Source organism: Choristoneura fumiferana, chromosome 12 (genome assembly GCF_025370935.1).
Source record: "Choristoneura fumiferana chromosome 12, NRCan_CFum_1, whole genome shotgun sequence".
Taxonomy (NCBI): domain Eukaryota; kingdom Metazoa; phylum Arthropoda; class Insecta; order Lepidoptera; family Tortricidae; genus Choristoneura; species Choristoneura fumiferana.
The window spans coordinates 642,758-714,846 of record NC_133483.1 but is presented as its reverse complement, the minus strand read 5'-3'; the positions used below and the strand labels follow the sequence as shown (position 1 = coordinate 714,846).

At 38.1% G+C, this 72,089-nt stretch overlaps 1 long non-coding RNA gene and 1 other non-coding gene across 2 annotated transcripts; one reads left to right on the top strand and one right to left on the bottom strand.

Moving 5' to 3' along the window:
• Positions 1 to 35,739: 35,739 nt before the first annotated feature.
• Positions 35,740 to 66,904, bottom strand: LOC141433744 (uncharacterized). Its single transcript, XR_012451942.1, has 3 exons — positions 66,569 to 66,904; positions 51,953 to 52,127; positions 35,740 to 36,569 (listed from the first exon to the last, which is right to left on the bottom strand). It is a non-coding gene; the product is annotated as an uncharacterized lncRNA (long non-coding RNA).
• TRNAM-CAU (transfer RNA methionine (anticodon CAU)) lies at positions 62,797 to 62,868 on the top strand. Its single transcript has one exon. It is a non-coding gene; the product is annotated as a tRNA-Met (tRNA).
• Positions 66,905 to 72,089: the final 5,185 nt, after the last annotated feature.

The following is a 72,089-nucleotide window of genomic DNA, read 5'->3' as shown; positions in this document are numbered from 1 at the left end:
TGTATTGTCACCAAGCTTACATAAGTATGCCAAATTGTATATCAATCTGGTTAGGTACGAGTATGTACATACCTAAATTACATAGTTATGTTCATTGCAAGTTAACTAAACAGTAAAAATAAATAAAAGTTAGGTTTTTTCTGAAGAGTTGATAGTTTCATTATTATAATAGCATCTAGTTTAGGTATGAACACGGCTTTGTCCCTGGAAAATTCCCTATCTCGTGGCAAAATGCTCATTCCTTTCTACATCATAAAGGGAATGAAATTTCAGCTTTCCAGGCGTCAAATTTGGACCTGGGCGTTGATAACTGATGAGTCAGGGCAGGTTTTTTTATTTTATTAAGTATCTCTTTATTTTAACATAATAATCAGATTTTGATTACGACGAGAATATATTGGTAAAATTAATTCAACGTTTCGACCAAAGTCTAGTTGCCAGGGTTCGTTCGTTCGCACATTCAAGTTTCAGTGCAGTATGTTTCAAAGAGTACTTCCTAGATACAAACATATATAAAGTTTATATATCTCTGGACTGCTCCTTGAAGGACTGGCCCTTGTATGCAGTGGACAGCGAGCAGTGGAAGTATGGGGGAGGCCTTTGTTCAGCAGTATGACAGAATAAATAAGCTAATTATAATCCATACTAATATTATAAATGCGAAAGTGTGTTTGTATGTTTGTGTGTTTGTCCGTTTTTCACGCCGTAACGGAGCGACGGATCGACGTGATTTTTGGCATAGAGATAGTTTATGGGCCCGAGAGTGACATAGGCTACTTTTTATCCCGGAAAAATGCACAGTTCCCTAGTGAACAGCGCGCGATAACCGAATACCACGCGGGCGGAGCTTCGGGCAAAAGCTAGTTATATCTATATATTTTAAAGAGTCACTTGACTGACTGATTATCTTACTGACATACAATTAACCCACTGCCTAAATCACAGAAGTTCCACTAAAAAAGGATTTTACTAGATCCTTTTGGCCTCTTAGCCTCTTAAACTAACCTATTTTCATTATTCTATACGAGGGCAAAGTCTTGAAGAAGAAGTATTCAAGATTATGTGAAACGTTCCTTTGATTACGTAACAGTCACACCTCCAACGCACCGTCGCGACGCGTACAAAAACTATAATAAATCGATTTTCCAAAATACCTTAAAAAAATCGATTCAGGATCCATATGCCTGGCACGAAGGTCATGGCCCCATCGATCCGCTAGAAAGTGAGAACCGCTGCCACTACTAACACCGTCCTGGCTATGCAGGCTGAATTAATCGCGCATATATTTGAATACATTTCGACGCAGTTCGGTCGGTGTCGTCGCCCCCTTAAGTTTTAGCGATTTCGTTTGGCTGTGACGCGGTGTTTTGGGAAGTAGCTGCTTCTCGTAGATGAAGCGACGGACAAACGCTTACGCTACGCGTGCTTCGAACGCGTAAGGTCTGCCCGTCATGGGATAGCATTTCGCGTTCACGCAAAGCGTCTTGCTCAAACTAAATTAAATTAAAATGAGTCACAAATTAAACCAAAATAAAATACAAATATAATTGCAATACATTACAAATTACATTAAATTATTTATTTAATTAAATTACAACTTAAATCATTATTCAATTCAATAATATAATTTTTATTATATTTTGAAATGACTCATTCATTTCCAATGACTTACCTAAATAATTATACAGTATCGATTCGTCTACTAACATAGTTCGAAAGCATAACCATTGTCACTAATAAATAATTTATGAATTCTATTATCTGAAAAGAAATGATGTTTATTCATTATTTATTTATAAGCTACTACCTAGCCTTTACCCGGGCTAACTCGCGTACACCGTAACAACGCGTAACGCCAGTCAAATTGATATTTTGAGATTTTACTAAATATCCAGGAAAATTAAAAGGGAGTTATTAGTTGTTAGTTAAGACCGGCAATTTTTTGATAAACAAACAAACTAGTAGGTACGCCTCTTTAGTAGTGGCCTTAGTACATCTCCTTGTCTTGTAAACAGTTATTAGTTGTTAGTTAAGACCGGCAATTTTTTGATAAACAAACAAACAAACAAACTAGTAGGTACGCCTCTTTAGTAGTGGCCTTAGTACATCTCCTTGTTATGTAAACAGTTATTAGTTTTTAGTTAAGACCGGCATTTTTTGCTGATTTGTTACCATTTCGTGACACAACTTTAAAAAAAAATAGTATGTTTTTGTTATGCTACGCTACTTTTTCACGAATAAATGATTCCTATTTATATTTTCTATTTATTTATTTTCATGACTGTTTTATTTACAATAAAGAGTTATACAATACAATACTAGTATTCCTACTAATATTATAAATTAATACGGTATGCGTGTCTGTATGTACCTACTTCATCATCATCATCATCCCAGCCTATATACGTCCCACTGCTGGGCACAGGCCTCCTCTCAGAACGAGAGGCTTGGGCCATAGTTCCCACGCGGGCCCAGTGCGGATTGGGAACTTCACACGCACCATTGAATTGCTTCGCAAGTACCTACTTCTTCACGCTAAAACGGCTGCATGGATTTGGATGGAATTAGACATAAAATAAACCGGTAATCTACTTTTTATCCCGATATTGCCACGGGATCAAAATAAAATACCAAAATTTGCAACCGCTGAGATTAGAGACCAGAAATTTGGTACGGATATAAATTGGTGCCGGTGAAATAACTGGCACTTGAGGTATTCCTTCTTTGGCCTCTAGGTTGGCAACGCATCTGCAATACCCAGGTGTTGCAGTTGTCTATGGGCGGTGGTGATCTCTTACCATCAGGAGACCCACTTGCTCGTTTGCCATCCAGTCGAATAAAAAAAAAAATTATGGGAATTCAGTTAAGTTCGGGAATTTTAATTCAAATGCCAAATCTAATGGACTACGAGTGTGGAGCCGCGAAGATAGTCTCATCATTATTATATCAGTCACAGGATGTCCCCCATAAGCCTCCATCGATAGGGGTCCTTATTATCGGCTCGTATACGTATTAAAAGTTCGAATGTAATAAAAAAATAAATAAATAAATAAAATTTCTTTCTGTCACACGGTATCAGACGAGGGTAGAACGAGATGATGAATGCGCGGATGAATTAGACAATACGGCATCTGGTCATTTGTCCATTTCCTTGGTTGGGGTAAAGTCTTCTTCTTCTTTGTCACATACTCTTGACAGAGCAGTCGTGGTCACATAGCACGTCGAACAATTTTACTCCAGTTTTCCCTGGCTGTTGCTTCTCTGGCGCAAGCGTTGAGAGGAGTATTTGTTAGGGCTTTTATCTGGTCAGTCCAGCGCATGAGGTAAAGTCTAGCTGTTAATAAATGCTTTTAAAACGTTTCAACTAACATTGTATTAGCATCCTCCATTCTCGTCTACGCAATCGAACTGTTCGTCACGGGTTAGAGCCCCTATTCTGGCCTCATGTCGCATACGCAACGTTGGAAAGTCGAGCGATTGTCACAAGAGGCCTATTACTATTCTACGCCCGTCACGCGCCCAGATGTCTCGCACGCCGTACAAACATTAGTGGGTGTACAGTGTATGGGCACCGGTGTTGGTAAAAAAAATATGCGGATAGATACGAGTCATCTCTCGAGTTCATCTGAGTTTATCCAATTAAAAAATTTGGTAATGTCTAAAAATAAAAAGAAGACCACATTTCAAAACAGTTTTAATTTATCACGGTGTTTTATATTAGATTATTTATATTTGTTACGGGATGTAGACCGCTGTTTGATACAGTTAATATCCACCTCCAATTCTTCAGACTACCCTGATCATGATGCATTACCATTTACCACTTAAGATTAATAGTAACTAACCTATCCCGTACCACAATGACAGGCATGCAACAATATTTACCATGAGAAATGAACGGACAGTAAACAACATCACATTAACAATACACAACTAAAAACAAAATTTATAAACAGATACAACTATTATTTAATTTAACTAACTGCTGTTTTGATTGGTAGAAGCATTTTACGCCTCATTTTAAGTCAAAGTTCATCTTATTACTGTAAGGTGGCACTTCTTCTTCTTATTTGAGAGTTACACTCTTGTTGGTGTAGCCGATGAATGGCTCTCTACTTCTTTCTACTCAAAGCTACCTCCTTAAATGACATGACGGCTACCTTCTCCTTTATTTGCTTTGTACTCGTATAGTCAATCCTCGGCCTCCCTCTGATAGTGGTACTGATGGAACCAAAATAAGGTCTTTTTTTCTTTCCAAAGTTTTGCGTGAAAAGCCAATAAGAAACAAAATCATTCTTGGTCCCCACGTATGAACAGTACCGAAGCTTCGGCGGCCATTTCCTCGGCCTACTTACGTGCCGCGATCCGTCGATATTGCCTTTTTAGCCCGCCCGTTAGCCGTCCGCCGTTCCGCCGGATTAAAGGAACCCGCAGGCACGGAACAGGCAACCCGGATGGAACAGACAATCATGCAAGATGTTATAAAATTAATCCTACTAATAATAAGATGCGAAAGTTTGTGGATGTGTGTGTGTTTGTCACTCCTTCGTGCTAGATAGAACCTAAACCACTTAGTCAAAGTTCAACATCTCAAAAACATCTAAACTAATGTTACAAGCTTTTGTTTAGTTTCACCTGTCCCGTTGTCTGTCTTTAGTCAATGTAAATTCGACCAACTTCCAGTAGTCGAATTGATTTGTTTGGCATACTTATATAAATTGCGTGACAAAACAATAATCTGGTAATGACATCCTGGTAGTCCGGCCAGGATCGTCTCCGCAGAATAGAACTCTTCAACGGTTAATAGCATCGACATAAAATTTGGTATGCAAATGTAGTTTGGGTGACAATGCAAGTAAAGTCAACAAAAAGTACAGTCAGAAAAAATACTTTAAATGAGCTAAGGACTCGCTTTCATGTTAAAAAGCCAATGAAAAAAATCTGAAATGTTGTATTAGGTACGTACATTATATCAGACCTCATAACTAAGTTATCTAAGGATCTCTCGCCTTATAACTGTACAGTCATTCATTACCAAAAAATAGTAGACACTGGCGATGTTTCAATTATTATGTAACGTGGCTATGTACGGGCAGGCTCGCCCCCACACGACTGTCACTGTCATGTCTTTCATGTCAACTGTCAAAATATTGCCTAATATCACACGACACTGCCACCGTTACAACTCATGGGATGTTCTTTTGTAGACATGCATAAAATAATGATCCTTGTCGCACATTGTCTTGTGCAAATTTTATCTGTGTTTCTCTATTGCTTTGTGAGTTGTTCGGGCTATTATGATTGGCGTGTTTGATTATACAGATATACAAGGCGGATATTTACCGTGATACAGGGTTGTTAATTTCGTGATCCCATCGTCCACATATTCCTAGAAATTATAAAAAAACGTCATATTTCAGGCAATTGAGCCCATCCTTATTATCTTTACTAATATTATAAATATGAAAGTATCTTAGTCTCTCTCTCTCTCTGTTATCTCTTCAAGCTTAAACCGCTGAACCGTTTTTTTATATGTAAGTTGGTATAAAGATATTTTGAACCCTGGAAAGGATATAGGATAGCTTTTATCCCGGAAAATTGCATAATCCCCGCGGGATAATGATAAACGAATAAGCTAATATTATATTATATGTTCACTTAAAATGGTGACATATATACAGGGAAACCTTATGTGTTTCTCAGGAAGGTCGTCAGGATAGCTGGATTATTGGAGGAAGTGAGATCCAAATATCACTTCTCAGATAGTCGTTTTCTTCTTATCTTGGTGCATGACTAGTGATGGTTGGCCAATTCCCATGCTTAATATTCCGAAATGAAATGTAATGAAATGAAATGATTTATTCATGTATGCGGAGATTGGGTTACAGTTGTAATTACACTTGCAACTTTAGAAGTCTCACCAAACCCTACCTTTACAGGTGTACATACATATATATAAAAACAAGGTAACAAACTACTTATTTAAAAATATTAATTATTGAGGATACAGGCATGTCAGATTTAATATAAATAATAAATTAATTTGCAATATAAAATTAGAATAAAAAGTTACATCTCATTCAGAAATTCATTCAAATTATAATAACATTCTCGAGTGGCGACCACGAACCGGAAGACGAAGCGTTGGCAGGCCTCCCACCAGGTGGACTGACGACATCGTGAGAGTAGCGGGAAACCGGTGGATGCAAGTGGCGAGTTGTCGTTCATTGTGGCGTTCTGAAAGCCTTTGTCCAGCAGTGGACGTCTTCGGGCTGATGATGATGATGATGATAATAATATTTATCAGTAAGCCATTTTTTCACAGATTGCTTAAATACTTTTAAATTCTGTCCCTTAAACGACGCTGGCAACCTATTATAATTTTTTATGCACATGCAATATGCAATAGCAATATCCGAAATAGTTTGGAGACATCTCAATACTTTACTTCACTTTCCTTTACAATTAGAATTACTACAATTACTTTACTTTACTTCATATTCTCAATACTTGCATCACCGTATTTCAGAAGGATATTTTTTGGTGACATCTTTCTTCAATAACTGCATCATTGTATTTCAGAAGGATATTGTTTTTACAAAAAGTGGTAGCTTAGTGGTTTGACCTATGGTCTTTCAAACAGCGGGTTGCGGGTTCGAGTCTAGGCTGGTACCTCTGATTTTTTCGGAATTTATGTGCGAAATTGCATTTGAAATTTGTCATAAGCTTTAAGGTGAAGGAAAACATAACGAGGAAACCTGTACACACCTAAGAGGAAATTCAATGGTGTGTGTGAAGTTCCCAATCCGCACTGGGCCCGCGTGGGAACTACGGCCCAAGCCTTCTTATTCTGAGAGGAGGCCTGTGCCCTGGTGGGACGTATATAGGCTGGGATGATGATGACGATGATTATTTTTACAATATTACATTTTTCCTACCACGTTTCGATACTCAGAGAGGTTATCTACCTTCACCAATTGCAAGCTATGTTGCATTCCCGCATCCGTATTCCAGGAGCTTCGTCGCCCCAGGGTGACCTTGTCATTGCGATGCCCGACACGCCACGGAATAAGGTCATCCATTGTGACTTATGGGCAGGACGCTCAGGAAATTGTAACTGGCTGAATGCAGTTTTGGTGACGGATTATAAAAGGCAGTCTCCTTCCCACCAGTACCCAATAGCATAGGCGTGAGCGAGAGTTGCAATAGAATAGGCGTGGGAAAACAAAATAAATAAATATCACGGGACAATTCACACCAATTGACCTAGTCCCAAAGTAAGCTTAGCAAAGCTTGTGTTATGGGTACTAAGCAACGGATAAATATAATTATATAGATAGATACATACTTAAATACATATTAAACACCCAAGACCCGAGAACAAACATTCGTATTTTTCATACAAATATCTGCCCCGACACGGGAATCGAACCCGGGACCTCAAGCTTCGTAGTCAGGTTCTCTAACCACTAGGCCATCTGGTCGTCTAAAGGTGGCGAAGTAAGGTAAACGTCCGAGTTCTGGTCGCTGATCAGTAGTTTTTTTACTGTATGTCATTAGCAATGGATGCGATAGCAAGGTGTCATCTAGGTACTTGGCAGTAGAATGTCGAGCATTGGGATGTTTACATTAGACATGCCATAATTGTGTCCTCGCAATGAGGTGCGGCTCTCGAAAAATTTTGCTGATACTTACATTAGTACGAGTAACCACATGGTTATCTAGGCTAAAATGTAGTAGCATATATCAAGATTGTGATTGCGCTACTTAGTTTTTCATGCATATATGCACATAAGTTGACAGCCGGGAAAACGAAAACAAGAAAGATATTTCTTTTTAGCTTTTAGGATTTAAAGCTTGTTTTTATGCAAAGACAACGCCCAGGTGACGAGCGTTAACGCATTTGAAACGAGAGGGTCAATAACTTTTGTTCTAGCTTTTAGGAAATCTACGGCAATCGGGCAAACCGCATGTTGTCTGCGTGAAATACGTCTCAAGGCTAGAACATTGTAGGTTGAAAACGTAAAAATTGTGGCTAATTTAAAAATGCTGTAAAGTATAACTTCCTCCGTAACCAGTTGATATAGTATCCTTGTGAATTAGAACATTTCCTCCTCTATCTATGTAGAATCTACAAGTTGTGTCTCAAACTTCTCGAGCCACAAGTGGCAAGTAGCGGATTTGTACTGACTGAGATGTCGAAGTTAGAAATTTGCATCCCTTCTGGTGGGCTCCCAGTTGCCGCTGATTTGAGGACAGGACAGAGAAAATTAATGATTTTATTTAAAAGAAAACGATTCCGGACGTGATTGGTACGATTTTTGCACAACACAATAAGTAATTATACTAACCTGCATCTCATGTGATGAAAAACTAGAAACAAAGGAACAAGTATCTCACTAAATACGACTGCAAAATGCTGGCCTATAAGTATCTGGTAGGTTGTTCACCAGAATTAGCTAGTATTTTGCCTATGTTATTTTGTCGTACTCTGATAATTCATTAGCTACTTTAGTTAGGCTGTTACGTGGATGTTATGAGTGAGTTTTCAACTCAGATTTCGAGGCGGATATGGCAACTTCTGAAACCTCAACTTTCCGCGTTTTCGCAAGCCCTTCCCACATCGGCATTATTCTTCAGTTTCACGGCCACGCAAAAAGTAGCTTTCACCAAACATCTGTGCGTTCGAGACAAACGCGAGACGCCGGTTTGTATGAAGCGTATCTTATGCATTTTACATGAGCTCCGGGCCCGCACACACGCGCCTTGCACACGATAAACAAAAACACCCACACAACGGCGAGCATAATTAGTTGTTTGCAAACATGTGTGCGGGTAGGGCTGGTGTGCCTGTGTGCAGTAACGGACATTGTTTGGGATATAATGAAGTCTTGGAGGTGTCAAGGGCTGGCGCACGGGTCTTCATTACCATTTTGCCACGGTGGGTTTTGAAGTTTTTAATGGCCATGCCGTTCAAAGTTGCGTATTTAAATTCGTGTCCCGTTACGGAAAAAGGGCCTTGACCTCCTCTTATTTTGGCGCAAACGCATTTAATTAAGGATTGTAATGGATACGCCTGAATATCTTCGTGTATAGAAGCAGTCGGACTGACTGGTTGATTCTTCGCCCTGTTTGGTAGCATGGTGGTTTGGCGTATAGCCTCTCGAGTAGAAGGATTTAGGTTGGAGCCTAGATCCGCACAGAGGTGCAACAGAGTCAGTGTATTTTTTTTGGAATTGGATGTGAAAAATCTAAACTGAGCTTTTCATTGTAGCAGATAAATAGTGAGCAAACGGCATTATGCGTTGTGGTTTAATGGTGGGTGTGGAGTTCCCAATCTGCACCTAGTGCGTGAGAACAACAACCTAAACCATCATTCTTGACGTGGCCTGTGTGAAGCAATGGGACATATTGGACAATCAACAGCGATTGACCTAGTACATACTGGGACTAGCAAAAGCTTGTGTTGGGTACTAGTGGATAAACATCCTTAAAGCTATAGATTATAAACTTTGCATTGACCGATACTTGAGTTAGGTTTTTAGTTAATTTGAAGATATTATGCAACTATAACGTAAAACATAGTTGACGTACTAATAACATATAATTAAACATGCCAACTATTGGGACAGTGGCGAATAATGGTCGGCCGATAAATAAATATAAAGAGCTGGGCGATTCCTTTAAAACTAATCTGTTGGCGAACTATGTGCGCACACTATACTTCGTTTTTTTAGAATTAGAAAGAAGGTAAGTGATCTTGACGTGTCTTTTTATTGCAAAACAGTTTTGAAAAATAAGTTAAAGTAAATATGTAACAATTAGCAAGGACATATGATCATTTACATGCTTTTGGTATCATAAGTAATAATTACTGATTTTTTATAAACGTTTTTCAATAAAAAGACTCGTCAAGATTGTTTTCCCTTTTTCTAATGCTAAAAAGAAACGAAGTATACTCGTAGGTATTATCCTAATCCAATTAAACTAATAAAATTTAAACACTCAAGCTTTTTTTACATTAATATCTGCCCCGACAGTAATTAATACCGGTAGTAAAAAACTAATGTTTCATTTTATATTGCAAACAATGCATTAGGACGAACTTTTTTAAATTCACATGAAACAAGGATTTCTTTTTACAACTGACGCCGCATCATAAGCTTGGTTCTTACATAACTCTTTGGTCTATCTATCGTCCTAAATCTTCTATCTCAACTCTCGTCTCCCGCGATATCGTCTGTCGCGCTCACTCGATGCAGTTTCAGTCTTATGCTTCATACTTTAGCGTTAGTTTCAGGTCATGGTCTAATATTGGTATTTACTGCACTGGGAGGGGGTGTGGGGGGTTAATGAACTGCAGGGATGCGACAGCAATAATAGGAAACGGCTAAAGAACTTTTGGGATTTAATACAAAGTATTTATTACGAAATGAGTCCAGACCCACCTACTGTGAGACGGATTTAATTAGAGAGTTTTCTGGGTTATCATCATCATAATTAGCCTATCTTAGACTGTTGGACATAGCCTAACCAATTGCACGCCACTGAGCACGATCCTCGGCCATTCTCATCCAGTTCTTGCCAGCCACCTTCCCAGATTATCGCTCCACCTCTGAGGGCGTCCCACACTACGCTTGCCGATCCGCAAGCGGGATTCCTGGGTAAAAAAAAATATATTATATTAACCCCCTATTTCATCCATTAGTATTCAATCCATTGATTAAATTTATCTGACGGATAAATGTGATGCCGTCTCTGTTTGTTTTGTTCGAATAGGCGGAGACGGCATCACATTTATCCGTCAAATTAATTTAATCAATGAGTGGTGAAACAGCCCCTTAGTCTGTCAGTTAGATTATCAAAAAATATTCGACACGAATTTTTCTTTTGTCAATCACACAAAAATGACAAAGATGTAAAACGCCGTGCTAAAACGTATCGCACGGCGTGACGTCACACCGAACTTTAACCGTCTGTAACAGGGATGGCGAAGAAATGGTACGCGACACAATATTTTGGGCACGTCACTGATCCCAAAATTTATTCTACACTAGGAAATTATGCACCAGACACATTTACCTAATTGTTTGAAGAAGCTGGCTCACGCAATTTTATTTAACAATATTTTCATCAACCTATGCCTGCGACTCATTATTTTCAGAGATGAATAATATTAAAGACTCGGTTAGAAATCATTTGGCAGATAACTCCGGTTTAGCATGCATTCTGCTAAAAGTAACGTCTTACAAGCCCAACATAATGTTATCTGTCATTTAATCTGCAACAACAAGAATCTCTCTAATCCCACTAAAAGTAATATTATAAATGAAAAATGCTTGTAAGTCTGTTTGTTTGTTACTTCATCACGTCTAAACCGCTGAACCGATTTAGGTGAAATTCGGTATAAACATACTTTAAGTCCCGGGGAAGGATAAAGGATAGCTTTTATCCCGGATAGTTCCCGCGGGATAGCGATAACCACAAACACAAATAAATAATCACAAACTAGAAATTATTTGATGGCACGTCTATGACCTCATTAAACATTTCTTTAGAAAAATGCCACGTTGATACGTAAAGGTTCGCCATCCCTGGTCTATAACTTCATATCATAATCTCTTGATTTTCTAATAATTTAACTGACGAACTAATTAGTTTTTAATTTGGACACTAATAGCGTATTATTCAAGTAAGTTATTTACACGAAACACGTAGAAGCATTAGAAAAGTCAAAGTACACTCGCCATTTTTCAAACCAATCTGTGGATACATATCAATGGCAGCTCGAGCGGGAAGAACAGGTCTGCAGGTGGTAGGACCTTGTGCAAGGTCCGCCGGGATTGCTACCACCATCTTGCTCGCTAATCCTGCCGTGAAGCAGCAGTGCTTGCACTGATGTATTTCAACGTGGAGAGTAGACAGCCGGTGAAATTACTGGCACTTGAGGTACCCCATCTTAGGCCTCTAGGTTGGCAACGCATCTGCAATACCCCTGGTGTTGCCGATGTTTATGGGCGGAGGTGATCTCTTACCATCAGGAGACCCACTAGCTCGTTTGCCATCCAGTCGAATAAAAAAAAGAAGAAAATTACAAGAACAACAACGGATGGTCTGTTCAAACTCTCCTTGCCAATGAACTACAGATTGTTTCAAAACATGTCTGGCTTGCCGAAAACTATCTTTCATATCTGGTAAATGCTTTTTATTTTTAAAATCACTATAGGTAACTTGTTGAATATCCTGGGCGAAAGAAAAGTTGTAATAGAAGTAAATTCCATGCTTTATTATCGAACGGACCTCTTTGAGCTCTTTGCAAATACATTTAATAAATTGGCGTAGTCTGCAATACAGGATACCTTGGCATCTTATGAATACTACATAGGTACAATGCGCACGCAAGCCTACTTAAAGGGAGCAGGCATTCCTTTGTCCCCAAATATTTGACCCGTGTCGGACCTTTCTGAAGCATTCGCTCTATTGTGATCTAACTTATTTGTTGTTTGCTGGAAAATATATAGGTATTACAAGGTTTTACCCGCGGTTTTGCACGCCTGAATCATTCTAGCAGTTGAAATTCTGCTGTTTTACTAAATGCTAAGCCACATGGAACATTTTCAAAGGAAAAGTCATTACGATTTTCCTTGTTAATTAATGCGATGTCACTATGACGTTTACTGTGAAATGGTTCCATGGTGGCTCATTAATTAAAGTCCTTAACCGTGTCTTACCTTATTTAAAACCTTTTTTTATCTTTTTCAACCGACGAAAAAAACGGAGGAGGTTCTCAAGTCGACGCGTTTTTTTTATGTATGACCACGCATAACTTTTTACAAAGTACTCCGATTTTGATAATTCTAATTTTAATGGAAAGCGTACACCTCGAGGGTGGCCCCATTAAAATTTGGAAAAAATATTCCTACCCTAAGGGTAGGAAAACAGGGGATGATTGATTGTTCAGTCACTGTGTACTCTATGACCAGGCATAACTTTTTACAGAGTATTCCGATTTTCATAATTATTTTTTTATTGGATAGGGTTATACCTTGACTTTGGTATTATGTGAATTTAAAAAAAAATACCCTAAGGGTGGGAAAAAAGGTATAAAATAAAAACTTTTCAGCAAAAAAATTAAACCGCCGAAAAAACTGAAAAGCAAAAAATAATAAAGTTAAATACTTAGGTATATGTTAGTACCCAAAGTATAACTAGGTACCAGTTTGAAGTCGGTGCCTCAGAACGAGCCAGGAGGAGTGGTAGAAGCCCATAAGGTAGACGTCTTTAGGCCCACTCCTCCTGACTAGTGCTGAGGTACCGACTTCAAACTGGTACCTAGGTATACTTTACTTACATATACCTGAGTATTTAACCTTATTATTTTTTGCTTTTCAGGTTTTTCGGCGATTTTTAAAAGTAAAAGTTAAGTGATGGTCACCACATCAATCACAATCATCAGTCTAATGTCACTAGCCTTATTGTCCTTTAGCTTCATATAATTGTTAAATATTTGCTGTGACTTATTTTTCAAAAGTGTTTTTCAATATAAAGACATGTCAAGATCGCTTACCTTCTTTCTAATTCTAAAATAAACGTAGTATAGAACTGTGGCAGTTAAGTGACATATGCCGTTAATTTAACTGTCTTATAGTCACAGCCTGGCAGTATAGCTACCATTTTACCCTTAAAATCGCAAGACCTTCAGCCTTTAAAAAATATCGAAAAACAAAATACGTATTTAGTTGCATTGAAGATGGCTGCACAATACCCGCGTGGTGACGTTTGAATGGAGCCTAGTCTGGAAATTTGTATGGCGAGGGTAGGCGCGGGCGCAGCCGTTTTGTCAATACTGTCGCCGACTGTACTGTTTAATCAGTTTCGCATTCAAGTGTACCGCCGTTGACGAGTAATTGCTGCCAATTGAAATGTTATTTCTGTTAGTTGTCGATTTTGTTTTTGGTATTGATTGGTGGCACATTTTAAATGGTTTGCTAGGTTTTGGTGCGTTGTTTAATTGTGTCGCCTAAGGTTCCTTATTGTCAGTGCAATTGCTTTTACTTTTTACAAGCTCTTGTTAAATTTCAAAGTTGTTTTGTTTTTGGTCTAATCTTGCATGTGAAGAACCCATTTTAAAGTGATCGAATTTATTTGAATTTTGGTACAAATAAGATGGTTGGATAATAACCTACAGACAGCAATAAAGTTTGCATTTAAAATAAACTTTAACAGAACTTGTTGGTTTACACGAAGCGTTTTACCCTTGGCAGGTCTCCCACTAGATAGACTGACGACATCAGATGCAGGTGGAATGTTGTCGTTCGTTATGGCGTTCCAAGAGTGAGGCCTTTGTTAAGCATGTTCATAATGATGAACGACAAATATCAACGAACATTTCCATTCCTTAAAATAAACCAAATTCAAATAAGACACTTGAACATGTAAAATTCAGAAGCGACAAACAGAGGACAATTAAAATCGAAAATAAGAGACGTTCCAATAACGAACATAGCCATTAAAATAAGAGCTGAATAATGAAGGAGAGCTCAAATTAGAGAGAAAAATCCGACGCGACGGATGCATTGAAAATATGGTAGGTACCGGCGACCAATCAAAATCCACCGTCAATTAAGTGGAGATCGCAAAAGGAAAATTGAAGGAACCCGAGGGGAGGTAGTGACGCGACATTTGCATATCGATAATTATGATTATGTTGGCAGAATTAGGGCCCGTTTTCACCAGCATTAATAATTTTTGTGTGTCAGATATCGGTGGTGCCGACTGTGTTTGCTTCATCTGAATACGAAGAGATTTGTTTGTCATAAAAGTAAATGAATTCTGTTAATTAAAAACAGGAAATTTTGTAAAATAATAGAATAAATCTAAAGGAAAACATAAAAAAAATGCTTCTTAGGGTTTCGTAGGGAGATTTCAAAAACAGAACCTGCACAGTTAGCGATGTCTGTTGAGTTTATCCATCTGTATACAACTTAGTTTATACACTCTTAGTTCTAGAAAGTTGTTATTTGGCAAAGTTAGTGTATTAGTATTGAATACACTGCACGGCAGTAGTTGTGGAGCCCAATTAAATAGATACTGGAATCCGATAGATATACTTACCTTTATTATTCGTTTAACTGGCCTCTAGTAGCAAAAGTTATTTAGTTAAAAACTTGTGTTGTGGCTGTCGTCATTACCACTTACCCGCTTTAGTTCATAGATTTTTGTTCACCATATATGTTTGTGTGGTACCCTCTCTTACCTAGATAATACCTACCCTCTCTTACCCAGAAGTAATATTGTTTTCTCTATAAGTGATTTTTGTAAACCTTTTTAGAAAATAAATGTCTTAAGCCATAAACTATATATTGTTACCTTATATTTCTTACTTCATAATAATAATCATTGCATTTAAAATTTACCACGAGCTTTGCGGTGAAGGAAAACATCGTGAGGAAACCTGCACAAACCTGCGAAGCAATTCAATGGTGTGTGTGAAGTTCCCAATCCGCACTGGGCCCGCGTGGGAACTATGGCCCAAGCCCTCTTGTTCTGAGAGGAGGCCTGTAGCAGTGGGACGTATATAGGCATGAATAATAATCACAGAGATCTGTTAATATACGCTAGCCTACACGATCAGTAAATACTATAGTAGTTCACTTTATATTATGTATTTAGATGAGAATAGTCGACCAACTTATTGCATATTATCGATATATTAGTACGGAACCATACACTGCGCCTGACCTGACACACACTTGATCAGTTCTTCCCATTTAAATTCTACTCGCAAGACACCACGTGTTGACTACGATAAAACTTGTCTCGATTCGATCGACATCGATAAGACTATCTCATGCAAATCAGCCCTAGCTCTAGATATGATTCTATGGAAATACAGTTTGTCCCCCCGCATTGTAGCTCCGCGTAAATGGATTTTATCACTATATAAATATCCCCCTATTTTACGTGACGTAACGTTAGGGGTGGCTCGAAAGGTTTGGAACCGCTATGGAGGTATTAGTACAAGGAATGTTTAGTCGTAGAAATGATTAAGCTTTTTACCCGTGCCGTGATGGACTGGTGGTTTGACCCACCTCTCAAGCAGGAGTCTCGGGTTTGAGCCTAGTCTTGCACCTCTGAGTTTTTAGGACTTCATGGTGCGAATTTGAGCGGTATTAGAAAATGTTGTTGAAATGACTTTTTTTAGATTTGGCTGAATTTTCGTTTTCCTACTCAGAATCAGGAGCACTTTCGATTGTAATAATAGAAAAAAAGTGTCCCAAGTTTTATTCGTTTACATTACCGTTTTCATTTACGTTGCTATGACGGGGGTAGTGTATAATGAATAACACAAAATTATATGAAAAACCTGGGACACTTTTTTTCTCTTATTCAATCGAAAGTGCTCCTGATTCTGAGTAGGAAAACGAAATTTCATCCAAATGTAAAAAAAGTAATTTAACAACTTTTTTTGAAACCACCCACTTATATTTTAAATTTACCACAAGCTTTATGGTGAAGGAAAACATCGTAACCTGCACATAACGTTGAAGAAATTTAATGGTGTATGTGAAGCTCCCAATCCGCATTGGGCCCGCGTGGGAACTAGGGCGCAAGCCTCATTCTGAGAGGCCAGTTGCCTGCAGTGGGACGTAAAAGGCTGGAATGATGATGAAGCTTTTACACGCGACTTTGTTCGTGTAAATCGACATTAACGTTTCATGATATTGGTAGTAAACGATGAATAGTCGATTGAATCGGGACCCTCAGTGACCAGGGCAGCAGAGGTCCCTGGTGAAATTATGCGTCAAATGCCTCGCGGCTCATTTGGCTGACCCTTCCGGTATCAATAATCAAGATGTCTTTAAGGGATGCTGGGGCGTGTGGTTACGGCTGAGTAGGATTTGGGATTCGCTAAAAGACACTTTGATGCTGCGGTCCTAGTGGTGTTGAAGCTCTTATTTATGAGTAGGTAATAGAATGGTTTTTGGAGTCTTTTTGTATTTCTTATTTTAACTCCAAATTTGCTACTTTTACGGTCATCCCGTGAAATCCACAAAAAAGACCAGCGCTGGGAAGTGACCAGTGCTGCGTGCTATAACCTCTACAAATGTGGACAAAGTCTGAAATGTGTGGTGCATGGGAGAAATTTGTATGCATCAGTTTGTATTTTCGTATGTAATATATTTTATTAATGGCTGAAATATATTTTTGACGTAATCAACCTTAATATACCTGCTTGTGGCATTGGGCTGGCCACGTCTGTCGCAGGACCGATGAACGGTGGAGCAGACGAGTCCTCGAATGGAGACCACGGACGGGAAAACGTTAGTGTAGGGCGTCCTGAGGCACGGTGGACGGACGACCTTAAGAGGGTCGCTGGCGGCGGATGGATGCAAGGGGCTGAAGACAGTGTTGTGGCGCGCCATGGGATAGATATGTCCAGCAGTGGACTGCTGTAGGCTGTTGATGACGATGATCCTTAATATATGTAGGCTAGCTTAAAATAATCTAATTAGATTATTAGAAAATAATGAATATTTTTTTTATTACGAGAGGGAGGCAAATGAGCAAGCGGGTCATCTGATGAGAAATGATTACCTCTGCCCATGAGTAATAACTACTCGCGAGTCATTGTTCTGTTGCCGGCCTTATAAGAAAGTATAAGCCCTTTCCTTAAAAGCCCTAATGTCATAGCGTTTTGTTGTATTTGCAGTCGAAGTATGCCCGAAATGTTTTATTTATTTTGATCTGTGATTAGCCTTATTATTAGTATTTGTTGTGATTTTTTTCTTTAATAGTATACCTACTGTAATTTCTTAGTATTTTATTTGTAATTATATAATTTTGAATAAAAAATGAATTTCTGCCAAGTTTCTTGCGGCGCATTCTTCTTGGCAATGATGGTCTTTACGAAAGCGGTGGTAGTTTAAAAAATGACGTGTAAAAGTGCCCATTGCGGCCTATTTGCTGAATAAATGATTTGAATTTGAGCCAGTAATGCTATAACCAAGCGAGTAGATTCTTCCAATTCGACTGCCTTATGTTAAAACTGTTTTGAAGCAATATGACAAGCAGATGCAACAACTGCCTGTGAGTAGCTGGTTTGGGTAAGAAGACCCAAGTTTAACCGACTCATTGTTGGCAAGCAGTCTCTGCACAAATACTGCGAATCGCTGACCTTCCAACGCGTCGTACGTACGACTTGGTTGTAAAGAAGTCAGCTGTATGTAAATTAGGCCGCGGCCCGACACGCCGCTATTTACATTCGCCGCCGAACGTCTACGGCGAAACAGAGAGACTCCACTTCCCAGGTCCTTGACACCTCTGCAAGACTGCCCGACGCATATAAAAACGCCTGTGACCTAACCACCTTACATATTTAGACTGCATCGCTGCAGTACTAACAAACTCGTACTGAAGCGGAATATCGATTACTTTCGCTACTATAATGTAATCCCCCGCCCACAATTCGTTTTTTTAGCTCAGGATAGCAGTATAGTGGTCTCTGTCTACCCTGCGCTCCCGGGGCGCCGCGGCGGTCCCTCGGGCCGCCCTCGGTCCTCTCCTTCCCTCCTGCCCGCCGTATGTAAATGATCGTCTCCCTGCCGATGTGTGTGTGCGTGCAGACGCGTGCACACACACTTATCCGAGGTTTACTGCCCTGACAGGTTTTGTCCTATTTTAAATACGAATCTACAATTTGATTCCTTCTGACTTTTCATGACAGTTGCGCGAAATTTTCCGATTTTAAACTTTTTTAAAAGTTACTGTGTACAGTAGACATGCAACGGTGACGTTGGAGGTAAAGATAACAAAGCGGGGGGACAGTTTGAACGAAAACGATTTTGCGAAGGTTCTTGTGTCGTGGCTGAAGCACAAGCGGTTTTGAGTCTACCCACGTTGGCGGTTCGTTGTTATTCGGGTAGCGTGTGGCGCTAGCGAGTCGTCGCGGCTCGCCCGTGACGTCACGAGTACGTCGAAAATGACACTTTTATGAGCAATAATTTACATTATTTTGGTGTTAAGCTTCGCGTGCCGAGTCGCGCGATTGATTTTCCGTCAGTCTCTATTCTCGTTGGTAAATCGAATCAGTCGTACACGCCGGGGTTATGCGGTAATAGTCGTATTGCGTGTTTTTCAGTTTTTCGTGTTTATTTCGGTGCAAGCGGCCATTGAGCGCTGCGGCGATACGATCGCTGCTCCGCCGTAAACATGCTTGTGACGTGAAACCTGTGTTTTTATATTGTTTGCTGAAATGTCGTGGCACCAAGAACTAGACATTACGGATTTCATTGATTCTTTGCTAACTAGAGACTAAATTTATTCTATGAGGCGCAAGAACGAACCGGTCACCTTATAAACAACGCCTTGCCAGTTGATTTATCAATAGGAAGGGATTTGTATGGATGCCCCCTAGTTAATTTTACTATGTTTGAAAATATTTACCGTTGTAATTTTCATAAGCTGCTTAGAAGAAGTTTCTATTAAAAATATAATTTTCAATCCAAGCGTTTTTGCTGACTGTTATTGCATTGTCATCCAACCTACATATGTGTACCAAATTTCAGCTCTATCTTACCCATAGAAGTGGGTCAAAGTTGACTTGCAAGATTCCAACTAAAACAATAACAACAACAAACATGCCAAGTTGAATAAAAGCTTGTAAAATCAATGGTTTCAATGTAAATGACATAGGCATGTTTTGTTTAAACAACACATAAGGCCAAAAATATTCATCTTCTGATATTCATATCCGATTTAAACCCATACGCAATATTCGGGATCCCACCTGACTCTTCACGACTGATAACTTTAGATATATTGACAGGTGTCAATAATAAGTCTTTTTTTTAAACCATGACGCGTTCGAATCCGTCAGTCCGTCACAAGCAATCTTAGATCTAGGTCAAGTCAATTTCTTAAGCCGAGTTTAGACTTGTAAGAAAAATCGTGCTAGTTGCATTACATTGCGAGGCCGTAAAGCCAACGAGTTTGTAGTGGTCAATCGAGCGCCGCAATGTAATGCTACTTGCTTTTTCTTGCAAGTCTAAACTCGGCTTTTAGCCCACTTTTGCCCTGCAAGAAAAATCGTGCAAGTATTACAAGTATTATAACAATGCTGCGCTCGATTGATCACTTTAAGCTCTCTTCCTGTACCTACGACTTAGTAATGTAATACAACTTAAACCATTTTACTTGCAAATCTAAACTAGACTTTAGTTGATTGAAAAATGTCTATTGCTTATATTGGCTGTATTGCATCAATTGTTTGTTTTATTGACATAAATTATTGTCTGTAACTCCATTTGTGTGGAATTTGTAGTTCGACGATTTATCGAATTGCCGAGAGACAAATGGTTTATTTTAATCAAGCACACGGTAAGCCTTTTATGAGTCATGAAATGATTGTACTACATTTGCACATTTTAGAAGGTAAATGAGAAATTTAAATTCAAAATTCAAATTCAAATCATTTATTTAGTAAATAGGCCGCAATGGGCACTTTTACCCGTCATTTTTAAACTACCAGCGCTTTCGGAAAGACCATCATTGCCAAGAAGAATGCGCCGCAAGAAACTTGGCAGAAAGTCATTTTTTCAAAATAAAATAATTACCAATAAAATACTTAAAAACTACAGTAGGTATACAAATTAAAGCAAAAAAATACAAATAATAATAATAATAATAATACAGGGATGTAGGGGTCCCTTAGTTACAAAACTAAACACTAACTATATCTACGTTCAGTGGAAGTGTAGAATGCTTCCACCGCCATAAATAAAAAATAAAAAACTGAAAGTACCTAACCATTAAGCTTTTGGATTCCGAAGGTAAGCTCACGTCTGCCGCCCCCAAAGTTAGCCCCAAAAAATTACTACTACTTAATTATGAGTTTTTTACAGAAAGTGTCATAATTTGACGCACTTAGTGTCTCCGCTATTGTTAGTAGTTGCTAACAAAAGATAGTTTAACCGAGATGGTTTAGTTAAGTTTTATTGAAATCGGTTTAGTCGTTTATACAGATTTCAACTTTGAAATGACTGTGGCGCGGGTTTTTCAACTTATGAAAGATATTTTTTTACATTACTTATTTGTTGTTGTTTTACTCAGATTAGGGTGTAGAATTTAAAACGACTTTCACTTCATTTTTTTTATATATAGTCATAGAACGGTTTCTATTTGCCAATGATTCTTTCCAGCAAATAATTAAACTCATTTTACATTTTTAGGGAAATTTTTGACACCATTTTTTTATTCCACATATTATTATCATAAGACATACTTAACCAGAATCCTGTGGAATGTTATTGGTAATAACGGACATTTACAGTTCACACACTTATTTTCACGTCTGTTTCTGATAAATCCGGACACACACACGGCACCCAATTAAAATCTTCATTAGGCGCCTTCCGCGAACGTGAGCAGGCGCAGCCTTGCTCGTCACTGCCTTTTTTTTAATACCTACCTGGTAGTCTATTTCATAGCCTCTAAATATTCTTTTAGGTACATCTTGGCACGAATTATGATTATTAAGTTAGTTTCGTTGAAGATAATATTTAGGTAATTGAAAAGAAGCCAAACCACCCATAGATTTCTTGCGGAATTTTTCGCCATGTACGGTGAAACTTTGGAATCAACTTGCAGCGCCAGTATGTCGGTCATTCGCATTTTTTTCTTGCAAAAGCGACACGGCTCTGAGACTGAGTGCATATCTAGAAAACCGACTACAAAAAACCATGAAAATAATTTTCTACCAGTCTGAAGTCGGTCGGTGCCTCAGCACGAGCCAGCAGGAGTGATTGTAATTTGTATATTACAAGATCAAAAAACTTCCTCTAGTTTATGGTTGCACCTTAAACTGCGTTACATCAAATGAACCATGTATTTCGTCCAATTATGCTCTTCAACTTTATGAATTCCGATACAACTCCATCCCATGTCTGCTAAAGACAATCTGATATACCCAGACATACACGCTATGTGACTGCTAGACAGAGCTATACGGTTGTAGGTATTGTATATCTTGTACAGTCGGGTGCACGTATTCTGGTCAGTTTATGTCTGCGTTTCTGTATCACAGTTTCCAGCGTTCGGCAAATACATTGTACCTTGGAGCCGCTTTTGCGTATTGGAGTAACAAACTCGTACATCCAAACATGCAAACATCCAAATTTTTACACTTTATATTGTTACTAGGTGGATACAGGTCACTTCCTTTAACCGAAGTAATTGGAGGTCTATAGGGGAGACCTAGTCGTCCTAACGACTAATATGTCGCTGATGAAGACGACGATAATATTAATATGGATCTGAAATAAATAAAAAGTGCAAACCTAATATAATATACTCGTAAATATACCTACAGAGTATCCGGTCAGTAGTTGATACCCTTCGTGACTACACAGATCAACATATTTCAAAACCTGTATTTCAAGATATTTAACTTCTTTTATAGTGGATAATTCTGATCTTAAGTCAGATTTCTTGTCCCATGATCACATAGTTTCAGTCCTCGAAAACGAGACATTTCTAGACGCTTTGATGCGAAAACTTAGAATAGCTCAACAGCAGTCGCCGGCTGTACAAACATCGGAGCTATCAGCTATCATACTGGCACAGGTTCGCGCGACGATTGTGATGTAAAACGCAGATGCTATGCTGGAATATACTGCGGCTCTGCGAGATAGCTTAGCCTGAGTATTGACCTAGAGACGGTCGTGTTTTGAAAATTGAGATTACACTCATTACCGTCATCATTATTAGACAGCGGATTTGAAGTAGCGATTACAATTTTAATATGGATAAGACTAGTACAATTAAGTATTTATTTTATTTTTCGTATTAACTGTAGAAAGGTCATGTATTGACACAAAGGATTTATGATTTATTTATTTATTTTCCTTTACTAGTTTGTTGCAAGAATAACATTTATTTAATTTAATTATCTATAAGATTGCATTACGGTAAGTAAGTAAGTAATAAGATAACTGTAAGACCACTTAACTACATGATATCTAATAAATAAATCTATCTCTGACCAATCGCACTAGTCATATCCATATTAAACTTGTAATCGCTACTTCAAATCCGCTCTCTAAATTATCAGCCGTAGAACGTCCACTGTTAAACCTGCACTTGATTCGGTTGAAAGCGGCCTGCGTCCACCATGAACTCGCGGCTTCAACCAGGTCACCTGTAGATCTCGTTGGTGGATGTCCCATTCCGCAGTCTTCATTCAAGACGTTAGACTAAGACGGTTCAAATAAGCGGCTACTGAACTTTTTGCTTACCATCGGGAGATAGATCGTTGATCAGATTAAACTTAAAAAACTCGTCTATTAAGGATCTGTTGACACCATGTCGCAAGCCGTCGACCGGCCGCAGACAGCGTCGCGGGCAGGATGTGTTAGTCGCGCTGCGCCATTAGCTGGCGGGCTCGCGTGCGGCCGGCCTTAGCTAGGATAATGATATATTTATTTGAAGATTTTTGTATTTGCTGCCATAATTTTATGCATAGAAATAAGCAAGACATCTTTAATAATATGATAAGTTATTTGAAGCTGATTGTATGTACCTAGGTAGTAGGTAGGTAAGCTTTCTACCAGTTTGTGCTTGCAGCTTCACCTCCGTCCAATACTATGTAATGTCCTAGTTTCCCTTCTTTTGAGAATTTTGAAAATATCACTTTTCATAGCGCACGAGTGCAGTTTATACGTGTCCTAGTAAGTATTGCGTAGAATGTGCAACCTAACAATGCACGGTCTGATAATAGTACACGAATTAACAGGGCGTGCATTATTAGGTCTATCATTAGGTGTCATGTCAACCACTTTTATAGGCAAATATAACCAAACCAAGGAAGATTTTTTTAGTCTGATCAACGTCCGCAATGAGTCAGATTAATGAAGATCTTTCATGTTTACACATTATATTATTGCACACTTAGAAAATGACAATTTAGTGTAATTGAATAAAGACGTTACAACGACAACAGAATTCTAATATGCCTTACTTTATCTGCATTACTCTTGGAAATAAATGCTCGCATTGCCTCGACTTCATTTGCAATTCCGGAGCACCCTGTAGCGAGCGGACAGACAGCTGATGTTTAAGATCAATCCTGCGCGAGCGACTGTCTACATACCCATACATAGGCGCTTTATTTATTTTACGTACGACTCAATAAATTCAGGCAAGCGATTGTTCGACGTATCCGAAAGACACAGTCTCGAACTTTTTGCACTGCAAACACGAGAAATTAGAACGAACCCCAGAATTCTTAGAATATTTTTTACCACCTCAAACGATTCGAGCCAGCCTTATACAGAATTACCAAAAAGGTTTTTAGGCTCCATTTCGTTAATTGACATTTTTATCCACTTATCGAGTTGTCTCATTTAAGGCTGGTTCCTTAGCCAGTTGAAATATAATTGGGATTCCTAAGATTACGCTAACATGATCGCTAAAAGCAAGTCGGTGTCGCGCGGGGGGCAGCGTGATTAACGCGAGCGGCGCGTGCGCATGTTCACCTTAATTAGCCCAAAGACATGAAACTCCCACCCCCCTTTCTGCCTAAAAAGGAGAACTTAAGTAGGTGTCTGTGTAACACGGGCGCCCGTTTTGTAGCTTGTCGCTATTCCAATGCCGAGGCAACATACCAAGCTTTTGTTTCTCGCAGTTTTTACAAAACTTTTATCATCATCATCATCTTGGCCTTTATGCGACCACTGCTGCTGCAATGCTCACAGGCCTTTTAGAGTAAGAAAGCTTGAACTGTTGGTCCCACGCGGATGGATAACTTCACCTACTTTAACGCGGATGAATTAAAATTTTGGTATTTCAGTCATCTTTAATCGTCATTCACTGTTTTAAGCTTGATATTACATAACTCATAAGCCGTGGTGGCCTAGTGGTTTGACCTATCGCCTCTCAAGCAGAGGGTCGTGGGTTCAAATCCCGGCTCGCACCTCTGAGTTTTTCGAAATTCATGTGCGGAATTACATTTGATATTTACCACGAGCTTTGCGGTGAAGGAAAACATCGTGAGGAAACCTGCACAAACCTGCAAAGCAATTAATGGTGCGTGTGAAGTTCCCAATCCGCACTGGGCCCGCGTGGGAACTATGGCCCAAGCCCTCTTGTTCTGAGAGGAGGCCTGTGCCCAGCAGTGGGACGTATATAGGCTGGGGATGATGATTATATAACTCGTAAGCTCGCGGGGGTACGACGCGTTGAAAAAACGATGATGCCAACAAATACACAATACCTGGGAATCCTGGACTGTATTACTTCATTCCCCGCGCTGCTCCAGAGCAATGCGAGCAAAAACGAAGCCAGCGTTGCAATGCGGGCAACAGTAGCGAGCGAAATAATAAGATTGGCAACAAAATAAAGAAATGGGCTCGAAACAAAAGGAAGGCTGGTGAAATAAGGCGAAAAGGTAAGGGAGTGACGCGGTGTGGTCGCGCGCTGTGCGAAGCGGCGGACGAGGAATTTATCGTTACCGCGATAAGCGAGGATGCATTGCTATAAAATGGATGATAGGTCTAGGTTGATTTTTTAACAATTTTCCTTTCAATATTGTAAGCAAGGTGCAGTATTGTTTGCAGGTGGTAGGACCTTGTGCAAGGTCCGCCCGGATTGCTACCACCATCTTGCTCGCTAATCCTGCCGTGAAGCAGCAGTGCTTTCACTGGCGTGTTTCGGCGTGGAGAGTAAGACAGCCGGTGAAATTACTGGCACTTGAGGTATCCCATCTTAGGCCTCTAGGTTGGCAACGCATCTGCAATACCCCTGGTGTTGCAGATGTTTATGGGCGGTGGTGACCCACTTGCTCGTTTGCCATCCAGTCGAATAAATAAAAAGGTGTGTAAAATATAATCTGTTATACGAGCTCGCTTGTCCGAAATTATTTTTATAAACATGTTGCTTTCATGTTTCTTCCATCATCAGCTGGAACACGACGGCTGTCGAACGAACGCGCGCCGTCTTAGAACGCCACAGTGAACGACAACTCGCTACTTGTATCACCGAATGCCCGCAACTCTTACCATGTCGTCAGTCCACCTAGTGGAACTGCCAACGCTTCAACTCCCAGTTCGTGGTCGCCACTCTAAAACTTTTCTCTCCCAATGGTTATCTGTTCTTCGAACGTTATGGCACGCTCAATGCTTCTTCAACTTGCATATTCTTCGAGCTATGTCGATTATTGTCGATGTCTTTGGCTATTTACAAAACTGACATTATTTTATTTAAACTGACCAGCGGGTGACATCTTTAATTATCTGATGGTAAAGAAACCGATGATGTAGCTTGCTGGTATTACGCCGCGCAGAAAAATTATAATACTTACTTCTCTTTACGACATCTTATCCCCATTAGATGCTGTGTATCTTTTAGCGACTCGACGCCTATATTAAGCTTGACAAATAAAGATAGAATATCTTTTATCTTCCTAAAGAAGTTCCTGTAAGACAAAATTAATATTATAAATGAAACATTTGTTGATTGTGTGGTAGGTACATTTGTTAAATTTTTCGCGGTAAAACGACAAAAAATTAAATAAAATGAATAATCAACGTATATACCCTGTACATGTAAAACAGTGTTTCTTAACCTTTTTGACTGGCGATCCAAAATAATATATTTGAACCCGCAACCAAACAATATTGCTAAAATAGATTTCATTATAAAACATTGAAAAAAAAACGCATTTTTTTTGCACACGCTTTAATTAGAATGTCCAATTCCACCAGCGACGTGAATTTGTGTCGGAACCCGAAGTTAAGAAGCGCTGATTTAGACAAAATCTTGTTTCAAAAAGAGTCTTTATCAATAGATTCTACATAGATGAAATCGCAGTAGGTAGTTATTTTCTGGCTTCATTTTTTACATGGTAAAGATGCCTCCTCCATCTCCATTTTAAGTTGGTTGTCACTAAGGATGTTAGTGAAAAAAAGCTGTGCAATCGAACTGGTTAAGATACATCATTGTTGGTTCGATGCCTGCCACCGACGCCTCATGCCTCTTTTACGAGCCACATCACCCTTACCCCAACGACATAAGGTCTAGTTTGCTTGTCACGTTCGCAGTGAAAAGTCGTGCATGAGGAAAAATAATGGTGAACGACTGTTAATAGGTTTGACTTTGTTTCTCTGGTCTTAAAAAGCGAAGGTTCACTCATTAGAATGGATTTAAGTTTAAATTGGATGAATCCGTTTTGGCGAACTTTTAATGGTTTTTGGTGAATGGAATGATTGGCTGTCTATCAGACAACCAAAATTAAAGTCGATTTTTAAGCCTTCGGAAACGAGTTTTAACTTTGATTTTTTGGGAATTAATAAAAATTAGGTAAATTGTTATTATCCAAATTTCAAAAAAATCAAACCATAACTTTGGTAAAAAATTAAAACGATTTTTTTTAACAAAGAGGATTCCGGGCTTTAAATTTGGTAATACAATATCGTCGTGTCGTACGAGTATGATAAGATAATAAACGCACAAAAGAAATTATTCGGCCAAGTGCAGTTTTACTAGATAGATCGCTCAGACCCTTTACCATGAGATTGACGGTGAAGGAAAAGATCGCGAAGAAACCTGCACTATGCACACACCAGCTTATTTCCTCGAAAAGAAAGTCAAAATTGACTATGACTTTGTCGCCAATAATATGTCAGTGGACCTCTTCAATACTTCACATCAGTGCGACTTCAAGTAGGTATATCACGATTGTAACTAACTATTCCCGTTTATAACTCATTCCCGCTCCATCCCAAACCCGTAAATAGGCCAAGCAATAACCTCAAACACTAAAACGGAGGTCTAATTTACATTCGCAAAGGGCAGACCTCAAATACATTGATCCCGAATACCAAGACATGCCGCTACATACCTACTGGAGCAAATTGGCACTCGACGAAGTGTTAAGGGACCAACACGCCTTTGCCAAAAGGTCGTTTAGCAATTAAGAGGCCAGAGAGCAATCAAATACGGAGGTCTGTGATTGGTCGCTATTTGACCGGCGATCAAAGGCACCAAAAGGCGGGTGTCACTTGTGAAATGGAATATTTTAGAGGCACGTTTGATGCCATGTTTTCAAAGGTTTTAAGGGATCGGATTTATTGGATGGATTTGTTATGTACAAAGACGTTTGTAACGGGATGTACCTAACAATATTTTGGATGTTTCGAGCGCTTCTCTATTTATGGTGTTTGCTGTTGCTATTGGTACTTTGAAAACGGTAGGCACTTTGCATCTGAACATTATTCTTCGTGTATACCTAATGCTTTTTTTGGATGGCAGAAGTTTTAGTATATATCACCGTGGTCAGATTTCATAATCTGATTTTAATTATTATAAGTACCTATTTAAATGTTAATTTAGAGAATGATAAGGCGAGATAGTACAAAAACACTGCCCAATATCATCCTAAAGACCTAAGTAGGTAGACAAATAGAGTTGATGTTTGGTAGGTATGTTGGGCAGATAGCTGGAACTCAAACTCTTCTTCTCTTTTAAAATATGGCGTTTCAGTCCTAATTAATAGGACAATTTCGCCAGTGTCAAAGTACTCTCTTTGAGAAGGACGTTGTACGGTGATTGTAGTTTCTGCAACTTGATAGTAAAATTCCAGAAACCACGTGGAGACAACTTGCGCATTTAAAAATGTCAGACACGAGAGCAATATAGAATTTTGTGATCACTGTTCACTGTTAAGGTTAATCGCCGCATAAAACACTATCAAAATTATACTTCAACTAGCCAAAGAAACAGAAATAGCAAAATTAGATATTGTCTACATCCACCATGTTCGAATGCTACAAATCGAATCATATTCAAACTCAATCGCTTAGTGTAAGAGACATGACATTTTGCACAGATGTTTTTCTAGCAACCTAAAAATACCACATTGTATGGTCCAGGACCTTGCATGAGTCACCATGGAACCTATTCAAAGGAAAAGTCATTACGATGTCACTATGACGTTTACAGTGAAAAGGTTCTACGGTGGCTCATGAATTAAAGTCCCTGACCGTATGTTTTTACATATGGTTTTACCTGATTCAATTAAATAATTTGGAGTACTACATTAAAAGATAATAGTAGGTAGGTAGGTAGGGGATATTCAGTTTTTAAAAAATGCAATCAAAATTTCAGAACGGTAAAAGAAACTCTAAAACCGGAACCAAAGTGCAGCGTAAAAAAGCAGTCAAAATTGAATAAGATCCTTCATCACATAAAGGGGCAGCTCAGATATTATCTGATCGAGAAACGTTGTTTCCCGATTTCTTCACTCAGCGAACTCTGTCATTTCCCTCAGAGATCGTTTGAGTTTTATATCCGAGGGTGGGAGTAAACAACCCTTTAAAGTAGTGGCCTGGGGGGAGGCCGGCTAAATATCTTTTAGTATCTGCAAAACGTCTAATTTAGTAGTTGGGCTTTGATGTTGTTTCAGGGATACGGAGGAATGGAGGGTTGAATTTTCGTTTTAGTTTTTCGCGTAAGTAAACAATTTTAAAATAGCAGCTGTGTGAGCCGTAGTCTCACAAGTTTTCCAAAATGCTGATATGGTTACGTCATTTTGTAAAATTTCCAAAAACTTAAGACGGCAAAAAAAAACATGTTGTTTTTTAACCTGTTCAATGAGAAGAGTTACGTGTTAAACAAGGAGAGTTAAATTTAGTGCATTCAAAGGCAGAACAATATGTTTTTTTATCATGATTGAAACAAAATTATTCAGCGTTGCTTTCACTAAAAGGTAACACAGATTAAGCTCTTCCAAAACTTTTGAACTTTGAATTTAAAAAAGTATGATGGTTTTTTTAAATGAATGATGAAAACTGACAGAAGATCATTTTTGGCGCTAAGGAACCACTTGTACTCCTTGAATCAACGGTGTAAGTGAATGAAGCATAACACCATCCTGATCACTCCGTATGATGATTTTGAAACCGTATCAAGCATTACAAAGGGAATGATTACCAGTTGGCAGCTCCACGGCGTCCCTGCCGGGTCCCTAGGGATGGTCCTCTCATTTACTTATCCCGCACTATCGGATCGTCGCAGATTTCAATACTATATGTATGTGTACGGAGGGAGGTAAACGGATGAGTGTCTTTTTGCTAACGAAATAGCAGTAAAGCAAAGCTCGTTAGTGTTTGACATGCTAATGTCTAATACATGGCTACCTGCCACTTTTATTGCTAACTGCATAAACGTAAAACCGGCCAAGAGCGTGTCGGACACGCCCAAAATAGGGTTCCGTGGCCATTACGAAAAAGTTAAGTAATATTTTATATGGAAACTTCCAAGTTTAGGTATATTTTATACCTTAGGCTGCTATTTACTCTTAAACTACTAATAATTCTCAAGCAAACTTAACCGTTATAGTTTTCCTTGTAAGTTTGATATACTTACTACCATTCTGATTTTTTCAAATTTTTCCACCCACCGGTTTAGATTTTAGAGGGGGCGGGAGTTTACATATATATCCGTGCAAAATTACAGCTTTCTAGCATTGATAGCCCCTGAGCAAAGCCGCGGACGGACAGACAGACAGACAGACATGGCGAAACTTATATTGGTTCCGTTTTTGCCATTTTGGCTCCGGAACCCTAAAAATGCCAACTTCTGGGACAGTGACCAGTGTACTGGGAAGTCTTTCTTTATGTCTTTTAAAGGACGTTGGAGATATTGATGACCAGATATCTAAGTTGTTGTAACCCTGATAACGAAGCTAGCGGTTACGTGTTCGATCCCAGTGACGGGCAAATATTTATATGATGAATACGAATGTTTGTTAATATGTATTTAAGTATATATTAATGTATATATGTATTTATATCCGTTATGTAACTTCTATAATATATATTATTTATTATAGAAGTTCTGGCGTTTGTGTTGTAAAGTAGCTTAAATATATTTGACTGATTGTTTTTGTTATTTAATATCCATCCACCATCCCAGCTTATTTGTGTTCCACTGCTGGGCACAGGCCTTCTCTCGGAATAAGAAGGCTTGAACCGTAGGTTCGACGCGGCCCTAGTGCGCATTGGGAATTTCACACATACATATACACACACACCATTGAATTGCTGGGCAGGTTTCTGCAGATTTCTCCGCTCGAGATATTCGAATATAATTAATATTATATAATAATTTGCACATGAATTTCAAAAAACTCAAAGAAGTCGAACAGTATAATTAGGAAAACAGACAACGTCAAGCAGACTAGGAACCTTTGGTGCTGTGAACAGATAACTTAGCGAATCAGCGCATCAAACTTCAAACCTGGCAGGTAATTATCAAATCATAACATATTCCGAACACCTCCTTGTGGGATATCTCAACCGCACTCGAGATCTCGGTCGTAAAGCGTGATTAAGACTCGGCGTGACGCGTGTGCGCCGCTTAAAGGGGTGTTGGCCAGTTAGCGAAGATATACGCTGAGGCTTGAGGTGAAAGATTGGAGCGTTTTGTGAAGACGTGTGACAGTTACAAGACGTTACGAGACCTGTGTCATTGGAACCATTGCATGACTTGCTCCCATTTTTTCAAAATTCCCAACCAATAAGATTATTGACTCATTTTATCTTAGACAAGGTCTCCATCAGGTACGACGGCGAACCGGTGAGAAGTGGTTACGAAGGACTGTGACCCTAAAGCGCTCGAGTCAACGACGGAAGCGAGAAGCTGCGGTAGCGACTAGAAAAGCGCCAGACCATTTTTACTAATACTAATGGCATCTACAGAACAGTTACTAACTCTACGTGACAAATTAGACAGTCAAGATTAGCAGTATACCACGCACCATATAAATCTGCCTAAAAGTTCATTACTTAATACTCAGATTTGACGCATTTTTGAGATACATTTTTTATGCGACGTCTTTACGTTACTCCCGGATTGTGTTCGAATCGCTTAACGGTATAGTGCCTATTCAATTATTGGAATTATACCTTTATAGTTTTTGTACGACTAGTAAGTCGTGGCAATGACTTTTAGGCAAAGTTAGGCGGCGGAAGGTATAGCTAAATTCTAATTCTAAATCCAGCGGTTGATATTTTAAGATTTTATCCCGATCCTATGTGATAAACAGATGTGTTATTCTGATGTATGAGCTTATTTCTTAAGTTTTATTAAAATTTATTCATTAGTTTTTACGTGAAAGAGTAACAAACATCCATACACACAGACATCAATGCAAACTTATACATGGGATGGAATTAGCGAGCTTGATGTATGTATAGAAAAATAAACAGTCAAATTAACGTCACTATCAACTGCATGTAGTCTTTTTAGAGGTAGTGGCAGCACAGCACAGGTTTTTACTGTTGAACATGTCGTCAATATACATGCCTCATACATTGCTCCTGTGATCCTTTACATAAGCAGCGGTCCGCTTACACCTTGGCCGCATCTTGGCATCCCTCATGGGCGATTCTTCGACGCGTTTCGGCGTAATTGTCCGGAGCCGGCAATCAGCTAATGACTTGGATTTGGCATGCGACTGCTGTTTGCATTAACAGCATTAATCAGCTATTTAACTTCTGATTTAACTGGTGGTATGTGAAGGGAACTGGTTTGTATAATGAAATGGAAAATGTATGCTTCATCTGTTGATTTTCTTTGCCATAATAAGCATCCATTTTTTACAAACTTACATTAGTATCTAGGTACGTATGTAATGAAATCTTTGAACTTGATTTTAAGCAACTTGTTGTATTAACATGAAACTAGGCATTTATGCGTACCTAAGTAGTTCTGACGATGACAGTGCAATTACATGGTATAGGTCATAAAAGTGTTCCATCTTATCTTACAGACTGGCTAAAACCAAAAAGTCGTTTCTGGGAAATTGCATACGTTTTTATAATAAAATTCCAAAAAATGTTACAAATGAAACGGATACAAAATTCAGATCTATTGTCAAGAAGACATTAATATCTAAGGCGTATTATAAAGTTAATGATTATTCATGGACAGGGATATTTGGAAATAATTCCGATCCGCATTAACGATCCCTTTAAATAGCGAACCTACTGTGTTAAAATTAAAGTTGTGTTAAATACTTGTGATGTATAGATATCATTTAATTTTAATAATATTGTAAATCTGTTTCAATATATATATATATATATATATATCTCGTTAAGTTTCTTGCCGGATTCTTCTCAACAGAGGTTTTTCCGAACCGGTGGTAGATTTTTTTTGACATTCATAAGTGCTTGTTATAGCCAAAATTGAATAAAGATATTTTGACTTTGACTTTGTTACTAATCTTGATTTAATTAAATAGGATAAGGAAGTATATAGTTAGAAAAGAAAACCTTGAAATATTGATACAATATACAGCGTTTCTCCTAACAGGGGATCAAGTCAGGGATTTTAGTTTCGTAGTCAGTTTCTGTAACAACTTCGGTCGTCAACTAAAACATTGTTCATACCATAACAATGACGCAGTAAACGAGTGACCATTAAATAAAACTGTAGCTGAAATGCTTAGTATATCACCGCTTAGCAGATCGTTGCTTGCAGACGCTGTTTACAGCGAATAAACAGCCTTATACGACCCGGGTTTTAAGTTCTGTCTAAAACACGCCATTTTACTTGAAATTTAGTAGGTATTTTAAGCAGATAGTAGAGAAGTAGGAATGAAAAGTTATAACGTAGCTTTCAAGTTCACATTTGACATATTTAGTGCGCTTCAGTTTATTATTCAGGGAAAGATACAAGGCCGCAGACCACCCGGCCGTAGACGTACTTCTTGGTTAAGAAACCTTAGAAACTGGTTCGGAATGAGTACCAGATCCCTCTTTCGAGCGCCAGTCTCTAAAGTAAGGATAGGCCTAATGATCTCCGACCTCCGATAGGAGAAGGCACCGGAAGAAGAAGAAGATGTTTAGTGTAAAATAGGGCATCAAAATAAACTCTTCGATACTTCTTATACGATTAAAAATTCAAGACAGCGATACACAATTCATGCCATCGTTAGATTAAAATCTAATGGCACTAGTTCTAAGCTAATCAAAGATCTAATACTAAGAGAAATATATTTATTTTCTTGTACGTTTCCTTTAAACTCACTGGTAAAACGTAATCCTTCCTGAACTCAATATACAAAGGTAACCCTTACTTGAGAAATTTTATTAACATTACTTCAAACTCAGGAGAACAAACCAGTGCTCTTAGTTCGGGCACTTGTACTATTACTTTTTCTGTGGTTCGGGTGACACTTCTAATTTCTCTTACTATTATTCCAGGACAATTAATATTAACGTAGCCTTGTCAAAAATCAACGTACTTGAACATCCATTACCGCGTTTCAAAGCCTTCGTCATTAATTAAAATCCAGGCTAACCTCTTAAACTGAAGGTACAATGTCTCCCCCCGTGAGATTAAGAATTATGGCGTCTTATCTCTAGCCCTTAGTCGACAACTCGACGGCTATTCGTTTTCTCTGCACCGATATATAAGTGAAATAATTTCGACAAACTTTACCTAACGACCTGCCCAAACCTCCACAGTCCTAAATCAACTTTAAACCCCCAAAAAACAGAGTTGGTATTACTTACTTACGTATTTGGCCCATGCGACGGTTGTAAAGTGGACGTGGAAAACTGAAAATCATTTGTGACGCTCAGACAAGGACGCACGATTTGATATTATGCAAATTTCCCAGTGCGATAGGGATGGAAGATACTGAAGTTCAGACGAGGGATAAAATTTATACTCGGATGAAACGATTTATTACAAAGCGTTGAGTAGGTAGGGAATTAATTACAGCAAGTTTTGCTTTCATTTTGTACCATTGTGCTGGGTTTGTGTGGGGGACGATTTGAGGTTATGATTATTGGGAGAATTATGGTGCCGATATTCTTTTGTTTGGGATTTTGTTCTTCGCATTTTACGGTGGCCATTTGTAGGTAGGTACCACAGGTAGGTACAACTGAAATGCGAGTAAAAATTTAGTGATAAGGGTAAGACATTATCATCATCATCATCACCAGTCTAAATTTACACTGAGGATCCATACAAATATCATAAATGCGAAAGTGTGTGTGTGTGTGTTTGTATGTTTGTCCATCTTTCACGTCGAAACGGAGCGACGGATCGACATGATTTTTGGCATAGAGATAGTCTATGGACCAGAGAGTGACATAGGCTACTTTTTATCCCGGAAAAATGCAGTTCCCGAGGGCACAGCGCACGATAACCGAATTGCACGCGGGCGTAGCCGCAGGCAAAAGCTAGTTCCAAAATAAGTAATGGAATGAATGTTCGTTTTGGACTCACCTCTTTCTTCATGGTACCATATTGTAATAAAATAAACAAGCATAAAGTTTATGTAGAAGTATTGCTTATTTCGTATTCCGTATTTTATATCTTTAAAACAATTAATGTATTTTTCGTACAAACACATAAGACAGCGCTGGGAATCGAAATCCTAGCAATCGTGCTGCCTATTGCTGGACTTTAGACACGAATTTTTCCTATGCATACATATCTCAAGACTAGTGATACTTTCATAATGTATTTGTAAACACATAAACGCACTGGAGTAATTTAAAATCGCCCATTGCTTACTTTATACACTTTCTCAATATGACTAGTGCGTACAAGTACAAGGGCATAATTGTCTAAAAATCGAAAAATTTGATAATTTACAAAAAGTGATTTAATGAAAGATAACAATTTAAACATATTGATCTACAAGTAGCGTAAAAATAAATATAAAGTGAATTTTCGCCACTAGGTACTTAGTAGGAAAAAAAAGTAGCAGTTATATGTTAGGGCACCGCCTAGGTATATTCTGAACTGTGTATGTGTATCTTTAGGGGCTGTTTCACCACCCATTGATTAATTTTATTTGACGAATTAAAGTGCTGCCATCTCTGTCTATTCGAACAAAACAAACAGAGACGGTATCACATTTATCCGTCAAATTTTAATCAATAGATGGTGAAACAGGGGCTTAGTATTCAATAAAGAGAAATAAGCTTTCAAAGTATAATAAATTGGTCAAAGAAAATGAATCACGCACCACAGTGGAAACTTACTACTGAAGTCATTTTGACATTTTCATCTGCCAAAGAAATCATAACGAAATTGCTTATGAGAAGATCCCACCCTGGTTTCCATTCTTAAACCCCCGACGCAAAAAGAGGGGTGTTATAAGTTTGACCGCTATGTGTGTCTGTGTCTGTCTGTGGCACCGTAGCTCTTAAACAGGTGGACTGATTTGAATGCGTTTTTTTATTTGAAATCAGGTTTTCTAAATCAAGTTCTTAGACATGTTTCATCAAAATCGGTTAAGCCGTTTTTGAGATAATGAACTTTTCATTTCATTCAGTTCCCTCGAGTATATACTCGTATCATGTATGAGTATGTACCTAGAAGACATCTTTAGCAACGTATTACCCTGTCATCAGGGCCAGGTCATTAACCTCCAAGATATCGCATTGCGGCGGCATCCGCTTCCGGCAGCGGCGCCACGGTCCACTTCCGGTGTCCTGCCGCGTGACGTCACTTCCGGTTGGCGTGTGACGCACTTCCGCCAGCAGTACCTGCAAATTTCAGGTGATTATCTTTATGTTATTTAGTATATTACATTCGAAAAACTGAATCATGTACCAATGACCAAGGTAGAGCCTTTATAACCACCGACGCAAAAAGAGGGGTGTTATCTGTGTGTCTGTCTGTGGCACCGTAGCTCTTAAACGGGTGAACCGATTTTAATGCGGTTTTTTTTATTTGAATACAGGGTTTCTAGCGATGTTTCTTAGACATTTTATCAAATCGGTTTAGCCGTTTTTGACATATTGAACTTTGAAGTGACAATGTCGGGGGTTTCCAACTTTTTTGTTGGTTAGTTTATTGCTTCTAATGTCAGGTTGACATCCCATTCTTTTGCCAAGAAATTTAAAGAGAAATTGATTATTTCGATTATTAAAAGTTTCCGCCTCGGTAAATGAATTAGTTTGTCTGAGTGTACAGTCTGAAGGAAATTTTGTTAAATATCTGCAAAATATGCTAAGGAGGACTTTTTGCAACTGTGGTCAATTAGAACTTCAGTGTATATTTTTGTTGTAACCACAAATTGCTAAAAGGGTAGTAAGAATAAGCCCTAGTAAGTAGACTTTCATAATCATCATCCCAGCCTATATACGTCCCACTGCTGGGCACAGGCCTCCTCTCAGAACAAGAGGGCTTGGGCCATAGTTCCCACGCGGGCCCAGTGCGGATTGGGAACTTCACACGCACCATTTTGTGCAGGTTTCCTCACGATGTTTTCGTTCACCGCAAAGCTCGTGGTAAATTTCAAATGTAATTCCGCACATGAATTTCGAAAAACTCAGAGGTGCGAGCCGGGGTTTGAACCCACGACCCTCTGTTTGAGAGGCGATAGGTCAAACCACTAGGCCACCACGGCTCTTCATAATGTTTTGTTCTTCGTAATGTTTAGTTGAAAAATATGTCTTTTTTCTTTATAATGTAAATGAGCACGGAGTGTATCACCATATAGGTGCATGATCACAATAGTTATTTGTGATACGAGGTTGGTAAGTAAGGTTTTACAAATGAGTTGACGAGTGATAAATTTCATCGTCACGAGTTTCTAAAACCTTGCCAACCGTGTAACCATACGACGTTTTTCAATAAGTACATTTGTGAGAAAATAGGCAATTAATAACACAAAATTGAAACATAAAAACAAAACAAAGAATTCATTATTCATTATTTGAGAAAATAGGCAATTAATAACACAAAATTGAAACATAAAAACAAAACAAAGAATTAATTATTCATTATTTGAGAAAATAGGCAATTAATAACAAAAAATTGAAACATAAAAACAAAACAAAGAATTCATTATTCATTATTTGAGAAAATAGGCAATTAATAACACAAAATTGAAACATAAAAACAAAACAAAGAATTCATTATTAATTATTTGAGAAAATAGGCAATTAATAACACAAAATTGAAACATAAAAACAAAACAAAGAATTCATTGTTCATTATTTGCTATAGCGCCGCGCCCGGTCAATTTTCGTATTTGTAAATAACCTAACCAACAATAAGTTGGAAAACCCCCGACATTGTCACTTCAAAGTTCAATATCTCTTAAACGGCTTATCCGATTTTAATAAAACATGTCTAAGAACCATAGCTAGAAAACTTGATTTCAAATAAAAAAAACCGCATTGAAATCACTCCACCCGTTTAAGAGCTACGGTGCCACAGACAGACGCACATAGCGGTCAAACTTATAACACCCCTCTTTTTGCTTCGGGGGTTAAAATAGTAGAAAAATAAAGAAAGAAATAAAAAAAAATATTGCCACAAAAAAAACACTAGAATAATACATTTATTCCCCTTAACCCTAATAATTACACATCCTTACTGTTACAAAAAGTTAATGTAGCCGTTCCAAGTTTAGAATATTTTGTTTCAACAAAGTAAGTCTTGAAACTAAAGTTTCAAGGCCAATCAAACCCGAGATCTTTGACCGATTAAAGATTCAAACAAACGAAAATAGAACTTGTGTTGCTTCTCCGCTAAATCGTGCGTTGCAGCTACATATTCTGTGCGAGACATAATATTATTTTTTTAATTTGTTTTAGAGGAGGATGCTGTGGTACACGATTTTAGCGGAGAATAATGGTAAATTGGCGTAGTTTATTCATTTTGGTACTGGTAAACTCTTAAGGCTTTGTATTTCGACACGGTTTAACTAACTAAACAATGATTATCACGAAATCGAGTATTTTATCAGTTGGATTTGTTGGTTTAACTGAACGTTATGAAAAAATTTACAAGAATATGTTGTTGAAGTTGGAAAAAGGTTTTAGTAGATACGTCTGATCGATGTTCAAAGTGAAAATTTTCACAAATGTGACGTTATCTTGAATGATGATTTCTAGTAAAAAATCCTCACAGTTTTCATTTGGACTTGCTCAAGGAATGCACGTCGCGTATACGTCAAAAACTTTTTTTTTTTATTTGTCCATGTGTCACTCTACCGTAATTTTAACCTCCGACCGCTACTGATCTGAATCGTTCCAATGTTGGAGATAAGATAAAACTGGAACAATATTGGGATTAAGGAATCCACAACACATCTGTAATCTTTCCATTATTGAGGATGTCTACCGCATTAAAGATCACTTATCGAAAAAAAAGAAAAATGAAATTAGCATTCACACTTCATTAGTTAAAAAAGTTAATTATCTACCTACTGACAAAATTTGTGACTTGAAAATACAAACTGAAACATAGATGCACAGAAAAACCAGAAAAATAAGACCAGCACTGGGAATCGAACCCAGGTCCTCGGTATTCCGTACCGCGTGCTACACCGCTACACCACTGCTGGTGGACTAGCCCCAGTCCCCAGTTCCCAGTGCTGGTCTTATTTTTCTGGTTTTTCTGTGCATCTATGTTTCAGTTTGTATTTTCAATTTAGGTTTTACGGGATGACCGTAAAAGTAAAAATTTGGAATTGAAATAAAAAATACAAAAAGATTCCAAAAAACCAATCTTAAAATTTGTGACTCCTATTCCACTGAAAACTTTACAGCATTTACCGACAAACCAAAAAAGCCGCGTTCAAATGTCCGCTTTATTTATTGTTGCAACAAAACCGTGCAGCGATAGCAACCGACCAACCGACGGACCTGCAGGGCTACTACGAAACTCGAAGTTCGTGTCGTACCGTCCCTCTCGCTCTTGTATTAAATAGTATAAGTGTCAGAGGGACCGCACGACACGAACTTCGAGTTTCGAGTTTCGTAGTAGCCCTGCTGGCCGTGGGCGACGTACCGACTTTAAAACGATGAGTTTGGTGTAGTTGTACCAATTTACACCGACACCCTCTTTAGTAAATATCAGCAATGCAGTGTAGAAAGAGAGACGGAATCACACTATTGTCCTAAGAAAGTTGTCATAAACTCACTAGTGATTCTCAAAATCTCAACCGAAGAACACGGCTGAGTGCTGTCAAGACAACTTTAGAGAACAATAAAAGACTTACAAGGAGAAGAGACCAATATACAGTGTATTAACTCAACGAGGGCTAAAAGACAGGGGAAATATCCTTTTTGCGATGGTCTTGCTTGCGATTGGCTAATAACTAAATGAGCCAATTGCAAGCAAGACCGTAACGTCAAAAAAACCTCACGATATTAGTATCTAACGCCATCTATCGATATTTCGCCTCTTGTAGCCCTCATTCACAATCATCCATTACAGGTAGTGAGAAGTTACTCTATGATCCAGCCTATATACGTCTCACTGGTGGGCACAGGCTTCCTCTCAGAATGAAAGGGTTTGGGCCGTAGTTGGGAACTTCACACACACACACCATTGAATTGCTTTGCAGGTTTGAGCAGGTTTCTTCGCGACGTTTTCCTTCGCCATATCAGCTCGTGGTTAATTTCAAATGTAATTTCGCACATGAATTTCGATAAATTCAGAGGTGTGAGCCACGTAATAAACAGGTAATAATTTGATTTGCAATTCCGTTTGTTCTATTGTCATTAAAAATATTCTATGCAATTAGACTACGGCAGTCATAATCTCAATATAATTCAATACATGAACACGATGAAACATTATAGAAATAAGAAGATAGCAGTAGGTAAGCCGTTATCTCTACATATCTCTACATACTGCATACAAGGTTGAAACAAAAGTCTTTAAGACGAACCCTAAAGAATTTTGTCCGAAAAACACGCAAACACCAGATTTTTTTAACACAATGTATAGTAGTGTAACTCGAGTTGTATTGATTTAAATCTACCTATATCTACGCAAGCTTAGTTTAAAATGTTTCAAATAACTCAAATCGTTAAAATCTCAACACACATTGATTTGAAAACGTACAGCATGATCAGAGACTCCCAGGTCAGCTCGCTTGTAGTGGAGAAAGTGTGGGGGGTGCATTCGATGAATATGTATGAGGGAGGTAGGGAGGGCGCGTGTAAATGGAAATTTCAAATAAAAATACTTCAAATATTAACATGAACCCGATTCGTGTTTTTCCGCGTTTTTTGCGGCCCCTAGTCGGGACATGTGTGATAACACGCCAGCAATAAAAACCGGTTTTTTAACGCAGACTCGCTTTTTTTGAATTATGACGAGGTTTCGTTTTAACCGTTTTTTGGTTGGTGTACTGACGTCATTGCTTGGGGGGTTGATATTGTTTCGATAGAATCAGTGGTTTGCTTGAAACGCAGGTATTTATTTTGCTGTACATATAAGTCATCATCCCAGCCTATATACGTCCCACTGCTGGGCACAGGCCTCCTCTCAGAACAAGAGGGCTTGGGCCATAGTTCCCACGCGGGCCCAGTGCGGATTGGGAACTTCGCACGCACCATTGAATCGCTTCGCAGGTTTGTGCAGGTTTCCTCACGATGTTTTCCTTCACCGCAAAGCTCGTGGTAAATTTCAAATGTAATTCCGCACATGAATTTCGAAAAACTCAGAGGTGCGAGCCGGGGTTCGAACCCACGACCCTCTGCTTGAGAGGCGATAGGTCAAACCACTAGGCCACCACGGCTTCACAGTAAACAGTAAACAATGTATAGTAGTACATATAAGTAAACGTAATGAATTAACAAACTGGAAGACGAAGCGTTAGCGAGCCTCTCATCGGGTGGGCTGACGACATTGCAAGAGTTGCGGTCGACCGGTGGATGCATGGAACGAAACGGTATTGCGGAGAATGAATAAAAGCTTGGATGTGGTACGTATTATAAAACAGAGGAAGCTGTTGTATTTGGTCCATATAATGCGTAAATTCAAATTCAAAATTAAAATCATTTATTCAGTAAATAGGCCGCAATGGGCACTTTTACACGTCATTTTTTAACCTACCAGCGCTTTCGGAAAGACCATCATTGGCAAGAAGAATGCGCCGCAAGAAACTTGGCAGAAAGTCATTTTTTCAACATAAAATAATTACAAATAAAATACTTAAAAACTACAGTATACAATTAAATAAAAAAAAATACAAAAAAAAATAATAATACAGGGATGTATGGGGTCCCTTAGTTACAAAACTAAATACTAACTATTATCTACGTTCAGTGGAAGTGTAGACTGCTTCCACCGTCATAAATAAAAAAAAAACTGAAATTTACATTTCAGGTCAAGTAACCATTAAGCTTTGGGATTCCGAAGGCAAGCTCATGTCTGCCGCCCCAAAAGTTAATAATGATAAGTATGGTCTGCTTTAGCTTATTATCCAGGGAAAGATACAAGGCCGCCGTAGATGTACCTCCTGGGTTAAGAAACCTTAGAGACTGATTCGGAATGAGTACCAGATTCCTCTTTCGAGCGGCAGTCTCTAAAGTAAGTATAGCCCTAATGATCGCCGACCTGAGATAGGAGAGGGCAACGGAGGAAGAAGGATGCAAGTAGGGAATCGTTGTTCATTGCCGCGTTCTAAGGGAAGGCTTTTGTTCAACAGCGGGCGTCAAACTCGGAAATCTCACTACGAACTCCAGCCTCCAGCACTGAGATGTGGAAGCCAAGGGGAATCCACCAAACTATTTTCCCATTGAAGTCGTCACGAAAGTTCACTTCTAATCCTCATCCGACGGCCGGGACTACACCTACAAGAGTGTAACAACTTAAATGAGACTTCTATAGGAGTTAAAGAAAACCGTGTCATTCCCAATAAAAAAACTTAAGCGTCTTTATCGTAATCAGTACAGTCAGCAACAATTATAACTATAATTGAGACCTCGAAATTAACGCGGAACACCGTAATAAGTTGTTAATATATTCACCGATAAAATCTGGTCACAGCCGCCTTGTATACGTTCCACCAATTATTTGGTATTCGACACATAACGACTATATTTTTCTACCCTTGATTTATGCGGCATTTTAATATTATTTTATGTAACGCCGATAGCGACTCACGAGAACTTTTGACGCGTGTTGCGGCTAATTTTATGGAGCCTAATGTACTTTTGTTATATTATTTTAATGAGATTTAGTTTTCGGGTTGGTAATTAAAGAATGAAAACATAATTTTGTAGCAAAAAGCTTATTTATTTATCTCAAAATTATAAGATAATCTTAACCAAGAACAGTTAAAAAAACATAGATATTGTTATTTCAGAGTTCAAATCTCTGATTACTGCGAATTTTTGAGCTATTTTCGAATAGGTCCCGACCTCCCGACTGTTTAGAGTTTAAGTTTAAGAGAGTCCTAGACTATTATTTGTGTTTTCCTTTTTAATTAACCCCCGACGCAAAAAGAGGGATGTTATAAGTTTGACCGCTATGTGTGTCTGTCTATCTGTGGCACCGTAGCTCTTAAACGGGCGGACCGATTTGCATACGGTTTCTTTTAATTGAAAACAGGTTTTCTAGCAATGGTTCTTAGACATGTTTTATCAAAATCGGTTTAGCCGTTTCTGAGATATTGAACTTTGAAGTGGCAAAGTCGGGGGTTTATCAACTTTTTGTTGGTAAGGTTAGTTTGTATTATAGTTTTTCTCAAGAGTTTTTCTAAAGTTTTTATCAGCGTGCAGAAGTTCACTGCTAGACATAGGGGTTTACTAATGTTTCGGCGAATAACGTTTGGCAACCTGTTTCATTTCGCAACATTTCATTTCCCAACTGTTTAATATTTGTGAAACTGTAAATATTTCAGGATTTTTATAAAACTAACCTAACCTAACCTAAAGGGTTCTACACGATGGCCCTGCAGACAAGCTATGAAGTGTTTTTTTAGCGGAAATGAAAGAGTTTTTGCGAAATGAAACAGGTTGCCAAACGTTACGTTGCGAAAAGGCAGTACTCGAGACATAGGACTACTCCAATGAGCGCCATTGGGCCCAGTACTCGGCTCGACGCATCCAGATTGTACCAGCAGCTAATGTTATTAGTTATTTTTTACCCGACTCCAAAAAAGGAGAAGGTTCTAGGTTCCAATGTTTGTATTTTTTTTATGTATGTCCGCCGATTACTCAGTCAATTGTGGACCGATTTTAAAATCTTTCTTTTTATTCGAAAGAGTACTTTTCTGAGGTGGTCCCATTGTCACCAAATCAAGATCTGATGATGGGATCCTAGGGAAATCAAGGGAAAACTTCAAATTTTATAGGTACACCTATGGCGATTTTGGCATTTTACCTAGAAAAGCTTACCTTTCTTTAGACGCGTGAATCTTTAAGATCTTTTTTTAAGGAAACAGATATCCTAACCCTTCCGTCACTTTAAGTTTTTGAAATAATCATGTATGTTAGGAAGAACATATGTGATTTTCCCACTAACGTCGATAAGCCAAAGGCTACTAGAAACACAGGGAAGCTTAAAGTTCCATCTTACAGACTGGCTAAAACCAAAAAGTCTTTTAACATTTTAAATAAAATTCAAAAATATTATAAATAAAATACAAATTCAGATCCATAAATCCTGAAATATTAAAAGTTTGCGAAATGAAAAGTTGCGAAATGAAACAGGTTGCCAAACGTTACGTTGCGAAAAGGCAGTACTCGAGACATAGGACTACTCCAATGAGCGCCATTGGGCCCAGTACTCGGCTCGACGCATCCAGATTGTACCAGCAGCTAATGTTATTAGTTATTTTTTACCCGACTCCAAAAAAGGAGAAGGTTCTAGGTTCCAATGTTTGTATTTTTTTTATGTATGTCCGCCGATTACTCAGTCAATTGTGGACCGATTTTAAAATCTTTCTTTTTATTCGAAAGAGTACTTTTCTGAATTGGTCCCATTGTCACCAAATCAAGATCTGATGATGGGATCCTAGGGAAATCGAGGGCAAACCTCAAATTTTATAGGTACACCTATGGCGATTTTGGCATTTTACCTAGAAAAGCTTACCTTTCTTATTGTTATTTTTACTAATTATGTGTCATTGCTGTTATAAATAAATTATTTTCTTTCTTCTTTCTTTCAAAAATATTTTGAAGGTTTTTGTAGTACATTCCATTTTTTGGATTTTTATTTTATTTTTTGGAGTCGGTTTTACTTTTTTGATAAAAAAAAATCTTTTTTTATTCCACACTACGACCAAATACCTACAGACGCTCGAAATACTTGTTCTAGTGCAGAGTTTTTCAAACTTTTTCAGGACGTGGCCCCCCCTTAGTTTGGAAAATATTTGGAAACCCCCTGCTTTGCTTACCTCTACTTACAGTTATTTGTATTATTTTACGTTGATTATAAAAACATTGAATAATCAATAATCATAAACAATAACGGTGAGAGTATTTGAAAGATACTGCGACAAGGGGCATCCGCGACCCCACTGGGGGGGGGTCGCGACCCACAGAGTGAAAAACACTGTTCTAGTGCATAATTTTTTGTGTCAGTGGAATAAAGAGATATGTCTATGACTATGAAAAACATAAATCCCCTTTGGGCAATCAGGTAAAAATCAAAAGCCTCGTCTAATAGTAGAATAATATTAGCATACTCTTGTCCGACGTGTGAGGTTGTAGGGTTCAGTATAAGTGTAAAAGACAAGGATAAACTGCCGCATAATGCTATCTCAATACGTCACGGGGTAACTTTTCACTTCGAGATGATAAACAGCCACCCTTCCGGATCTTTATCATAATGTTTCCTTTGTTGCTTCAGCCCTGTAATATTGAAATTTTAGTCCTCGCAGACTTGAAGGAATAAGCCAGCTTTATGTAATTTTTTTAAAGGTCATTTGTTTCTTTTATCGTGAAACTTGTTTCTTTAATATTCAAAAATAATAAAATAAATCAATCATTTTACTAAATAATATCATAAAATTAAATCACTATAAAATTATACCAATTGAAAAAATAAAATAAAAAAATACTCAGCAAGAATCTATTTGATTAAGAGTAAGCTAGCATAGTTAAAGTAATTTACTAAATAAAAAACAAGAACAGAAACCCCCACCAAATATCTTTGAAATCATTCGAGCTGTTTCCAGAATCCTTAAAATAAACAATAATAAAATATTTCTCCTTTAAAGTTATCAAATATTCTTAAAAAGTCACTGTAAATGAAACAAATGTTAAAAAAAAAACAAAAAATAAAAATTGTTTATTACAAGAAAAAACACATACAATAGGGTTACAAATATCTGTTGGTCCCACACTAGGCTGGGCCTGTAACGTGGTGACCGGATTCGGTACTTAATTATTTAAATTACGGTATGCTTACATGCGTCTGTGAAAATATTGTGTCAGAAACAATTTGAACATAATTAACCAGCTAAAGCTTGTACACCTTCAGCCTCCATGTACTAAAACCTAACCTAGCCACCGAATAAACCCGAAACCCTCGCCATAAATCTCGCCTCATCTGGATGCGTCAAAGGCCAAAGATAAAGAACCTGAAGGGCTCTCCAGCAAGTCAATATCTCGCAGGCCACTCGAAATTCGCGCCGCTGAGCGCACTTGTAAAAAACTGACGCGACCAGAAGGGAGATTCGACTTGGTTGCTCCGCGACGGTAATAAATGAGTGAAGAGTACTCGTATGTGTTTTCGATTTATTATAAGTGTGAAAAGAAGAGAAGAAAGAAATTTTCAATGCGATCGATTAAGAGTCAATGATTTATTATAAGTGCAATAAGAAGAAAAACCGGCCAAGAGCGTGTCGGACACGCCCAAAATAGGGTTCCGTAGCCATTACGAAAAAATTAAGTAATATTTTTCTAAGGATTTCGTATTGTTTACGGAATCTTCCAAGTTTAGGTATAGTTTATACCTTAGGCTGCTATTTATGAGTAAAACTACTAATAATTCTCAAGCAAACTTAGCCGTTATAGTTTTCCTTTAAAGTTTGATATACTTACTACCATCCTGATTTTTTTCAAATTTTTCCACCTACCGGTTTAGATTTTAGAGGGGGGGGGGGACGCTCGATTTTATTGAAAATTTGCACTTTAAAGATGAATATTTCGCAAACAAATCACTGAATCGAATCATTTTCTTAGCAATCCCCTAATAGTTTTAAAAGTCCTATTTAACGATACCCCACACTATAGGGTTGGATGAGAAAAAAAAATCACCCCCACTTTACGTCTATGGGAGGTTTTGTCGGCATAGTTTTCATATATATTTGTGCAAAATTACAGCTTTCTAGCATTAATAGTCCCTGAGCAAAGCCGCGGACGGACGGACAGACAGACAGACAGACAGACATGGCGAAACTATAAGGGTTCCTTTTTGCCATTTTGGCTCCGGAACCCTAAAAAGAAAATGTTTAAAGGGATCGGTTAAATGTCAATAGATTATTAAACAGACAATAATAAGATTACAGAAATTGCAATCTGCCGGAACATGTCCCCATTAAGCGAGCAAAGCGAGCAAGCAAGACGTGTCGGGTAGAAGAAACTTGAATAGGTTAGGCTAGAAGGCTTGAACGAAGCACGAGCTCCTACCGTCGTGTTTTGACAGATTATAATAAGTACATACTTCAGTTGATTGGTAGCGTCATCTCTATTGCAAAATGAGCACTAATATCCTCTTACTTACTTACTATCCGGGCGCAGTTACCCGAAGTGGGTCTCGGCCTCTATCACCAGACTACGCCATGCTTTACGATTTTGGGCCAGCTCGCCAGCCTTTGATCCCGACTTCCAAAAGGTCTCTCTAGACCTCGTCCCTCCAGTGGTACTTGGGACGATTGACGGTCCACTCAGTTGTTCCAAGTACGCTCTGTCACGGCTCTATACTTTCATAGCCTTTCCACGTATCCAAGCCACCAAAAAATATCCTCTAAGCAAGGCATTTTGTAGACACAGAAGAACCACATTCATCTCGTCAAATCAGCACAATACGCTTTGGTTAATTTAACCTCAAAAACATGACGCATTTCATCGTATTTTTGCCCTGGCCTGGGTAGTTGTACCTCCCTACCCCACAGACTAACGAGTGCGTGAAGATATTATCAAGGGACTTTTAATTTTGCAATTTGTAGCTGCCCCCCCGGGCCCTTGTGACAGACACAAAGATTTTAGATGACATTATTTAGATTTTAGTTGACGATAGAATTTTGCATATTAATTTGAATGGCAGAAACGGGCTAATTCGCGTGTTGGACGTGCGTGTTAGACTTTTGTCTAGGATCTGCCTATAATATTTTTTATTGTAACAATTAGTAGAATTGATACTTTTTACGACACATAAAGGTAAGTGAAGTATTTGATTCGTGGAAACGGCTTGCATACATGTTTAATAAATTATATTGTCTAAAAATTACAAAACTTTGAAATGGATTTGTACAAATTTAAGCTCGCCATGACGACATGTTTCGACCACATTAGTAGCAATCGTGGTTATGAGTAGACGCAATAACTTTTATATCGCTAAGTTATTTTTAACAATATGTCTTCTTGATTAAGTTAAGTTACTATTAAATGACAAATACAAAAAAAAAAAAAAGATGATGAACAAAAGCATTACCAAAGTAACCAAAAATAATTATTTGTATTTTTGACATTATTTACATGGAATCACGAGTTGGTACTCATGGGCGGTGGTGATCAATTCCCATCAGATGATCCGCTTGCTCGTTTGTCTTCTCTCATCGTAGAAGAAAAAAACTGAACTCTATCAGATCAGTATCAGCGGTCCCTACAGTTCTTTCCAACGCGTCCATTACAACATTTATTCTCGTTTCCAACACACTTCCAAAAAGCGGAGCCATCTGCGGACTTATCTTTTTATCTGCAATTAGGATTTCGGCACCTACTGAGGGTCCACGGCCTGCGCTGGGGCCGCTTCAAAGGCGTAATTATGCCACGTTATTGAGTTATCAAACGCCACGGAGGGAGATTAGTTCATACTTCCATACTCAAATCTCATCACACAAGCTGACGCCTCGCACTGAAAACATCCATTTTGGTTCACCGCAAAACACTCCAGTACTTTACACCCAGCGTTTTCCAAACACCCAGCCGCTCAAAACGAAACTCTAAATTGACTACCGCAAAGTTTAGATCTAGCTGTTCTTTTTGTATGGTAATGGAACCGTGTCGTAACAAAAAATCTTGTCCCCTAGACTGTGATTCGCTAACAAGGAAGTGGGAATTATTTGTCAATGCAAAAGGGATATAATTTTAGGACTTAATGAGATGCGGGATTCGATTTCTGTTTGAAAAACCTTTTGATAGAAGTCTTAATAAAGTTGTTATAGTCCGTACATTGATAAGGGTGACTTTTAGTGTTGTACAGTCATGCCACGCAATGACGGTAGTGAAACCTAGCTGCAGGCAACAATTCAAAACTTTATTGAGCTTCCGATATTTCGAAGCAGTTGTTTGCATTATGATAACGGGTAGACTGAAAAAATATCGGGAGTTTATTAAGGGCCCGTGCCCACTTAGCGTCTTTCGAGCGTCGTCGTCTAGTAAACGCCCGCGCAGCGCCGACGTAACGTGCACGTTGCGCCGCCGCGACGACAGACAGTGGCGTCTTTCGGACGCCAGCGTCTCGTCACCGCCCACACATCGTCAACGCGGCGTCAATAGGGGAGGGGACGCTGCGCTGGCGCTGGCTAGACGCGCATCTGTCTAACAGTTCGCCACCAGACGTCGAGGCGACGCTGTGCGGACGCCGCGTCGACGCTGCGCGGGCGTTAACAAGACGCAGGCGTCCGACATTCGCCACTGGCGTCGCGGCGCCGCAACGTGAACGTTACGTCGGTGCTGCGCGGGCGTTTACTAGACGACGACGCTCGAAAGACGCTAAGTGGGCCCGGGCCCTAAAAGTAATCACGATTCCTCGCAGGACTGATGACCGATGGGGTCAGAAGTCAAAGTCAAAGTCAAAGTTAAATATCTTTATTCAATTTAGGCTATAACAAGCATTTATGAATGTTAAAAAAAATCTACCACCGGTTCGGAAAAACCTCTGTTGAGAAGAATCCGGCAAGAAACTCAACGAGGTATATATATTTTTTTAAACAGATTTATAATATTATTAAATGATATCTATACATCACAAGTATTTAACACAACTTTATTTTTAACACAGTAGGTTCGCTATTTGAAGGGATCGCTAATGCGGATCGGAATTATATAATCATTAACTTTATAACACGCTTTAGATATTAATGTCTTCTTGACAATAGATCTGAATTTTGTATCCGTTTCATTTGTAATATTTTTGGAATTTTATTATAAAAAAATATGCAATTTCCCAGAAACGACTTTTTGGTTTTAACCAGTCTGTAAGATGGAACTTTAAGCTTCCCTGTGTTTCTAGTAGCCTTTGGCTTATCGACGTTAGTGGGAAAATCACATATGTTCTTCCTAACATACATGATTATTTCAAAAACATAAAGCGACGGCAGGGTTAGGTTAGGTTAGGTTAGAAGGTTCTCGAATGGCGTCTGCGGACCCGGAGACGAGCTGTCGGTAGGCCTCCAACAAGACGGAGCGACGACCTGGTTAAGATCGCGGGATCGCGTTGGATGCGGAAGGCACAAGACCGGTCTGAGTGGAGAGCCTTGGGGGAGGCCTATGTCCAGCAGTGGACGTCTTTCGGCTGACATGATGATGATGATGATGATGAATCACGATCTACTATCTTAGTAGGTTTAATAGTTCTAAAGAAGGCCATCAACGACTGTGACTTATTAAAATGAAACACTGCCTTAACATACCATAGCTATATCTACATGACATATGTGTATTCATGGCATTAGGGCGGCATAGTTTAGCGATAGACATTTTAATCCTCCCTTAAAGCCTGATTAGCGAAGTAACTGACAGCTTTCAGCAAAATACGATACGGGTTAGATATAGATTTAATAATATGGGATGATATGTCACTTGCTCTTCCTTGTGAATCGTTGGCAACTATAGAGAAAATTACAACATCAGATTTATTTATTTCTGATATTTTTTGTAGGCTTGAGCTGTAATTTCCAAGTGCAAATTGGGAACTTCGCACACCATTGAACTGATTATCAGAATCATGTAGGTTTCCTTACAAAGTTTTCTATCACGGAAAAAGTCATGGTAATTTTCAATTTTTATTTCTCAACTGATTTTCAGAATCATGTAGGTTTCCTTACAAACTTTTCTATCACTGAAAAACTCATGGTAATCAATTTTTATTTCTCACATAAACGAAACACCTGCACTCGAATCCATGATCCTCTGCTGGTGAGACCAGGCCATATCAATAGACAAACACAGTTTTTAACCCCCTACGTGAAAAGAGGGGTGCTACAAGTTATCACCAATGATTGTCTGTCTGCCTGTGATTGTAGCTCTCAAACGGACAGACCGATTTCGATGAGGTTTTTTTATGTGAAAGCGAGTGTTCTTGCGGTTGTTCATAGGTATGTTTCCTCAAAATTGGATTTGCTGTTTTTGACCTAATGAACTTTGAAATTACAATATCAGGAGTAGCAACTTTTCTAAAGGGTTAGGTTATTTGTTCTGTCGTCATCTAAGAAACAAATAAAAAAAACATTATGATTGGTTTTTTAGTCTTTTTGTATTTTTATTTCAATTTGTTACTTTTACGGGTATCCCGTGAAAACCATATCGAATAATTTCGATCAATCATAATTTGATTGCTTAGTAGCGACATCTCTTGTCTGGGTGAGCGGTTAGTTCCGAAAGAATGTGACGTCTCTCGATGAGAGCGAAACATAGAATGTTGCTAGTGCTGCTGCTTAAGTAGCGTAGTAGAAAGAAGCAACCTGAGATATGTATGCATAGGATAAATTTGTGTCTAGAATCCTGTCCAGCGGTGGTGTAGGGGTTATAGCATCCCGCACGGATTGCTGAGGACCTGGGTTCGATTCCCAGCGCTGGTCTCTTTTTCTGGTTTTTCTGTGCATCCATGTCTCAGTTTGTATTTTCGATAAAACAAAACGAGTAAAAATATTAGCGTGTGAAGAAAGAAACACAAAACACAAGAGTTTCCGACAGCAGGTTGCGTTCTGTCACTGGTTACTTACACCATCCCTCTAAGCAATCTTCACTATGAAATCTACGGATCTTCCATATCTTAGTCCCCTGGTATCTTCCATCTTCCTCTACTCCAGTGGATAGCCGGCATTAGCAGGGTGTTGGGAGCTTTTAATCCCGCCGTCCCTGGGGCCTGATCGGCCCGCGCAGTTGAGGGTTGAACGGCTGTGAAATAAAATACCGGGACGCTTAAGTTATACCGTGTTTTGAGTTTGTATGTTACAGGTTCGTAGTTTTACGTAGAATATTGGCGTGACATACAATACACTGACTCTTTATAGTCTGTAGTATAGTAGTAGTGACTATAGTTACATTAGAGTTTCGTAGTCGAAGTGTGAGGATCGGAACCCTATTGCTACGCGATCCGCTTGTCTGTTACATGGTTTCATTGTCTTTCTTTCTATTGCCGCTACAATACCAAAATTAACATTTTTACTGTCGTTCTGTGTCCATACGTTTAAGCATGTGAATCTCAAACTCTGAGTGATGAAAGAGATAAATACAGCATATTTTTATATATTTTTCATTTTGTATTCTAAATAATCGATTAAAATGTACTTAGCTGATTAACGTACAATTTTGCTACAGGTAGACAAAGGCATGTTAGAAACAACTTCTGTCCCGAAAAAAGAAATAGAATGTAAAATAAAATTAACTTAAGTAATAGTTTGAGTATTTTAAGTATTCTTAAGTAATAATCTAATTTAATGCAAGCGAAGCCGCAGGCATCAGCTAGAGAATATTTTTTGCGAAACAAAAGGTGCATAAACTAATTCCCTCACGTAACCCCCCGCCTGCGTCCGTGGTCCCAAAGGCCCGCGCCGTATCGGCAGCGGTACTATTACAGCTTTATTTAAACACTTCCTTTGCTATGCAAAACGTTTGATTTGACACTTGTTTCGTTGATCGGTTTTTGTTTTGGTTAAAACCGATTCGGTTAGTTTTTGGTGGGAGTTTTTGTCAGTAAGAGTCTAACGGTATAAAGTAAATGTTGTTTTTGTTTTACTGTTTATGCAAGGTCATCATTATTTCAAATATTTTTGGGACCCTCGCTAAGCGAGTCCAACTTGGCCCTTTTTCATGTCAACTAACTTTTTTTACTTCTGTAAATGTTTTTGTTGTTATATGATATTTGAACACTACGCAATTTATTATTTCTGTTAAATCGTAGTTTATTAAATCTGATACAAATCTCGCAAGATTTATAAACATCTAAATATAAACAGAAATAGCACAATAAACGAGCGTTAACCAAAATAATCACGGGGCTCATGCAAAACTCGCTCCCGACAATAACCAAAACTCACTCAGTCGTAATTCATAACCGTAGACAAGAACGCAATTAACGCCCTCCCAGGATTGGTTCAGACCCGTGCAAATTTCAAATTGAGCCCCCGTACGTACCCATACCCTCCGTACTATACCCGTACCTGTACGTACGCAAACACCGCCGAATGATTCGTTAGGAGTCACTCATCCGCTCATCCGTGAATGGGGTCGGTTATGTACCTGTTATGTGCTTCGATAGTAAATATTTGCATACATATCAAATTTGAAGTGTTAGGGGCAGGGTTTTTGATTTGCACTAGTATACCTACATAGCCGTCATATTTCTCACTTACCCTACTGAAATCCGATCCGCGAAGTCTCTTGGTAATTATGTTGCGATTTTGTTTCTTGATGCATTTTTAAATGCGACCGACGGCTTTTTAATGGGTATTTTATGGTGACAGATCGCTTATTAAGTTTTTATGGCACCGGAGTGACAGATGGGATGTAGTTTGACACCAGATTTGAGGGTTTGCCGGCTGTCAGAGAGGGAATGAATTGTTGGTTGCGGAGATGGACGTTATAAAATGTCTAGCTGTGGTTTTGAAAAACATGGTTACTTCTCAAGCGCGTAGTTTCTTTGCTAAGCTCGGCCATTACTGTTAAAATTTTATTAAAAAATCTATAGACAAAATTTTAATTTAAATTCCTATAATTATGTTCTCATTTTTCAACTTCCTGGTAAAAGATAGGTTCCGTAATCCGGTAGATGTTTATTCTATTCCCATTAGCGAAATTCAACGGTCGTTGTTGCTAGCACTAGAATACTTAATTAACTAAAAATTATGAACAAGACTATAATTATATTAACGAGGCATGCTAGTATAACTTTGAGTATCGACATTGATACCCGTATAGGTACTGTGTTACTACCATTAAAAGTCAAGCTGGCTGAATCTAAGGAAATTCTAAATTTGAAAGCGTGCAACGCTGATTCTAACAGCTTCCTAAGTAAAACAATACTCGAGATTATAAATGTCCACAATTAATAACACCTATCGTTCCACCTATCACCTCACGCGCTCCCTGCGGACGTTCCGTAAATTAAAACAGATGATCGCACGGTCTGCGCCATAATTAAAAAGATAAGGAATAACGTTATGAAGAAACCCTTCACAAGGGGTCTCGACTGAACCGGTTAGGGGGCCCAGGAGACCGCCGAATCGGCTGGCTGATTAAGTAAACTAAGATAACATTGCCAACGTCGGAACGTCAAAAGTCAACAAGGGCGCCCTGAAAACGAAACGTTAAGTTGATTTGGACGTATTCTCCCGGGTTGTTCGAGTATTGTTATCTCTGATAGTTACTGTTTGAGATGATTGGATTGGCTCTCCAGACGAGTGTTTGCAGGAACGGGTTGGTTTAAGATATTGGAGCTTCCGATAAGTTATTAGAGGGGGTTATTAATTTGAGTTGCGGAAAGCAAGCGTGGCGGAATTGGTGGTCGGTCAGTGATGAAAAGGAAGGGCGGACAGTAACGTTTACAAGGTTTATGAAGAAATCAGTCTCGCCTTACAATCTAATTGCCGATCTCAGATACATTTTTGTGGCATATTATTCTTTACAATCTGCTTAATACAAATGTTTTTAGTCATCATCCAAATTTTGATAAAATTTAACGTGTAATTCAGTATCGGTAGATGAACAAGTTTAAGTATTTTCCATGGAATTACTAACATTTTTAATTTTGGGTTGTACTAAGTAATTTGACTTGATGACACGACAAACTCCATGAAGCGAAAATGGAAAAAAAGGCATTGAACGGCAAAGTAAAAATTTATTTGCATAGAATAAAAACAATAGGATTAAAATATGGTCCTGTAATAGTCACACCTGCTCTGCAATGTCAAACAGAATATTCAAATGAATTCTAGTAAAACAACCGAAGAATCACTCACACGTTAGAAAGAGGGGAGAAAGCCTGTTCCTCTCAACATTCGAAACTGAAAATATCGAAACATTTTTTTCCCGGGATGCAGGCGTCAGACGCAGTACCTGTTTAGTATTCTGCGGGCGTGCGGCCCTGTATTGATTGCCGGCCCTCGCAGCCCTACCAAAACAATCCGGGAAATAATGATTTTTCTTTCTAGGGCTATAATTAAAAATCGGTTTCCGTACGTGAATTATGGTGGAGGTGCCGGGATAGTTTGATTTAACAAGGAAGTAAGGCACTTGGGTATAATAATCATACAAAATGTCTTATCTTTGGAATTTATAAGCTTTGATAAATAAAAAGCAAAGGAATAAGTAGCTGGATAAGGCAACGGAGTATGCCAAAATATATAAACTCTAAAAATAAAAATGGATGAAATATTTAATGATAATCAATAATTCATTTAATATTATATAATTTTAGGTAAAACTATTAAGTACAGATTGTTTTACGTGAAGTTCGGTAAGGTTTCTTTAATAACCAACACGTAAAACTCAAAACAAGAATGGACGAAAAGGATGAATAAATATGAAGCTACAGAAGGCAATTGTGATACAACTAAATATTAATTTTTAAATGATAATATCAGTCACTAAATAGTGTGGTTAATACCAAATCCAATTCCCTTCAATGATAACTGCCGCATTGCGATCATAGAACATCGGTCTTAATTACAAATTCAAGTCTCGGGCCAAAATAAACCAACTAGTGCATCGTAACAGGGTTATCTTATAGCTATGAACTTGGATTGGACTTTTGGGCTCTTATTGGCTGTTAGAGCGTGAGGATGATGTGGTTGATAGAGACTCGGGGTGTGCTGATGATAATCATTGATGGACAAAGCTGACTAGGGTATACCAGCCTTCGAATACTTACGAATGGGACCTCTTTGGGATATAAAAAGTGTTAAAAAAAACTCATTAGTTGTATAAACGAAAAAAATCGGACATGTCCGATATTCCCACGGGATAGGGATAAAATCTCGAAATAACAACCATTAGGCTTAGAGTATGTAGGTAGCTGGACGTCTGGAATAACACATAGGCTACTTTTATCCCTATATTCCCACGGGACAGGAGAATAAAATCTTGAAATTTCAACCGCTGGGTTAAGGGTCTTAAATTTGGACAGTTGTTCTTAACACAACCTCAATGAAGACCATGATATAAATTTTGAGAATTCCCAGGTGATTTTTTTAAGATCCCAGAATTTCAATCGTACCAGATCGAATAGTTAACGCGTGCGAAGCCGCGGGAAAACTAGTTAAAAATAAAACTTATTAGTCGTATAAACAAACACATCGGACATACGGGGCCGCAGTGAGGGTTAGGAACAGGCAAAGATAGAAATTACCTTACTTACCATTGTTAGATATCAAATGGTATAGTTTAAACACTAATTCATTCATTATCTTGGCCTATATGTCCCACTGCAGGTACAGACTCTTCGAATGACGGTGCTTGGGCCTATAATGCGGATTGGAAACGTTACACACACACACACACACACACACACACACACACACACACACACACACACACACACACAAAGTCCAGAGTACAGTTCTTTGCAGGAGAGTGCAGGCTTTTGACGATATTTTCCTTCACCGTAATGCTCGCGGTAAATTTCGAATTTCATTTTGCACATGAATTTCCAAAAACTCAGAGGTGGTCGAACAAACGATCCTGCTTGAAAGGCCATAAGGTCAAACCAATAGGCCACCATAACTAGAATAGGTTACTTTATTTTTTTTTTTACTCGAGTGATGTGTGTGTGCACAATCGTCCATATCTTTCGCAGCATCAGAGGATAGTCTCAGATCATGCGAATTGATAGTTATCAATGATTATGATGCTACATAACTATAACTAATACAATACTTGGCACCTCGTTCGATACTACAATGCTTATCCTCAATGAAATGGGCAGGCCGAGACAAAACTCTTGTCAGAGAGATTACTGTTCGATGCTATAAACTTTGTAAGTCATAAGCATGCATGTCTGCGCCTACGCAGCCGCCCAGGGTTGCCACTTACTAGTAAAAGAAGGATGACTCTGTGTACGTCTTTTATCTAGCTGAAAAACATTACTAAACCACGGCAGCCGAAACAAAATTATCGACAAATTTGGTTCTTAAACATAGCTCTTTGACGATTGTGCTCTTTGTTGACTGTACTTGCATTTACATAACTGTACTATTAAGAACAACCTACCTGCGTGAAATTTGACTTGCGAAGTTGTGATATATGAAGACTAAAAGTACATACACCGAACATCGCAAATAAAAAAAAACTTGCAATGGAAAAATAGTTCAGTTTTTTTTTTTTTTTTATAATTGAGAGACTTGGCTCAGAAGCATTTTTGAATAAGTACTTACAAAATAGAATCACAGAACATCCAACAAATAAGATTTGGGATCGAAAGTTTACATTAATTTCCTTAAAAATCGTAGGTATGGTAAAATGACAATAATAATAAGATTAGTGCAACAATCAGTACAAAATGAACAATCGGTCAACCTTACACCACTAGTGCTGCGCCGTTGTTTAAAAAATCGATATCGACCACAATAGCCCGAAAGCGAGATTAGCAGACCTTATCCCCAATTTCATCTAAATACTGGCTATAATCCCATCGCACACAACAATACAATGGTGACAAAAATAATAAATATGGCCAGCAACGCCCACCGGTAACGTCACAATGGCACCGCCGTCTGTGTTTCAATATTTTTGTGCAGGGGTGATTAATAGGGGACGTAAAACAAGGCCAGTGATACGCCGCCGGTAAACGAATATGTTGACACCCGGGAACTATTATTTTTACATGTGTTGGACTAATACTTTGAATAGCTTTTAGTTTGTTTTTATTGCTGTTCTTTGTTACTATTGTTTCGGAGCTGCACTATTTTCACCTTAGAAAGATTTATGGTAAACGTATAACCCAAAGAACTTGCAATATTGAAAAATATAATAAAACGTGTACATTTTAGTAAAGATACAATCTGAAACATAAACACGTCATTTTATAGCATTCGTATTTCCAAAAAGTTAGTAAAATCAGAAACCAGCAGCCACCCTATCTCGCTCACGCCTAATCTCCTAACAAAGCGTTGGAGGAACATTTTGGCGCGAAAATAATGAAGTGCACGTGCCAAGCCTGGGAGCGGGGCTAGTGCCGGCCTAGTGCCACAATGGCCACGTGTCGATCGTATCAATGGAACTAACTGCACCAACAAAACTAGTCGCACGCAGTAAAACATTGCCGGATTGACTGAACAGATATATTGATTGAGATAACGCTAAAAAGCTCCATACGTGCTTGCAGCGTGGAACCCCGTCTTAGCAGGGACAATTTAGACAAGTGCTTTAGAGTCGCATGCAGCTCACATAAAGGGAACACATACAATACAACGACATTTATCACTCTTAGTTTCGACTTGCTCAGAGGTCGATAATCTAGCCGTGTACAAGCTCCATCCAATCCCGATAGACAGCGAATGCAATAAAATAAGAGATATTTATATCCCAGGTGATACCCGTTAGGATTTGATGCGATGTTATTCATATTTATAGCCCCTGACGTAAACTTTATCACCTATATATTTACATTTTTCAATACATAAAACATTGGCCCGCGCGCGAGAATATCGTCAGTCGTAAGTTCGAGCAACAAGTCCCGCCGCACAACAGAGTGCATAAATTTGAATTCAAAATGTGTAAACAGCTCAATGAGATTTTATTTGGCGTCTCGTTCAAGCCTTTGTACTAACGTAACGTATAATCTTTATTCTTCTTCTTTATGCGGTTCTAATTACACGGTGCGAGCGCTGATAGCCCTCAATGTCAACTTAAGAAAAATCATTGACAATAAAACGTTATACGACGCGAACGAACTCTTGCCACTTAAACATAAGGTGCAAATTGAATACGGCACTTAAAATATGATCATACTATTACCAAGAAGGATAAAATACATCCTACGCCTTCGACAAAACAATGTGTCTGCGATGAAAAGTAAAATGAAAGCAAAAAGTCGAGAGACAGCACCCAAACATAAACGTGCATGACTTGCATTCGAATACTGGGCAATAAAATAATAATTATACACATGTGACTTATTAGCTATACAAGTTACGAACGATGTGAGAATAAAACTCGGCTATCGAGATATGAGCCGCTACAAATATGATAATAAACTTCCCGGCGATAAAGTTCAAAATGCAAAATATGTTGGTGTTGTTACTACACTTTATGACTGGCATATAAAAAGTAAAAGCAAAATAACAAAAGGTTTAACAATAGAAGTACGTCGTATCATTTGTTAAACGTCCCTTTTGATGACGACCACTATTATGAATGATGGAAGGGACATGGGGAATAAAATAAAGCATATTTGCAATGTAACGATTGTGGTTCTGTTTTTAGAACAAATCTGAAATACATTTACGAACTGACTGAATGAAAAGATCCTGACTCAGCGTGAAGCAAACGAAGACAGAATGATCATTTTAACCTAACTTTCTTGCGGCAAATAGGTAGAAAGAATATGAAAGACGTTAATAAAACAATTCGCAAAATTGCTGAAATAATTTATTAAAGTAGGGCAACATCGTCACACGCAAACCCCATTCATAAAGATTTTTTATCGTCATACGCGTTATACAAAACGACATAACTGCCCATAACCATCTACATAAATTTGAAACTTACCCTGTTGTATTTAAAGTTGGAATTTGGGGTTCTCCTTTAATTGGCTTATGATTGATCGGTCGGGAAGTTGTGTCATTTGACTAACGACACCTTAATGCGGAGTATTTAGTCAGCACCGGAATGGTTTTATTGTGAGAGCGCAATGTATCGAAAACTTTTAATTTTGGTTTATGGGTCGTGTGGAGCCCTTTTGAGCCCTTGCGTGGGGTTCGGGGACAGTTTTTATTAAGCAAGCAAATGGTGGGGCTTGACAACTTTACTTAAAATATTTCAGAAAAAAAATGAGTTTTGACAGTTGTTCATCATGAGCGTCTGTGTGACATATTGAAGAAAAAAATATTATTTGCAGGTGGTGGAGTTAGTTAGGAAAATTTTCCATGATATATTTAACTGTGATTGTTTATTTAGCTGTAACTATATTTGATCCGAAATTCCGAAGAAAAGTCTTTACAAGGATTTTGTGTCAAAATTATCCTATGATTACGCAGCAATATTCCTAAATAGTTATAAATTAGAAACTTAAATACTTAATGTTGACTTGTGTCAAAGAAGAGAAGGGCACGTCTTTGTCGTCTATGAAGCCTATAGCCGGTCAAGGGCGTAATTGATACATTAGTAGCTGGGCGACCGAGCTTTGCTCGGGCTGAATCTCGGTAACAAGCATTTTCGCAGAGATAAGACCAAGCTAGATCGATTTTTCATCCTCGAAAAATCCTACATACCAAATTTCATCGAAATCGTTGGAGCCGTTTCCGAGATCCCGAAATAATATAATAATAGAATTGCTCGTTTAAAGGTATTAGATATACGTTACCAAGACGTAAAAATATCTATAATCTTTATGCCACTAAACATAAGGTCGATGTATGTATACATATTTTGACGATATGGCTGTACATATATTTTTGCATTCGACTGTATATGCTGAATGTTGAATGATATAAATGTTACTTTAAATCTAACTGGCTCAAGTAAACGAGTAGAATCGACACATAGTAGCTATTTTGACACAAAGCCAAGACATAAATCGTTTGCCCATAAGACTTTGCTAAACATCATCACCTACGTCAAATCGACTATATATCTCCTATCTTATTAAACTCCAGCCTCTAAAGGGTTCACATTCTGAAGCAATATCCGACACCCTCGCTGAGAAAGATTAAGTTTAACACCATAAAGAACGCTAGGGTCACCGCAGGGTGCCTTTGTACCATTTTATTGGCCTCAGCGGACTCCCCGTGGGTCATTGTCGCAAGTGCCATGGCTGCCAGCCCTATGATATGCCATATTTGTTAATGCTCCGGTATTAGGGATAATGTGACATTTTATTCGATGCCACATGTTCGGTGCTAATGAGTAGCGTTAGGATAGCGATGCTGGTTATGATGTTTATTAGTAGTGAAGAAGTGGTACATTGAATTAGGTGGTACTTACGTAACTGTAAAGTATTTTTGTTGCGATACGTTTCGTTGCTAATTATACCTACCTACTTAATTACAGTAAAAAAGTAATACAACTCAATTTGATGCGATTTTTTAACCGCCGACGCAAAAAGAGGTGTGTTATAAGTTTCACCGCTATGTGTGTCCGTGTGTGTGTGTCTGTCTGTGGCACTGTGGACCGATTTGAATGCGGTTTATTTTTATTTGAAATCAGGTTTTCTAGATATGGTTCTTAGATATGTTGATCTTAGCCGTTTTTGAGATATTGAACTTTGAAGTGACAGAGTCGGGGGTTTTCCAACTTTTCGTTGGTTAGGATTAGGATATTATACCATTTCATTAAGAAAAAAATATTTAAAATAAACTAAAAAAAGTACAAATTGGAAAGTCTTAGGAGTAACAAGTTTTTTTTCATTAATCTGTAATAGTGTAGCTTTGTATCAACCGGAGATTTTTTTAAATCAATTCACTAGTTCCAAAGATAAACCTCGACATACAAACAAGAAAACAAACAAAGTCTCCCTCTTTATTATTACTTAAGTAGTATAGAAAAGGTAAGAAGTCTAAACTAAACCGTTAACCAATTTTTTTTTGTTTACCGTAAACGCCTACTATAAAATGTACAGAGTATCTAATCATTGAATAGAAATGATAGTTTCGTTATCATAGAACAATTTTTTATATTTATGAAGTCCTATTAACGGCGCATAGTTACTGAGATATTAAACATTCTAAGATGGACACTACTTGACTATATATTTAGGTATAATTCAAAGTTTCCCAACTATCATGTTTAATAAAATTTAGCAACGCCAGCCAACCTCCAAAAACTTACCAATGAATTTATTATTAGCTAACATTCAAGTACTTGACTACTAAGTACTTGACAACTGTAGTTTTCAATGGCTACTCAATACAGAGTACGCCTCCAGGCTACCGATACCGGCTTGGTACTTGTACCAGCTACTTGTGTTCGAGAGGTTTCTAAACACTTGAGTAATAGTATATTGGATTTGTGAATTTGATTTATTGCCAATTATTGCGCGTGAGAACTTGAAATGTCTAATAATAATAAATTCGTTTGCCATCCAGTCGAATAAAAAAGAGAAAAAAAGGTACATACTATAAAAGGAACTTTTTTTAAATTGTTACGGCAATTTTTTCTTTCCTACAATAGCTACATTAAAAAAATACCTACAAGAAAATTAAAATTGTTATTAAAATCACCCTAATTGTAATGTAAATAAGGCACATTAAAAATGCGTCTGATTTCTAATACTAACGCCTATTTATAATTTAATCGTAACAAAATGCAAAGTCATGAATCATCGATACCTAAATTTAACCGAACGCACGTCATCACTAGCTCGCTTTATCGCTCACGGAGTGTGTAGCGGTATTTCGCCGTCACAGTCATGAGCAGAGTGGCGCAGTGGAAGCGTGCTGGGCCCATAACCCAGAGGTCCGTGGATCGAAACCACGCTCTGCTAACCACCTTTTTGTATTTTTTTTTTAGTTTTATAATATTTATTTTTTATGTTTACATAAGTTACATTGTATAATAATATTAAATTTACGTTATAAGGTATTTTCACCTAAATTTTATTTATGGATTTTTTAAAATTATTTTCTTAAACTATTTAGTATGTACAAGTTTTTGGTATTCGACTCATTCATTCATTAGATACTTCATTAAAATTTTCTCACGATAGGAACCTATTGTTATTGATTGAAAGTATGTACTTAAAAGTAAAGTAGTAGGTACAGTCAGCATAAAAAGTCAAATATCACTTTTTTACTCTGTCGCATTGACACATTGACAATCTTGCTCTTGCATGGCGTTTAGTACGTGGCTGTAAAACGACAAAGTACGAAAGTGTACTTTTGATCCTGACTGTACCACCATAGAACCTTATCATGGTAAATTATTTTAATTGCTTATTATTTATATGGAGTGTCCTGAACAGTGGGCCCTTTTTGTGACGTAATGTTCACAGAATAAAATACTGACGTGTTATTTAGACAGTAAATAAATGGAAAAAATCTATCAGTATTGAACGATCGCTAGATTATAAGATTGAGTAAATTAAAGGATTTAGGTAAGTAATTTTTGATGAAACAAGATTCCGTAGTCAGAGGGGCTACTACGAAAATCGCAAATCGAAGTTCGTATCGCACCGTCCCTTTCACTCGCGTATTAAATTACATAAGCGTCAGCGGGACGGTAACATACGAAGTTCGAGTTTTGCACTTCGTGGTATAGGGCCAGGTATCCCGTATTCCGTATTTTTTTTTTTTAGTTTGTTTATATTTTTTGTTATTATTTATATCAATGAGTGAATTAATTTAGCATCAAGTAAAAAAAAATCTCTACATCGATATCAATAATAATATCATAAATGTCAAAAAGTTTTAAATTTTACAAAATACGCCTTCCAAATTTAAAATTACGCCTCTAATTCTTTTTGTTCGATAAAAGTTATAAGCTTTGTTTCTAGCCAGCATCTTTAACCAGCCTGGGCATTTTATCCTCCCAATCAAAACAGAGTTGTGTTTTTAGCAGCCACAAACAAGAGGCATGTTATGCTTTTTCATGGGATATTGATAATTTGACGCACGTGGCGGTGTGTTTTTTTAAATTTGTTATTGTTGTGTTGGTAGCTTTGTTTGGATTAGTTTGAGTATGTTGCGTTGGAAGTCTGTGTGAGTCTGTGACGTTAATATTTAATGGCAAAATAATGAAAAATTATTGAGTAAACAATACAATTAGCTTAAAAAAAATATTCAGCCAGGAGTATTTTTTATCGTTAACTATAAATTAAATAAAAGTACATTTAAAAAAAAATGTTTTTTTCCGTACTGCCTTCGCTAACAAAGTGCCCTTTGCCATGTGTCAAGCCCTTAACGAAGCTATGCACATGCACCCCTACACCCACAGCCTCAGGGCACCTATTAACATAACAAGAGCCCTATTACGCACCTCCGGCATCATCCAAACCATATCGCGAAAACCACCCTAACACAACCATTCCTAAAACGCGTCAAAGTCAGTACAGACCCTAGGATAAGGCCACGTTCGGTGTGGCGACCGCTTTATCAAAATTTGTTAAGTTGGCAACGCTCTTTTGTTGCATTTGAAACTAGAATTTGTCAGTCGAATGCTTCGTTTGTCAATTGCTATTGATTATTTACGGCAAGTTGGCAGCCGAAGGCTAATAGGGGAGGTTAGGTATTTTTTGGAGCTAACTAGATAACAAGTGGTTTTAAATTGCCATTTACATAAAGTGAGGGGAGGTAATGAAGTTTCGTAGTGCGAGTTGGTGAAAATAGATAGATTAGTGTGCATGCCTTATTTAAAATAAAAAAAGAATATTTTAATTGTTATTTACATTCCGTTTTTTTAGGGTTCTGTACCCGAAGGATGACTAGTGTAATCATAGTAGGTACCTAATGTTGCTAAGCTCTTCGTCTCGTTTTCAGTCTGTCTGTCATAATAAGGCTCTTAGATAAGACATGTGTAAAATTTGACCCATTACTAAGAATTTCTGAGCTGGTCACGATTTTGAAATCTAGGTGGCTAAAGTTTGAGACAACTAGACTTATTTTTTTCCCTTTTAGTTTATTTTAGTTTAGATTCCTTTCATAATCAAACGAGAAAGTTTGTTACTGTTCACAATCATGCAATAACGCCTGAATCGATTTAGACCAAGTACCTATGAAAGGTCCTGGGTATGGTAAATAAAATGCCCTAATTGGAAAAGTGTATATTTTGGGAGTGTACATTTTGCAAAAAGTGCACTTACAGAGAAAATACACTTTCAGAACGTGGATTTTACGAGCAAACTCAACGAAATATTAATACACTGAATGACTAATGGCCCAGCATTTCAGTACCCTTTTAATTGCAGTGAAGTGACGACCAGTTAATGTCGGTCTATGTTTAATCCCCCTCCGAGGGTCTCCTCCGTTCGCTACGGTCTGCGGTACGGAACCACCCTTTACTCAGAGAGGTTTATTAATTTTGATTACTAAAAGTTACTTAGTGATGAGAGGTAATATTCGGTTTGTAGAGAACTGGTTGCCTTTGGACCTTTTTTTTAAAGTTATACGATCGGCGATCATAGGTTACGTCTCTAGATGCGCTTCTAAATTAAAAAAAATCTGCCAAGGTTTCCGTGCAAATTTCTCTTCTAAACAAAATGAACGTACTTAGTGTGGTTCATTTTAGATTGGTTTCTGACATAGAGAGCAAAAAAAACTTTTCTTATTGGTTTCTTACATAACTAATTTTCTAGGACAACTGGAACTGGTACCATACATAACAGTTTTGGATTCCCCAGCAATTTTTATGAAAATACTCTTTCTAATGAGTGGGCCCCATTTATAATATTTCGATGTTTTTTTAACTATTATTTCTTACTAACGTGTTTTTTTTATGTATAACGAATATGTCTCTCTCTCTCTCTCTCTCTCTCTCTCTCTCTAATGTAATGACAAACTTTTCTAATGACTAATTTGAGTATTAAAATTTGATATTTACTTCAGCTTGATACCTCCACGCGTTCCTGAGCAAAAGGGTCTTGACGAACGGACGGACGAACGAACAACAAAACGTAAATGAAAGAACGGACAAAATAATGCTATAGGTCCCGTTTTTTCCAATTGAGGATATAGAACCCAAAAAACGTCAAAATATGTCATCATCATGTCAGCCGAAAGACGTCCACTGGACATAGGCCTCCCCCAAGGCTCTCCACTCAGACTAGTCTTGTGCTTTTCGCATCCACCGCGAAATATAAAGAACGTGAAATATCACTGAAATATCTTTAAAGTTAGGTACAACATGTCAACATGACCTCTCACTCACACAAACATCCAGCGACATTCATTTACCTTGATACTTCACAGGGTTCTTTATGGTGACGTCTCCGAATAATAAACTAATAAACAAAACGCCTGTGTAATTAGTAGGATGCTATAACTCAAAGTAAGGGTAAAATTATATGGATATCTAAACTAAGTCTAATAACCAACACAAAGGCCGCACGGCATGTCACGTAGTGTATGACGCATTCCCACCATTCCGACCCTGATGAGGTCATTCAGAATAAAATATGGCTTCCAAACAAATACCTCCTATATTAAAATGGTCGTAGAAAAATCATGCAGTTATTAAGCCTGTTTACTTACTCAAAATGGCTGCACGCGATGTCGTCCCGCTCTATGGCTCTCGCTCTGTCATTTTGACAGATCGGAACACCACGTGACACGCCACTCGTCACTCTTTATCGTGCATCACTGCTTATTTGAAAACAAACACGCTATGATAAACAACGTTCTGTTTCGCGCGCTTTTTCCTTCCGTTTTTAAAATTAGAATGCCGTACATTCGAATCCAGCGAGTGTTTTGATTTTGGAATAGACATCTTGTGTTGATTTTGTAACTCGAGTTGCCAGTGTTTTTTTTTAGTATTTTTGGTGGCTTTTTTACTTTTTTTTCACGGCGTGGCGTTGAAAAGCAGCGAATTGGCTGAAAGACGTAGCCACACTGGCTGAACTCGGCTTACTCTCGCTCGTTCAACTAAATTTTCAATTCAAACAGGGTCTTTATAAGGGTAGTGACGCTGTACAAAATTTACATATCGACGTAATAAAGCAACCGGGTGTCTGATTTGAATGCGGAGCGCGTTTCGGTATGGATTTTTTGCGTCTTCGGTAACTAGCCCGCGAAAGCCAAGCTTCAATCGATAAACTTACTTTTTTAACTAGGTATACATCATCCCACTGCTGGGCAAAGGCCCTCTCGATGTCCTCAACTTCAAATTTCTTCGGTAAGGATTATTTCAATTTGGTGAAATACGAAGGAAAATGAGCATTATAATAAAATAAATAACGACTACTTAACTCGAATCTATCTTATGTACCTACTAGCATCATTACTTACTTGCCTATAGTATAAAACCCAAGTTTTTTTTTCACGTGGCAATTTCATAAACAAAACAAAAGTACTGGCCACAAAAAACATGACAGAAAGGATTCATCCAATACGGAACCAAGCACCAAAACATTTTAATTTTTATACCTCATTAAGAACAATGAATGATGCTCTCACATAATTGCAGTTAACTTCGTATTAACATAATGGAGCTCGTCTTAAAACACGACACAATATTAATTTAAGCGATACATTTACAAACAAAAAGTTAAAAATCTATCAAATCTTGCGCATGCCAGTTTCGAACTTAAAGCGTTGTTATAAAGGTCTAATTGCTACTAAGGTTGAAGACGAAACAATAAATAATTTTGACAGCAATAGTAAAGTTTGTTTACGCATCGTTTGGAAGTAATATGGAATCAGATCGAGTTCTTTTTTCATGTTAGCAATATTACGTATGTCAGTTAGAGTCGGTTATTAGTTTTGAAAATCTCAACTTTTTTCGTTCAGTAAAAACAAACGAAATTCTTTTCTGTTGGAATTGATCTAAATGAGTAACATTAAATGATTACTCAGCATTATTACGCTTCTTTTAATCCAATTATCAATCCAATTATCATATTACAATCTGATATGATCTTATGAATTTCTTACACATGTAGCATCAGCCAAATATGTGATCTACCACCCTAAAGCTCATAATCGTTTGCATGTCATAAAACAATAATGCAAATAGAGGTGTCTGTCAACTTGAAAGTTCGACTTTAGCGACATATTCATTTGATAGGAACTTTATTAAAAATTGATAGACCACTTATTTGGCTGATGGTATTTTATGTTAAAACTTTATCAATCCATAATTTATTGACCAAGCGTTACTTTGCTGAGGTCCATATCATGAACTGACACAATTACTTTGCTTACCCGCAGCCTTATGATAGCTACTTTTATGCAAGAAATGTGTGTTCATGCAGTTCCTCCACCTCCACACTGTAAGAACACACACAAATCACACAAATCCATCTATCACCACCACACTACACTGAAGCGTTTCGAACTCAACCAGAGCTCATCTTCAGAGCAACACAACCGTGTAGATGGGTTTGTGTTTTTACAATGTGAAGGTGGAGCAACTGCAAGAACACACATTTCTTGCATAAACGTAAACGTATCACAAGGTCGCGGGTGAGCAAAGTAAATTGTTTCAGTTATTTTAATCCAAATCCAGTCTTTTTACACTAAAATCACTAAAGTCACGTCACAAACAACTCTTTATTATACTAAGTTATAATTATAAGTGTTATTTACACGTGTTCACTCAGGCTTTTACAAGTTTATCAACAAATAAACGTTATTAGCAATAACTAAGCTAGTTCAACTAGATATAAACAAACCGCTTTAAACCGGTTCGTTGCTATTTACGACTAATTGCCGATGCAAACTGCGTCAAGATAACACATAATTAGGATATTAATTAAATTCCTAATGTGTTTAGATATATAAGTATGTGTTATAATTATTTACTTGGATCATTATATCGACTAATTAAGGAATGTGACGAACACTAAGAGCAATTGAAACTGGATTAAACACATCTGGAACAAAGGAAAATTCTAGAGAAATGATTAATCGAGAATTAATTTTACAGCCGATCAACTAGGAATCATCATGCAGTCACGGTATTTCACAGGAAGTAATAGTACATTGTGTCTTAAGGGCGGTAAATAAGGAATTACGAACGAGAGTCTATTAGAAGCCCGAAGTCGAAGACTGAGGGCTTTAATGAGTCGATGTTCATAATTCCTAGTACCGCCCGTGCGACATACAATGTTTTTCATCACATTTGCGAGTAAATTTTTTATTTCTAAAAGAAAAAATATAATTGTTCCCATATTGGCGATACCTTAGGCTGCGCTCTTGGCAGCGCTGCATACCCTCCCCTTCCGCAGCATGTGCCTGAGCCGCGTGTGCGTGTGGGCCTGCAGCAGCGCGCGCCGCAGCATCAGTACGGGCATTTACTCATTTACCGACCTTGGGCTTCATGACAAGAAAATTTCATCACACTTGCTCGTAAACAGTGTCAAAACATGAAGGCTACCTTGATTGCAACCCCCAAATAAAACCTCGACCGTAATGTACTTGTCATGAAACCCGTGGTCGGTAAAGGAGTCATTGCGCGTACAAATTTTCTTGTCATGAAGCCCAAGGTCGGTAAATGAGTCAGTGCCCGTACTGATGCTGCTGCGCATGGCGTAGCAGCAGGACCACATGCACACGCGGCTCAGGCACATGCTGAGGGAGGGGGAGGGCGACGCTGCCAACAGCGCATCCTAAGGTATCGCCAATATTTGGAACAATTATATTTTTTCTTTTACAAATATAAAATTTTACTCGCAAATGTGATGAAAAACATTGTGTCGCACGGGCGGTACTAGAATTACGAACATCGACTCATTAAAGCCCTCAGTCTTCGACTTCAGACTTCTAATAGACTCTCGTTCGTAATTCCTTATTACCGCCTTAACACAATGTACTAAAATTGTTTATTGTATGTCCAATTACAGCGTTAGGATGGAAAATTACAAACTAGGTATACATGTGACGCCCTGATAGGGTACGGCAATACAACCTGTACCTGTACCTGAATCTGTAGTACCTGGGCGATCGAGCTTTGCTTTAATAAGCGTTTTCCCAGAGATAAGACCAAGCTAGATCGATTTGTCATCCCGAAAACCCTACATACTTACCAAATTTTCATTGAAATCATTGGAGCGTTTCGAGATCTGATTATTATTATATATATATATTTATATATATATATATATATATATATATATATAATAATAATAATAATAAATAATTAATTGTTATAACTGTGTCGTTTACATGTATAGTTTGAGGCCTCCTAGTAGGTAAGTAGGTTACCTGTAGCAGGAGACCCCGCTCTTCCAGAAATATTTTTATTTATAATTACAGTCTACGCTCGTAACAATAATAGGAACTTATACCTAGGTTAAAAAACAAGTGTGTATGTTGTATGTGGTGTGTGTGTGTGTGTGTGTGTGTGTGTGTGTGTGTGTGTGTGTGTGTGTGTGTGTGGTGTGGTGTGTGAATGTTTCCTTGTGTGTTTGCACATGTGAATATCTAGCTTTACATTACAACCATACTACTCATACAGCACACAAAACAACATTCTTGTATTTGATATATCAGAATTCAGTTCAATAAGGATTTCTTCAGTTTCAATGTAGGTGAGATCCATTATATACCTAACTAACGCCTTTTTACAATGAAATTGGTTTAAAGGGTAAATTTGTATTTTCTTGTTGATTACATTATACATGTGCGGTGATTGTATACAGTACTGTCTCCTTGCAAACACAGATTTAAAAGATGGTACAGGCGCCACAGTGATGGCTCTCCTAGGCTTGGTAGTCTGAGTTTTTGAAAATTAGGTTATTATGTAGTTTAAGGATTGCCCGCAAAATATAGAGTTTGCGCATACTTAAGACCTTGCAGCAATTGTATAACTCTGTCGTTGGGTATCTATAAGGTTTAAAAAACATTGTCTTAAGTAGGCACCTCTGCCTCTTTCAACTTCATTCAGAAACTTAACTTTAGAAGCACCACCCCATACCGGAATACAGTAAGTCATTATTGATTGCGCCAAAGAAATGTATATGCGAACCAACAGCGAAGAGTCAGCTATGTGCCTAAGAATTTTGAATATCCATATAAGCTTGCGAATTCTATTGTTGATGTACTCGATGTGAGGATGCCATGATAAACGCTGGTCAATAATGATGCCAGATATTTGGTTGAGGAGACTCTGTTCAAATAAGAGCAGTCACAGTGGAAGTTAAAGGAGGGTTACAGGTGTGAATTTTCAACCTAAGTTCACTGGATGGTTGTGTACTATTAGTTTTAGAGAAACAGATATAGTTAGTTTTCGTGATATTAAGAGTAAGTAAATTACTTCTTAGCCAAGAATTTATAAGTTGCAAGCCTCGTTCAGCCACACAATGCAGTGAGTCCCACCACTCCCAGTAAATACAACTACAGTGTCATCCGCATAAGAGATAATGTGTCCGTCTTTAATTTTCATGTTAGTGAGATCATTGAGATAAATAAGAAAGAGAGTGGGACCAAGGACACTGCCCTGTGGGACACATAATAGACCAGAGAATCACTACTTATGTAGTTACCAACCCTTACACTTTGGCACCGGTCAGATAAATAATCCGACAACAAATCAAGCGCTTTACCCCTAACACCTAGCTGCTCCAGTCTGTTTACAAGGATAGGGAGAGAGACCGTATCAAAGGCTTTTTTTAGGTCTAGAAAGATTGCCAGTGATTTATTGCCCTTGTCTACTTCATTACAGAGTAGTGATGTTAATTTTAACAATAGCGTCCTCGGTTGATTTGCCCTTCCTAAAACCAAATTGTGATTCCGAAAGTAGATTAAATTTATTAAGATATGAGACTAATCTGTTGTTAATTAATTTTTCTAATATTTTGGAAATAGCAGTAAGTACCGAGATTGGTCTGTAATTATTAGGGTTAGACCTCTCCCCATTCTTATAAACAGGCGTGACCAGCGCTTTTTTGAGTGGAGCTGGGAAGAGTCCTTCATTAAAAAGAGATTCGCCAGATGACTAATGATGGGAAAAATTTCAGAACAGTTCTTTAGGAATTTAATAGATACACCGTCATGCCCAGGTGAGCTATCTGATTTGAGCGACATTAGAGTGCTAGTTATTTCAGTTGGGTCCGTA